General features: G+C 32.5%; 2 protein-coding genes across 2 annotated transcripts in view; both read left to right on the top strand.

The window, feature by feature from the left end:
- LOC127733633 (cilia- and flagella-associated protein 251-like) overlaps positions 1-1,386 on the top strand; it is an 8,471-nt gene extending 7,085 nt beyond the window's left edge. The window contains exon 7 of the mRNA XM_052242950.1: positions 1-1,386. This exon is cut by the window's left edge and continues 885 nt beyond it. The gene's annotated coding sequence lies outside the window, so the exon portion shown is untranslated.
- A 13,697-nt stretch (positions 1,387-15,083) lies between these two features.
- Positions 15,084-55,799, top strand: LOC127735006 (ras-like protein family member 12). The gene is made up of 5 exons (XM_052245075.1): positions 15,084-15,601; positions 49,027-49,083; positions 51,843-51,916; positions 54,469-54,644; positions 55,389-55,799. Exons 1-5 carry the CDS (start codon positions 15,514-15,516, stop codon positions 55,696-55,698), a joined length of 705 nt encoding a protein of 234 aa, XP_052101035.1. The 5' UTR covers positions 15,084-15,513; the 3' UTR covers positions 55,699-55,799.
- Positions 55,800-72,089: the final 16,290 nt, after the last annotated feature.

Genomic DNA, 72,089 nt, shown 5'->3' on the forward strand with positions numbered 1-72,089 from the left:
ACATTGAATATAACATGTTAGTGCTAATGTAACTGGAATAATCTGTAATGCCTTCATATCACAGAACTTGGTTCTTATGACTAAATCCATGATTTTGAATTTATTGGTATATGTATGCGTATGTTATAACTATGTCATGTGTATGTTGTATACAAATTCTAATAATGAGTGTTTTTAATGCACTAAATCATAAACAATAAATGAATAATACAAGGACTACAAGATACAGTCAAATATATATAATACATAGTATTGATCAAAAAAAAAATCTGTACACGAGAAGATTTTTTTATATATAATTTTGCATGAAACAATGTATGAAAAATTTCCAGAACATTTTAATGAAAACATTATTACGTGTACACAACACATACATACCATGCATACCATGCACATTGTGTACTTTGATTAAAATAACTGGTTACATACTACTCTTATGCATAACCAGTTATTTTTAGCTCACCTGGTCCAAAGGGCCAAGTAAGATTTTCTCATCACTTGGCGTCCGTCGTCAGTCGTCCTGCGTCCGTCGTCCGTAAACTTTTACAAAAATCTTCTCCTCTGAAACTACTGGGCCAAATTTGACCAAACTTGGCCACAATCATCATTGGGGTATCTAGTTCAAAAAATTTGTCCGGTGACCCGCCCAACCAACCAAGATGGCCGCCATGGCTAAAAATAGAACATAGGGGTAAAATGTAGATTTTGGCTTATATCTCTGAAACCAAAGCATTTAGAGCAAATCTGACAGGGGGTAAAATTGTTTATCAGGTCAAGATCTATCTGCCCTGAAATTTTCAGACCAATCAGGCAACACGTTGGGTTGCTGCCCCTGAATTGGTAATTTTAAGAAAATTTTGCAGCTTTTGGTTATTATCTTGAATATTATTATAGATAGAGATAAACTGTAAACAGCAATAATGTACAGCAAAGTAAGATCTACAAATAAGTCAACATGACCAAAATTGTCAATTGACCCCTTAAGGAGTTATTGCCCTTTATAGTCAATTTTTTACAATTTTCATAAATTTTGTAAACTTTTGTAAATTTTTACAAAATATTTTCCACTGTAACTACTGGGCCAAGTTCATTATAGATAGAGATAATTGTAAGCAGCAAGAATGTTCAGTAAAGTAAGATCTACAAACATATCACCATCACCAAAACACAATTTTGTCATGAATCCATCTGTGTCCTTTGTTTAATATGCACATAGACCAAGGTGAGCGACACAGGCTCTTTAGAGCCTCTAGTTTGTTATTATCTTAGATATCATTATAATATCTAATATCTAATACTATTAATTATGATTTTAACCTTATTTTACATGATTTCCAAAGCATCAGTAAATAAAGGTGAGCGACACAGGCTCTTGAGAGCCTCTAGTTTAAAAGTATCAGCCAAACACATGAATTTTGAAAGTAACTACACAGTTAAGACTTCACAGGAACATACCTGTCAAGTTAAGATTCTTGAAAAGAAGATCTTTAAAAATGTAGTGGACCTTATAGTTGGCCCCTTGGAGGCTGTATTGGACTTTTCATAAAGACCAAAGTATGACAACACTTGTTGAGTAAATTCTAAGGAACATTTCTGCATCAAATAATAAGGCTTAGACCAGTTTGTTTTCATTTCACTCTAACTACTTTTACCTTAGCTTGCGGTCATTTTAATATCACAAACAAAAAATCTGCAAACTTGATTTTAATTGGTTCAGCGATTTAAGAGAAAAAAAGATATTTGTAAATCAGACAACTGGGACCCAATTTTTATACGACCGCAAAAATTAAAAATTTTTTGGTCGTATATTGGTATGACGTTGGCGTCGTCGTCGTCGTCGTCGTCGTCCGGCGTCGTCCGAAGACACATTGGTTTTCGCACTCTAACTTTAGTTTAAGTGAATGGATCTCCATGAAATTTCACCATAAGGTTCAATACCACGATAGGAAGGTTGGGATTGATTTTGGGGGTTATGGTACCAACAGTTAAGGAATTAGGGGCCAAAAAGGGGCCAAAAATAAGCATTTTTGTAACTTTCAGACAATAACTTGTGTGTAAGTGTATGGATCTCTCTGACATTGTACCACAAGGTTCCATATCACAAAGGGAAGGCTGTAATTGATTTTGGGGGTAATTGCCTCAAAATTTTAGGAATTAGGGGCCAAAAAAGGGGCAAAAAACAAGCATTTTTCTAGTTTCATGACAATAACTTGTGTGTAAGTGTTTGGATATTTCTGAAATTGTACTACAAGGTTCCATATCACAAAGGGAAAGCTGGAATTGAGTTTGGGGGTAATTGCCCAAAACGTTTAGGAATTGGGGGCCAAAAAGGGGCCAAAAATAAGCATTTTTCTAGTTTCCAGACAATAACTTGTGTTCAAGTGTATGGATCTCTCTGAAATTGTACTGCAAGGTACCATACCACAAAGGGAAGGCTGGGATTGAGTTTGGGGGTGATGAATCAAAAGGGGGTTCAAAAAATTTGGGGGGGGGGGATTTTTTTTTTTTTTTTTTTCTTTTTTTCCTTTTTTTTTTCTTTTAAAATTTTCCATTTTTAGTTGGTTATTTCTGATTTATATTTAAAAGCAAATAATAATGATATGGTAGGAGATACACACCAAACAGGATGTGTAAATTATTATATAATAAGTATTGTGCAATAGCAAGAAATTTTCAATTGCACAGTATTGCACAATAGCAAGAAATCTTCAATTGCACAGTATGGCGCAATAGCAAGAAATCTTCAATTTAACAGTATTGCGCAATAGCAAGAAATATCCAATAGCACAATATTGCGCAATAGCAAGAAATTGTCAATTGTACAGTATTGCGCAATAGCAAGAAATATTCAATTGCACAGTATTGTGCAAAAGAAGATACTTCGTATAAATTGCTTATTTCTTGATCAATTTCAATGGGGTTTTATTCTTGAATTCTTGGGGTTCTTTAATATGCTGAATCTAACCGTGTATTAAGTTTTTGGATTTTGGGCCCCGTTTTTAAATTGGTCCACATTGAGGTCCAAAGGGTCCAAAATTAAACTTTGTTTGATTTCATCAAAAATTGAATTATTGGGGTTCTTTGATATGCCGAATCTAACCGTGTATTTAGATTTTTAATTTTGGGTCCCGTTTTTTAAATTGGTCTACATTAAGGTCCAAAGGGTCCAAAATTAAACTTAGTTTGATTTTAACAAAAATTGAATTCTTAGGGTTCTTTGATATGCTGAATCTAAACATGTGTTTAAGATTTTTGATTATGGGCCCAGTTTTCAAGTTGGTCCAAGATTGGGGTCCAAAATTAAACTTTGTTTGATTTCAACAAAAATTGAATATATGGGGTTCTTTGATATGCTGAATCTAAACATGTATTTAGATTTTAGATTTTTGGCCCAGTTTTCAAGTTGGTCCAAATTGGGGTCCAAAATTAAACTTTGTTTGATTTCAACAAAAATTGAATATATGGGGTTCTTTGATATGCTGAATCTTACCATGTATTTAGATTTTTTATTTGTGGGCCCGCTATCAAATTGGTTGATATTGAGGTCAAAAGGGTCCAAAATTAAACTTTGTTTGATTTCATCCAAAATTGAATTATTGGGGTTCTTTGATATGCCAAATCTAACTGTGTATTTAGATTTTTAATTTTGGGTCCTATTTTTTAAATTGGTCTACATTAAGGTCCAAAGGGTCCAAAATTAAACTTAGTTTGATTTTAACAAAAATTGAATTTTTGGGGTTCTTTGATATGCTGAATCTAAACATGTGTTTAGATTTTTGATTATGGGCCCAGTTTTCAAGTTGGTCCAAGTTGGGGTCCAAAATTAAACTTTGTTTGATTTCAACAAAAATTGAATATATGGGGTTCTTTGATATGCTGAATCTAAACATGTATTTAGATTTTAGATTTTTGGCCCAGTTTTCAAGTTGGTCCAAATTGGGGTCCAAAATTAAACTTTGTTTGATTTCAACAAAAATTGAATATATGGGATTCTTTGATATGCTGAATCTTACCATGTATTTAGATTTTTTATTTGTGGGCCCGCTATCAAATTGGTTCATATTGAGGTCAAAAGGGTCCAAAATTAAACTTTGTTTGATTTCATCCAAAATTGAATTATTGGGGTTCTTTGATATGCCAAATCTAACTGTGTATTTAGATTTTTAATTTTGGGTCCTATTTTTTAAATTGGTCTACATTAAGGTCCAAAGGGTCCAAAATTAAACTTAGTTTGATTTTAACAAAAATTGAATTTTTGGGGTTCTTTGATATGCTGAATCTAAACATGTGTTTAGATTTTTGATTATGGGACCAGTTTTCAAGTTGGTCCAAGTTGGGGTCCAAAATTAAACTTTGTTTGATTTCAACAAAAATTGAATATATGGGGTTCTTTGATATGCTGAATCTAAACATGTATTTAGATTTTAGATTTTTGGCCCAGTTTTCAAGTTGGTCCAAATTGGGGTCCAAAATTAAACTTTGTTTGATTTCAACAAAAATTGAATATATGGGATTCTTTGATATGCTGAATCTTACCATGTATTTAGATTTTTTATTTGTGGGCCCGCTATCAAATTGGTTCATATTGAGGTCAAAAGGGTCCAAAATTAAACTTTGTTTGATTTCATCAAAAATTGAATTATTGGGGTTCTTTGATATGCCAAATCTAACCGTGTTTTTAGATTTTTAATTTTGGGTCCCGTTTTTTAAATTTGTCTACATTAAGGTCCAAAGGGTCCAAAATTAAACTTAGTTTGATTTTAACAAAAATTGAATTCTTCGGGCACTTTGATATGCTGAATCTAAACATGTGTTTAGATTTTTGATTATGGGACCAGTTTTCAAGTTTGTCCAAGTTGGGGTCCAAAATTAAACTTTGTTTGATTTCAACAAAAATTGAATATATGGGGTTCTTTGATATGCTGAATCTAACCATGTATTTTGATTTTGGACATTGGACCATAATAGGTAAATTAAAAAAATTCAAGTTCTTAGACCACATTCTTTCTGTGTCAGAAACCTATGCTGTGTCAAATATTTAATCACAATCCAAATTCAGAGCTGTATCAAGCTTGAATGTTGTGTCCATACTTGCCCCAACTGTTCAGGGTTCGACCTCTGCGGTCGTATCAAGCTGCGCCCAGCGAAGCATTTTATTGCCTTTTGAATCCCTATCAGACTTTTCAATGGACCTGTGACAACACATGGTAAGTACCTTCTAAGAAACATTTCTGCAAGGTTTGCTTTAATTTTATGGCATCCTATCTTGAAAAAATGGAGAATGTGTCCCCATGGACACAGATGATGCCCCTGCTTGCATACAACATTATAAAGGGACATAACTCGAGAAAGATATAAGTGATGCTACCCAAATTTGTATATGATCTGAGTTTTGTGGTAATAAGTATTGTGTATAGGTTTATAATGTTTGGTTGGTGCAAACTTAAGTCACAGAATAGAAACTAAATATTTTGCAATTTTTCAATTTATAAAGGGGTATAACTCAATAATGGTTAAAGTGACGCCACTTAAAATTCAACTTGATCTGTGTTTTGTGGTAAAAAGCATTGTGTATAAGTTGTGTATCAATACCCACGCAACTTCAATTTTTAAAGACCCAAATGTTGCAAAACACTTGTCCTACCTCCATGACAAATATGTTGTTGTCCCCGCAGATAAAGCCCCAAACAACATCGTTTTTGTGTGTAAATATCATTACATAAACTGTTTGATAAATGAATTAGGTATTGACAATTCATTTGGAAACTCAACATAAACCCTCACGACACTTACGAAAGAGGAAATCCTGGATAATCATAGGTTTGTTCTATGTTCCTTTGGAATTTCAACCAAAGATGAAGAACTGGATCTTCCATCACTGTATTGGATACCTAAACTACATAAGCGTCCTTACAAACAACGGTATATTGCTGGGTCTTCCTAGTGCTCCACGAAACCTCTTTCTAAATTATTAACATCTATTTTATCAGCAATCAAAGCCGGGCTCCAAAGCTATTGTGAAACTGCCTATTCTAGAGGTGGCGTGAATCAGATGTGGATACTAAAAAATTCCAAAGATCTTTTAGAGTACATACAATCTAAGACTCTCTCATCTTGTAATAGCATTAAAACATTTGACTTTTCTACACTTTACACAAGTATTCCCCATTCCAAACTAAAAGACAAATTGAAAGAGTTGGTATTACTTTGCTTCATTAAAAAGAATGGCGAACATAGATACAAGTATCTTGTCTTGGGGAGGGATAAATCCTACTTTGTAAAGAATCACTCTGATTCAAACAAAAAATTCTGTGAAACTGACATTATCAAGATGCTTGATTTCTTGATTGACAACATATTTGTTACGTTTGGAGGATGTTTTTTTCAACAGACTGTCGGAATTCCAATGGGAACCAATTGTGCCCCTCTTCTTGCAGACTTGTTTCTTTATTATTATGAGGCTGACTTCATACAGGAACTTCTTAGGAAGAAAGATAAGAAGTTAGAAATATCCTTTAACTTTACGTTCCGCTATATAGATAATGTTCTCTCACTAAATAATACAAAATTTGGTGACTATGTTTAACGAATCTATCCCATCGAACTAGAGATAAAGGATACTACAGATACAGTTAAGTCTGCCTTATATCTTGACTTACATCTAGAAATTGACAATGAGGGTCGGTTGAAAACAAAACTTTACGACAAAAGAGATGATTTCAGCTTCCCAATTGTGAACTTTCCATTTCTATGTAGCAACATTCCAGCAGCGCCTGCATACGGAGTATATATCTCCCAATTGATACGATATTCCCGGGCTTGTATTTCCTGTCATGATTTCCTTGATAGAGGATTACTGCTCACAAGGAAGCTATTAAACCAAGAGTTCCAAATGATGAAGTTGAAATCATCCCTTCATAAATTTTACGGACGCCATCACGAGTCGGTTGACCGTTATGGAATAACCATTTCACAGATGATATCGGATATGTTCCTTATGTCGTAACTACAATGCCCTTCCCTTTTCACGAATATGACCTACCGAATTAGACTATTTACCGGATTTGTAATAACATAAGCAACACTACGGGTGCCACATGTGGAGCAGGATCTGCTTACCCTTTCGGAGCACCTGAGATCACCCCCAGTTTTTGGTGGGGTTCGTGTTGCTAAGTCTTTAGTTTTCTATGTTGTGTCATCTGTACTATTATTTGTCTTTTTGTCTTTTTATTTTTGGCCATGGCGTTGCCATTTTGATTTCGAACTGTGAGTTTGACTGTCCCTCTGGTATCTTTCGTCCCTCTTTCATAACATTTGGTTGAGGCAACTTAAGTAAAAGAACGGAAACTAAAAATTTGCATTTTTTTCATTTATAAAGGGGCATAACTCGAGAATGGTTAAAGTGTCGCCACCAAAATTCAAACTTGATCTGTATTTTGTGATAATAAGCATTGTGTATAAGTTTCATAACATTTAGTTGAGGCAAACTTAAGTTAGAGAACGGAAACTAAAAATTTTGCAATTTTTCCATTTATAAATGGGCCTAACTCTAGAACGGTTATAGTGACGCCACCAAAATTCAAACTTGATCTGTGTTTTGTGGTAATAAGCATTTTGTAAAAGTTTCGTAACATTTGGTTGAGGCAAACTTAAGTTACAGAACAGAAACTCAAAATTTTGTAATTTTTCCATTTATAAAGGGGCATAACTCTAGAACGGTTAAAGAGATGCCACCAAAATTCAAACCTAATTTGTGTTTTGTGGTAATAAGAATTGTGTATAAGTTTCATAACATTTGGTTGAGGCAAACTCAAGTTAGAGAACGGACGTACGGACAAGGATAAAACTTAATGCCCCCTCCGCTACGGCGAGGGCATAAAAAACAACAAAACAAAATGTTATTTCTCAAAAAGTTTCTATGTAAACTTTAACCAATTGCAATTATCGATCCACACCAAAATAACAACACTTGTTATTGACCTTCTACAAAAACATATTGGTCGAGATTGGTTTCAAATTATTCATCTGTTCTTAAGAAGAAAAATTGGAAAAGGCTGATGGGGGACTTGATTGTTGTCGAATTAGTTCCATTCTGTTCAGAGGTTCTCAAAAGAAGATTAATAAAATGAAAGCTTATGGACGACAAGTGATGACAATTTCAAAGGTCACATAGGCCCAGGTCTTTTTTTGGTTTCAGTTCATGTCTATTTAACCCTTTCCAACTGCAGAAGCGACACATACACTTTTTACTAAAAAAATATCTTTTACTAAGTTGTAGGCCTTTTGCCTTAATTGTTGTTTTTGGGTTTTTTTTTCTCTCAGGCGAACTGTTAATGAGACTTTATAAAAGAAAAGAAAAAATGCAAACCCTCTTTTACTCTACTTTTACTACATATTTCACTACCCTTATTTACGAACCGACAAAATAATTTTGGTTTGATATATGTCTGCACTCAGGAGTTTGTGTAATGGCTGTAAAAGTTTTCATCAATTCAAAGAGTAAGAGTAATGGACTTCTGATATAATCTATTGTATTGCACTTTTTATGACCCCGCCGCAGTGGAGGGAGTATTAAGTGTTACCCTTGTCTGTCTGTACGTCCGTCCATCCGTACGTACATTCTGAAATTGGTTTCCTTTCTCTAACTTAAGTTTGCCTCAACCAAATGTTATGAAACTTATACACAATGCCAAATGTCCATTACTGGTAATAGACTTCTAATGCTTACTAAGTTACCATGAAACACATATCAAGTTTAAATTTGGATGGCGTAACTTTTACCGTTCTTCAGGTAAAAATGAGTACAAATTGCAGAACTGGGCATGCATTTTTTAACACTCATTCTCAGGAAATCTGGTCCAATACAGAATTTGTTGTCCCTGCAGATATTTTAAGCCTTTTCTGCTTTAAAATGTCTAAAAAAATATGTTTTTGAAAATCAAGGGTGATATCTAGCTAAAACTAACATAATTGATACGTAGAAGAATATAAAAATTATTCCAGCCTTACACAAAAACGTATTATTCGAGTAAAACGAATGTCCCTGATGGTATAGATATTTTTTGTATGGTCCAAATACTCATATGGCCGGAACATAACAAAAACAAAATTATTTAATGTGTATTTATAACGATTTAGAAAATTGATAAGCTACTAAACTAGGACATGGCTTTTGTACGTTAATTATGAACAGATACGTTACTATGGAATCATTTGCATAAAAATAAGCCACTTGCACGGGATCTATTTAACTGCATAAATATGTTTTTACATATTTGATCTTCCTTTTCAACAGTAAAAAATGTCCTGTTATTAGAAAAATATTTGAAATAAAAGACCAATAATATTTTGTTAAACAGATACGGTACCAAAAGAAATACCGGTACCATTTCGGAATTTAGACATGAGGTATCTGTCTTGATACATTTTTGTTTTGTTAAATGATCAATGAATAATATCATCTAGACAACAAGTTATGAGCTGCATTTTTCGAAGACATCGTCAAATTCGGTAATTGTATTGCTTTTAACTGGATATTTCAATAAATTTTTGTATTATATAAAATTTAGATATTTTAACACGTAGATAAGACATTTGAATTTTGTACCTACAGGATAAAAATTATGTTAAAGTATTGTAATTTAGGGTGCAAACAGTAACGTATTTGTTTCATCGGGTAACGCATTTGTTGCATGCCTTAAGCAGATACGTTACACCCACAGGCACTTGTCTCAGAAAAAAATTTCCTATATACCTTAATATGTTATATTAAGGTATATTATGTTTTTTGTCTTCACATTTGTATTTGATCAAGATATGGATTCAGACACAATTCCTTAACCTTTTAGAGTCTATTACAAAGATTTATGACTATTAATAGAATCTTAGGTACCTCTAGAATAGTTTTGAGGTAAATCTAAATCCATTGGATGTTGGATGTGTACTGATTGATAAATTAGTCTTAGATGCATGATTTTTTTTATTAGTTGTTATTGACTTTGAACCAGCTGTCAGTAACTGCGAGTACTCTCAGATCTGTGCTAAGTGTCTTTTTGTTGTTGGGATGTACAAGTACCCGTCCACGTCCACTTTGTGTATTTGTTGGATGTATTTCTATTTGTATCCATCTGATGAGTTAAGCCTTATTTCAACTGATTTTTACAGCGGATGACCTTAAGGGCATTCCGGTGTTCCGTTGCCGCAGACATTTCTACCCACGTGACTTGAGTTTTTGACTGATAACCGAACGTATTTCGTATAGTACGCGGATATTATCGAGTGCAAAATAACATTCCTTATCGCTTGTTATAAATTCATTTCGTCAATGAATACTCATGAAAATATTTTTTAAGAACATAAAAAAATAATATGAAAATGTTTTGTCGTGAGAAAGATATAAGTAAAGGTAAAAAAAATCATTAATATCTATGCACACGTACCGAAAAAATTGTGTTTGTGGATAAATATCTCTTATCGCTTCTTATATATTAATTTCATCGATACATATTCATTAGCGGGAGAAATATGAATGCCTGCTCAAATCAAACCTATTAGGAAAACGAATTATTACAGAAGAGTGACCACCATGCACTTGCACTGCACTATCATTAGAATAGTAGAATAGAATGATGGTATAAATGGATGAAAATTTGCCGGTAGAGTTATTAAGATGATCTGCTATATATATAACTGTTGTACAAATATTAATATAATATATAACAACAAACCAGATTATACTGATAACAAATGATTGTCCCATGATTATATCACTACAATATAATAATTATTAGGTGAGGTTGAATTCTCTGTCATTAATTCATCATCCACACAGGAACTTGACTCAGAAAAAAAAATCTATGTACTTTAACCTAACCTGAGACTACTGCTATAATAGTCTCAGACCTAACTTTCAGGTATAGAGATATTTTATTTTTTTCTGGAACAAGTGCCTGTGACTATCCACCAGAACTTGCGGTCATCCGATGTTCAGTATTTCAGTACTTTGATTATAGTTTGTTCTTATGTTGTACTGTTACACCACTGTCCCAGGTTAGGGGGAGGGTTGGCGCCTTAAGACTTGTTTAACATTCTGTATGTGCCTGTCCCAAGTCAGGAACCTGTAATTCAGTGGTTGTCGTTTGTTGCTGTGTTTCATATTTGTTTTTCGTTCATTATTTTGTACATAAATTATGCCGTTATTTTTCTCGTTTGAATTGTTTTACATTTGTCATTTCGGGGCCTTTTATAGCTAACTATGCGGTATGGGCTTTGCTCATTGTTTAAGGCCGTACGGTGACCTATAGTTGTTAATTTCTGTGTGATTTTGTCTATTGTGGAGAGTTGTCTCATTGGCAATCATACCACATCTTCTTTTTATACTTAAAAGAATGTGGCGGGGTTAAACATGTTTGTTAGCGCTCAACCCTCCCTCTAACCTGGGACAGCACAACATAAATCAGTTGTAAAATGCTTAACTCATCAGATCGATACAAAGCAGAAAAACATCAAACATAAATACAGACCGGACGTGGCAGGGTATTTATCCATCCCTCATCCCTCACAGCAAAAAGGACTATTAACATGAGATCTAATGGTCAGTAAAGCAGGCGAGACATTTCCGCGTGTGCACTCTTTTATTTACTACACATTGGCCAAGGATTAAGAATAAAGCAAAATAAAGACTTCCGTCAAACTTTTATGGCTCTTCAGGTGTCAGACCACCAATTCACCCACTTCAATTTAAAACATATGTAAAAGTAGCCCTTCCTGCCAAAAATAGTGCTTTTGATGTCATTGTTTATTTAAACTAACAAACAAATTTGCAGGAATGAAACTTTTGATGTAAGAGAAATATATATAGACCATTTTGAGCCAAAATTTACAGATCCATGATTTTGCATTGAAATTTGGGGATTAATGCGCTCCATAGTATACTTATTTAAGAGTTATATTTCGAAAGCTGTTAAAATTGAAAAATTATGTTGATTATATAGGGGTTTTGAATTGGTGGTCTGACGCCTGTATAGGCATATGTGTTGAAAAAAAAAGTTTTTAAATGCATAGTTTCATACAATATTATACATTTATTATCCGTGCCTGAGGGAAATGTGAAGATTTGTTCACCCAAGAAAATCAAGTTTCCAGAGGGCATCGCCATTTATCATTTGTGTATGATTGTGCAATGATTCTACTTCTACTTCTACTTTGTAATGGCCGCCTTCAACACGTTGAAGTTAATGTCACTTGTACTACGCATGGCTTAGTGGAGACGTATATACAGTGAAATTTAACAATTTCATAATTATTAACAAAATTTATTCTAACATTTTTACATAGTGCACATTTTTATTTTATTTATTTATTAATATTAAAAGATATAACTATTTACACATGATAAACTTACTGACTGTAGGTGTAGGTTCAGACAGCTGCTTTGGACGACTCTACAGAGTCGCTCATCACAATACTCAGAGGAAGGCTGATTTAATTCAAGCTCACAGTTATACAATTATTTGATGAAATAGGCTACAATAATTTAAATTTATATGTATGTAGTGTTCACTTGTGCAATTTCCAGGAAATTGTGCATGCTGAACAGATCGTATGAAAATTGTAAAACAATGCATGGCCAGTTCAACAAATCATAGAAAGACTGTACATTACATAAATATTAAAGCAGTTTTACAATTGTTTGATGATCTAGGCTGCATTACTTTACATGAAAATTATAATACATTTGTACAATGCATGCCCAGTTCAACCAACAATTGTAAAACTAGGCATGCTCAGTTCTGCAAAATCATGTGATAAAACATGCCTCCGTTCTTGAGTTATATCCCTTTATAACGTAATATGCAAACGGGGGCATCATCTGTGTCCATTGGACACATTATCCAAATAGTCTTCTTTGACCACCAAACATGACAACTCATTGAAAGTTTTCAATTATCCTGCATGCAGTATTGCAAAGTGGAGACAGCATGGTATGAAACTTAATTTGACATGCACACATCTGTCATCAAATATTTAAGTAACAATTCTTTAGGTATACTAAAAGCTTTAAGTTCAAAAAGCTGAATATTGATAACACGAGAAACACTTAGGCCAAAAAGGACCAGAGTAGTTTGAGGTGCGGATCTAAATAGTCAAATTATTGTATTTAAGAGTTCTTGAAATATTTCAGGACCTCCATAATTCCATTTCAGAATATCCTTAAATAATTCAGGACCGCCATAATTTGATTTCAGGATATCCTTAAATCGCTTTGCAGAGGTCCTGAAATACTTGTTCAAATCTATAAATATTTGTGGAGGTCCTTAAATTGAATTGTGGAGGTCCTTAAATTGAATTGTGGAGGTCCTAAAATATATGATTATGCTTCATAAATATTAAGGATATCCGATTATGGAGGTCCCGAAGTCGAATTATAAAGGTCCTGTAATATTTAAGGAGGTCCTTAGTGATTTATGGAAATCTTGAATTCGAATTATGGAGGTCCTGAAATATTTCAGGAGCTTACATGTATCAAATACAAAAATTTTGATTAAATCCGGTCATCATAGAAAATAACAATTTAGTCCATCTACGCCGGGTCCTCGTATTACGGCTTCATGTATCTACTTTGGTAAGCAAAACAAGCACATCAAAGATATGTACGTATTACATCAGGGACAAGGAGAGATTGTAATATGTATTCATATGCCCTTCTCGTCTGGTCAGTTCGTGCTTTTTCATTTCCTGCCAAAAAGCACAAAACGTTCCAGCCATTGAAAAATCAAATCCTTGAAGACGTAGTTCTATAGCCAATGAACTTTTACGAAAGATATAAAATTAGCACAGTTAAAACACACATTGGAACAGGGTAACACTAGATATGTTTTTGAAATTTTCATTTATTATTAAGATATCAGATCTTTCAGTAAAATTCTTGTAAGTTGCTATTGTTAAATATATATGTATGTTTTTGTCACGAATATGTTTAATTTGTTTATATGACAATAAAGATTATTATGTTAAATGTTGATATATTACGTATTAATAGTATAGAGAATTTTCATTTTTAGTTTATAAGGAACCAGAAATAACTGAAAAAAGAACAAAAAGAACTGAGAGAGCTCAACATTTGTTTTATCATTATGTACATATGAAAATATGGCCTTTTCAATATCGACCCGGTTATCGTCCGAGACGCCGAAAGATGATGACCGGACATTATGGAAAAGACCATATTTTAGTCTGTAAATCATATTATTCCGATTTATGAACACACCAAGACTGAAAACCCAATATCACCAGACAGGGTTGATCTTGGTACGTTCAAACTTTAATTGAAAACTTTTTTACCCTGGTGTTTTGATAAATGCCATTCGTCTTCTGTTTTATTACAAATACAGAATTGGACATATTTTTGGTTAGTATAATATAATGAGAATATGAAATCTTACAGAATTTCCGGTATGTTCACTCATGACTTGGAGATTATGCTGCATGTGGTCTGTTGTTGACCAAATGCTTTCAGACAAAATTGTATTTTGTATTTGATCTTTTATCGACTTGTATATTTATTTGCATGTTTTGTTTTGTTTTCTTTGTTTGTTATATTAATGTTACAAGAGGACAGAAGCAAAAAAAAACAACAAAAAACTACAATTATACCTGTAGAGAGAATCGTTCATATAAAGAACAGCTGATAATTTCATGCATCAAGATTATTTTTCAAATCATTTTCATATTCATTGATGTTTGGGGGAGGTATACCCTACCTTTCTTCGAAGTTGATCGACAACTTTTGATAAGAACCATCATTTAATTGATATGATATATATTAAGAATTCGTCGTTTAAAAGTTTTTGGACGTTCGTCAGAATTTCCCAGTAACACATTTCAAAAGGAATAAATATTTGATGTTACTAAAGATTGTCTTGATACTGATATTTTTTTCTCAGTTTTTAACGGAAGAATTTTAATTTATTAACCGATTTGGCATGAAATCTGTAATTATTTTTGACTATAGTGCCAAGAGAATAAGTTTTCCAATCAGTATTAAGTGTCAGTTTAAACATGCTATAAGGTGTAATTGAACCCTTGTTACTGCAAGTGCACATTCTAGTAATTAGTATAAGAAGCACTTCCTGATAAATTCATCACACGTGAGCTATCATTTTTCATCCATTATAGCATCTTAATGTTTCTTCCATATGCCGAGTTTGTGTGAACACAACAATTCCGGTGATGTATATTTTTCTAATGTAGGTGTAATTTCTTAACAAATACTGCGATTTCGTGAAACCAATGTGGTTATGATTTTGTTTTAATCATTAATGATTAAAAGGGTTTTGCTTGACTACGTAAGTGTATCGTTGATGAGCTATTAATTGGAACTGCCTTTTTTTCCAAGTGTTGAGTATACTGTAAAAAGCTACAGAGAAAAAGGGATGATTAAATAGATTTTAAGCGACTGAAATGAATCCATATTGATGTTTTAGTGAAATAAAAATTACAACACTGACCAAAATGAGTGGTAAAAAATTTGGACATCGGAATGGTCAAATTCCGGACTACAACATTGTTCTTTTGGGACAAATAGGAGTTGGAAAATCTGGTAAGTGAATATTTTTACTAATAACTTCTTCACAAGTTAGAATAGAATACAAATGGCAAAACGTACAAATAAATTAAATATTAAACGAAGCTGCAAACAAATTAAAGCATTGTAATTTTAGGAACCGTCCGAAGAAAATATTTAAGGATGGGCAAGACGATTTAAAAAAGATTTCTTGAAATAAATATTTCCGTTTTTTCGTGATCTTGTCATGACAAGAACACGTGTCAAAATTCATTCTTGGATTGTCGTACTGTACATGTGTATTGTTTTTGACTTTGATGGATGAAATCTACTCTGAGGTACACCCACCTATATGAGATTATGCATAGGACGGCATGGTTTTATATAAGCAGATTAGGTGTTGTTTATAACTGCGTGTATTTGTTGTTTATTAGATCGGTCATGTCAATTATTATAGTCCAATGCTCTTTAATTTCAATTGAGGTTTCAAAAATCTATTTTTACCCGCCAAGCGTTCATGTCCCATGTCAGGAACCTGAAGGGTGGTTGTACTTCGCTATATATAAACGTTTTAATTACATTTTGTGGTTCTAATTAGTCTCTTATCAATTTATTCGCAACTTTTCTAGACTCGTCTTTTGCTGAAGACCTATATAGACTTTAAGGTTTGTTTTACAGTTGAGTTGCTGTCTTCGATAGATTGACGAACGCTTATTCGTGCCCAACTAGACATGTTGACAAAACCGATACTCAGTTTGTGAGGACTGCAAAGTTTTACCATGGCAAATCAAATATAGCAGCTTAATGAAATTTGCAATGTATGGTGGTGTATGTGTAGCCGACAGCGGCACAAATTTTGTTTCTTACATACAATACGTCAATGCTATTACAGCAGTGGTGATTTTAACATTTTCATGAAAAGACCTCAAGAGTTGGTTAGGGTAAAGAAATATGTTCACCTGGACCCGTCCAGCAGTTAAACCTTTGCTAAAGAGGGGCGTCCGTTTAAGTTTGCATGATGTGTATAAATTCGCTGTCACGCCCAGAACGGGGATGTTAAATCAGACGCCTCGTATAGGAAATGAACCACGCTTTCTTTTATTAACCCTCACTGCCTGTAACCGAGTACGGCAGAAAGTGATTTTCCCCCGATTATAGTACTGATTTTCCTCGACTTTGTACTGATTTTTCATGATAAATTTTACACTATAGTTTTGTTATTCAATTTAAGTAGCTTGAACTAATCAATTGGTTAAAGATCATTTATTCTGTCTGGTCAGCAGTCATTAGTAAGTGATATCCTGAGGTGGGATTGCTTTGAAGTTACATCATGACCTTCCTTATTCTTTGTTTTGATGTTGTTGTAGCTGATTTGAGTAAAAAAAAAATCTGTTTTAGTCTGCTTTTAGAAAACTGGGAATATAAATTAGATTTTTTTTCATGAAATTTTGTTCAAATATAATAATCTGAAAAATGCAAGTAGAAATTTGGACAAAATAAGCATTTAAATGGGAAAAAAACTAGCAATTAAACTTGAGCTTTGGTGTACAGATTGTCCCCGATCAGCTTGTGTTGATTACAAATTTTCCCTGATACCTATACAGATTGTCCCCGATTTTGAAAAAGCTAATCCTTCAAAAATAAAGCTAATATGTGGATCTTCATACACTTAGGCATGTGTATAAATAAAAATAGTGGAATATATGAATAATTTTCCTGCAAACCTGTAATTCTAAAATTTTATATATAAAATTGAATTAGAGATTTTTTGTTCATTGATATTTCATTGGTTGGTTCAGAAACTTTAAACAGGTTTCTTCTTGCTTGGGGTTCATAACTTACTGTTTGTATATTTCTGGATTCATAGTTTGGTGAATTTGATAAATTGTCTGAAATGGTTAGAGATTGTGATGATTTGCCTTTTTTGATAATCTTTTGTGGTGTATTTGTTGATAAGTTACAAATTATAATTTTTTCATCTTGTATTTTAATAAAAGTTTTTCCTTTTCTGTCAAGAAGTTCTGGAATGAATGCATGGTATGTTAGCTTTCACCACCCTCTTCAAGTCTTCTCCAAATGACAAGTTTTTCAGTTGGATGTGTCTTCTGATGGTGAGCTACTATTTCTTCAAAGATGACATTTTTAGAAAGCTATCAAAGCTATGTTGATATTTTTTTGCAAGTAACAGTTAAAAATAAAACTTAGAATGAACCTTTTTCCTTATGATACTATAAGAGAAAATCGGGGAAAATCTGTAATTAACTTCATCTTCTCTGGGACAATCTGTACACTGATAGTGGACAATCAGTACACTGCATCAGAAATTGAAATCATATTTTTTTTAGTACTTTCCTAATCTCCTTAAAAAAAGTACTTCCAGCTCTAAGCTTACTTAATTTGCACATTTGAATAAGTATTCTATAATTAGAGAAATAACATTTAGATATTTGAATAATATAAGAAAATCACTTCCCATGACTTCCTTGCTTCGGAAAAGTTTCTATTTTTAGGATTGGTCATTAAAATCCATATTGCCCATGGGAGGTCAATGATAGAAATGTATGAATGAAAAGGAAGGTTGCATAATTATTGACACAGATTTTCATTAATTCAGATATAATTACCCTTTTGATGTTCTCTACATAGGAAAATCGGGGAAAAATCAGTAATCAATCGGGGAAAATCAGTACTGTAATCGGGGGAAAATCACTTTCTGCCGTAGTCGGTTACAGGCAGTATAACCATTGCAACAACTCTTTTGAAGGATCCCTTTCTTAAAATGCATGAGATATTTGATACTGGAACAATGCATTTATATAAAAAAAAATTGAAATACAAATTTTTACCGTTTAACATACTGTTTCTACTAGGAAACGAAACTTACAGTGAGGTAGATGCGGTATAAGTACTAATAATAAATACTTATGTTTATATGACGTGTAAAACACGATCATCAATATTCTAATCTAATAATGTTTGTATTTATGTGTGTTATACTTCAGTATTATCTGATTTGACAAATTACATCTGACGTTCATTATTCTTGTAATGTTGTGTATAGGTGTAACATAGCAAGAAACTTTGGCATTAATTAGATATAAATAAGGGAGGAGGGTTAATCGACACTGAGAGTCAGACAATGAAAATATTATATGAAACGAAGAAAACCCTATGCTAATCAAGTGTAGTATAATATTATATGATATAGGGTTATTGCATCAATATTTGCGCATTTTCCTCCTTGTAGCATGCTAGATACAGACTAGTCCACATTTCCTTCACATCTTTATATATCTTGCACGAGCTTGATAGTATTGAAAGATCTTAAAACCCTCAGGTAAAAATTGGCTGTTTTAATTTCCCTTTTGTTTTGAGTCCCTCCAGCGTTAATACTTGGGAGTATCTATTGAAGTTTATTCCAGGAAATTTGTCTTGCTTTCGTACGTTTATGCGACCAGTCACCAATGTTCTTGTAATTGTAGTACATGTTTTTTTTTGTAATTGCTAAACTACGGTGGTAAATCCATTGTGCAAAGTTGACAAAGGACTGTCTTTTGTTTTTTTTTTCTTTTTATGTCCTTTTTGGTTGATGTTCAAAATATTTTATGCATATAGCTTCTTTAGTAGAATGTACCTGAAGGTTAATATAGAAAGACATTTCGTGCATCTTGGAAGATAAGGATGATAAGTATAACTGTCTATAATTTCATTTTAGCTTTCCTCAGACAGTTATCCCGACTATTACTAGCACAATTCATATTCTTATATTGTTTTCATATTTGATATAAAGAAAATGAGATATCGGGGGGGGGGGGGGGGGGAGGATATATTCAGGGGTTTTTCATTGAACGTGTAAATTTTTTTGTGAACAATTTTAAAGAAGTAAATGTACTTTTATGATAGTGTTTTGACTGAAGAACGGTCAGAAAACCAGAGAACGGTACTAGTTTATCCAAATAAATTTTCTTCATGAAGTTCATTAAACAGTGCCAGGAAATGTTTTATATTGACACGAACTGTTTATCTTAGAAATAGCTGTTTATTTGTCTGTAATAATTTAAACCCCTATGGTTTTCTCTAGTCTTTAATAAAGCAAATAATAGGGAGAGGAGATAGCTCTACGTTTCTTAATTAGTATTATAAGTGGAGAAAAATTAACATGTACAGTACATTACCTCCCCGTTATACGCTATGCTTGAATAACACGACTACAGATTGGTTCGTTTCCAAGAAGACAAGACGAGGAAAACAGACATGGGGTCGTTGTAGAGATCATTTCATTTTGTTATGATCATCGAAGATCCTTGGATTGAGAACAAGAGTATTCTTGTGGTACACAGATGAATGGGTGGGGATAATTTCTTACTCTGATCCTCATCGTTGGGAGTTCCCCAAACTTAAAACTGCAGTGTCTCAGTTAAATGTGTAAAACATATTATTTCTTATATTATATATAGATATAAGAGTAATCTGAAAGGGTTCAAAGATTGATTATAAAGGTTGAAAACAGAAGTCATATCTTTCGATCCCTAATTTCGAATTTAGAAATATTATCGCTTAGTTCAGATTTATTTATCATGACCTTTTTAATACCACATGAATCAAGACTGCAAAAATGCGGAGCTTCACAACGACAAATACTCGTGTAATACAGAATTGATACAAAATTGTGTTAATTATTTATATCACAAACTGTATAGTTTGATGACAATAAATTTGATCAGAGCGTGATTGACATTTAAAAAAACCCCACAATTTTCTTTTGGACGTACGTACGGGGTTATATATACTATCATGATTCAATTATATTAGATTAACTGATGTACTAACCGTTTTGAAATTCACAGTAAAAATCAGAGCTGGCACAAGGATGATGTCTACGTTGTACGTTCTTAACTTTGGTTTCTAGGAATTTTAGTTTGAAAATCTTATGCATTATAGCTCTTTTGCAGGGAACTTGTTTGCCAATTCTTTTAATTTTGATTAGGATGAAATTTGCAAGACATGCTTTAATATTTTCTCTCAGGTTAACAAGTAGAGAACACGTTTTACCCTAGCATGTTATATTTTACGTTATACAACAGCTGTAATTAGATGCTTCAAATCAGGTTTAGTAAAATGGTAAGGCACCATTCATATGCTTTGTTTTTCGATATGCTAATATTTTGTTTACAATATACACATATTTCTGTAATTATGTATTTTTATAACATGAAATTAGACAGGTGTAACAATCTTTTTAATTTATTAACTTTTGACAACTTGAAAACCTGTGATATCGGATTTCACTTTAGTATACTTTCTGAGAGTGAAATTATGTAATTATATTAACTTTATTATTCATACACATGTTTTTATTATATTCAAGTAAATACTTTAAGCGTTTCCATCAGGTTTCTGTCGAAAGCATGTAAATAAACTCCTTTCAAATTATCTGTTGCGTAAAGGCAATTTATTTGTGGAGAGATGCATTATCATTTTTTTTCTTTCTTTCTTTCTTAACTTATATACTCCCAGTGGTGATGGCATTAAATTTGAAAAAAAATACACAAATGTATATACTCATAAAATCAAAAATTCCTTAAACAAAGGTTTTTTTTAAAGCATGCTATAGGAATAAATGAGTTTCATATTCAAACTCGTCCATACTGTAATGTTAAAACAAATCATTTTTTTCTTTGATTTCATTTGTCTCTATCCCTCTCAAGATATATCTAGGATACCACAAGGGTTGACTAGTGTATAGAAATATGGTCTTCCCTGACTTTCTCCCGATCCAGCAGTAAAACCTATATGCTAAAGTGGGGCATACGATTGGTTGTACGGGATGTATAAATACGCAGTAACGTCCGATCGGAATGAAAACGTTAATTCCCATTCCCCGTGCCACATATGGTAGGATAAATCATTATGAATGAACAATTCATGATTGTTAATTTGGTCTCTACATGAACACGGATGAAATAATTTGCCACTGGACTAATGGAAACAACAATCAATTAATCAATATGTCTTACAAATTTTCACTCATCCGCATTTTACATAATATTTTCTAAATTTTTAATATCTTGAAAATTATTTTATAGAATACTCGTGTCTATCTTGTTTTTTGTCGTACACAGTAGGTATAGTGTTCGGCTGGGATCGTGTATTTTTCGAGTGTGACCACGTTTTTTCTAGTGAATATGATAAAAAAGTAAACAAACAGACTTCTTTTTGTGTAAGACGTGAAATGGATGCTTAAACTTAATATACAAGATCATACAAGGTAAGTTAGTATTGGTGATAAAAAGAAGTCATCACCCCATCATTATTTTGTGTTCTAAAATTTGATTTAGCTTTACAATGCTTTTATTCGAAAATATGGAATAAAGCTATTTTTATACTACCGTAGTACCAATGCAAATGTCAAAGGAAATTTATATTTGGAATCTATATATCCATAGATATACAGAAAATTTATAAAAATTCTTGTTTTATTGCATTGAGATGTACATTTTTAGAATAAATTCATTTTTATATGTTTATGTTTTTTCGAGAGCAGTCCGTGTTTTTTTTTATATAAATCATGTTATCCAGACTAAAGTATCAAGCAGTACAATATTGGATTGAGATGTACGTACATTGTGTGTGTTAAGCGGATATGTGTATTTTTATGCCCCCGCCGTAGCGGAGGGGACATTATGTGTTACCCTTGTCCCGTCCGTTCGTCCCCAAAATTGGTTTCCGCTCTCTAACTTTAGTTTGCCTCAACCAAATGTTACGAAACTTATACACAATGCTAATTATCACAAACACAGATCAAGTTCGAAATTGGGTGGCGTCACTTTTACCGTTCATGAGTTATGCCCTTTTATAAACATAGAAAATTGCTGAATTTTTCGTTTCCGTTCTCTAACTTTAGTTTGCCTCAACCAAATGTTATAAAACTTATATACAATGCTTGTTACCACAAAACACAGATCAAATTCTAAATTAGATGGCGTCACTTTTACCGTTCATGAGTTATGCCCTTTATAAACATAAAAATTGCTGAATATTTCGTTTCCGTTCTCTAACTTTAGTTTGCCTCAACCAAATGTTATAAAACATATACACAATGATTATTACCACAAAACACAGATCAAGTTTGAAATTAGGTGTCGTCACTTTTCAGTACCGTTCTTGAGTTATGTCTCTTTATAAATGGAAAATTGCTAAATCTGTCGTTTCCGTTCTCTAACTTTAGTTTGCCTCAACCAAATGTTATGAAACTTATACACAATGCTTATAATCACAAAACGGTCTTGAATCCTGCGTCTGTATGTTGAAGTTGACTTATTTACAAGCGGGGGCATCTGTGTCCCATAGACACATTCTCCATTTATTTTAACAGAAAATGCATCCTAGATGTTTCATTTACTATTTGTCTTGATAATAATTTGTTTTGTCGTTCTATGAATGGGAAACAATTAAGAACAATTTTCAAATGCTACTACTGTGACGAGGAGTATGATCAAGCGCATGTTATACTTGGTCACACAGCAATAAAACACCATGATAGCTTCCTCTCCATCAGTTAGCAGTGCTTTAAAAAGTGAAAAATACGAATCTCAATCTAGACATTACAATTACCAATGTATTTTACGGAAATCTGCGAAAGATATGAATTAAATACACGAGGTGTACTCTAATGTATACACATTTTTCTTATTATTATATGAAAAGGATCATATTAAAGCTAATAGATTATTTATTTCATTGTTTGTTATATATTCCATTCAATTCAAATGTTTTTGTCATATAGGGAATAGTACAGGGGCGGATTAAGTGGGGTTTTTTTGTTGTATTTTTTTTGTGGGGGGGGGGGGCTGGTCCTAGGCCTCTCTTAGAAGAATATTAGTGGTATATTACATTTTACAGAATTTATAACTTTTTTACAGAATTTATAACTTTTGTCCCTTTGTTTTCTTAACCCAAGTTTTAAAAATCCAGGTTTCTCCACAGTAATATATATAAATCATAAAACTATTATTCACTGTAAAAAATATTGTAGCAAGAAATGATATTGAAAAGATTATGAGTCCCTTGTTCTCGATTCTAAAGACAGTTTTACAAAGAATCCGATAGTTTCTAATATATCTTAATACTGCAAGGTTATTATAAATTAATTTCAGAACAAAAAATTATCATTAAATTGAAAAGGGTTAAATTTGATCAACATAGTAATATGTTTTGTTACTTATTAGGAATATATACTGTAAAAGTTCAGAAATTATTGCGAGATTTTGATTACTGCGAATAATGCGACTAATAGAGATTCTCAAGAATAATAACTCGCATTATGATATCTGATACATATTTCTTTACGCAGATTTTCTTGAAATCGCAATAATTAATCTCGTATTTTTGTCCATTTTTCAAAAATCGCAATGATAAATCAACGCAATTATTTCTGAACTAACAGTAATATTGCCCTTCTCTAAATTACAGTTGCAAACTAGAAAAGTTAGTTTTTAAGCCCAAGAATGCATTCCTTCTTCTTCACATTTTCTTTGAAAAACCCGGACGTTTTAAATGTTGCTCTCGAAAAAACACGGACAATGTAAAACCTTGAAATGTTAGTGAACTACAAGGAAATTGTGCGTCGTTTGTGCTCAAAACATATTTATTATTCAGAATAAGATGAACAGTCATGAATAAAACTATTATATACGCGAAATAGCAGTAAATTGATCTGATCGCATGTAATATCACTCGAAAAAACCTGATCTACACTCGAAAAAAGTGGACTAGTTCACTCGAAAAAACACGATCTCCGCCGGACACTATACCTACCATGATACTGTGATTTTTTTTTCTCAAAGAACATTTGTTCGTTAGTAATTCTAGTTTTTCTTAAATACTATTCAAGAAAGGATTTTCTCTTGTGGATAGTTAATTTCTTGTACTCTAATTATCTATTTTGATTATGTTACATATGTATTCCGAGGTGAGACCTGATTTAATTCGACATACATTATACATAATAGTGGTGGAATAGTGGTGCCTCGTGTTGGGAGAATACAAGGCTAATTGCACTTAAAAGAGCCATTGCAATAACTATTTGAGGACGCACATACAAAGGCGATATATTGCAAGGGAAAGTATCTACCCTACCAAACATAACGACCTTTTCAAGTGATTTAGTCTTCAGTTGCCTTTCATCCCGATCGTTCAACCCTTATGAACATACCTACCTGATTCATTGTTTAATTTGTTCTCGTCCTGAACATTCATGTAATATTTGCCACTGAATATTAAGCAAACACAATCATTCATTTATGTAAATTAAAAAACTAAAATGGAGAACACTAGCTTCACGTAAAGACTAAAATTATCCTTCCATTATTATTGAAGGTTTTTTCAATCCAATTTAAATATAGACCTCTGATTTCATTATCCTTATATAACGCGATTTATAAAAGATCTGAATTTTAATCAGATTGGTTTTTTTATCATTTGGTCCTTAGTTTGTTGCGTTCTTGTAGAACAAATTCAGCTGTTTTCTGTTTCAACTTGATTGGACACTATACCTACCATGATACTGTGATTTTTTTTTCTCAAAGAACATTTGTTCGTTAGTAATTCTAGTTTTTCTTAAATACTATTCAAGAAAGGATTTTCTCTTGTGGATAGTTAATTTCTTGTACTCTAATTATCTATTTTGATTATGTTACATATGTATTCCGAGGTGAGACCTGATTTAATTCGACATACATTATACATAATAGTGGTGGAATAGTGGTGCCTCGTGTTGGGAGAATACAAGGCTAATTGCACTTAAAAGAGCCATTGCAATAACTATTTGAGGACGCACATACAAAGGCGATATATTGCAAGGGAATATAGACCTCTGATTTCATTATCCTTATATAACGCGATTTATAAAAGATCTGAATTTTAATCAGATTGGTTTTTTTATCATTTGGTCCTTAGTTTGTTGCGTTCTTGTAGAACAAATTCAGCTGTTTTCTGTTTCAACTTGATTGGACAATGTAAAAATTTATCGACTTTAGAAATGTTTATAACATATTGCAAAATACTATGAAAGTTAAGAACTTCAAATGAGGGGTGGACAGCTTTTGAGGGAGATGGGAGGTGGGAGAAGGGGGAGCAGAAGGAAGGGGGGCGGGAGGTGGGAGGTGGGAGACAAAAAATAGATGGGAGAGAAAAAAAGATTCTAAAAGTGGCAGGTGGGAGATAGGGGGCGGGAGGTGGGAGAAGGGTACCCCCCTGTCCACCCCCTCTCAAATGGGTCTTATGTATTAACTGTAGAGTTTGTTTTTGTTTGAAACAACCTATCATACATTTTATAACCCCCTTCCCAAAACCTCAAAAAGGAATCAAATCAAAGAGGAAAAACTCAAAAGAATCTACAATGAAACGCCTAAATCGTCTAAGATTAATTTTACTTAAAGAAGCTATATCATCAGTTTATATTAAAAAAAAGGCTCTCATATCAAAATATGTGTCATAAAATATATTAGAGCCGGAGTACTGACTACAATGAACATAAAAGGTTTATTTCTCCCGTCAGGCAGTCAAACTAATGCTAAAAGGGGTATGTCACGTGTAGGACAAGTGCAACGCTATCTGCATGTTAAAAATCTGTTGCAACATCTCTTCAAGGGAACCGTATGTGGTTGTTGCAAGGCACATTTTTTATCCTATCCAAGATACTCTCTGCTTCCAGTGACAGTCGAAAATCTTCCATTGTCATCCCAGTCGACCCACACTGCAGAACATACATATTGATTTATTGTTAATTTGTTCTCGTCCTCCATACGCATGAAATATTTGCCACTGAACATTAAGCAAACACTAATTATTCAAACAATTAGTCATTCTAATCAATAGTCCACCCACCATCAGTGGCATAGAACCAATTGTGGTAATTGAAAACAAAACATGTCGAATTTAAGCTTTTTATTTGTTTTTTGTTTGCGTTGGAATTTTTTTCTGGGTGTATGGAATTCAATATAATCGTTTGATGTTAAAATCGATTTAGTTACTCTTGCTATACTGAATATGAAATCGCATGCCGGTTGATGCATACTAAATCAATTTACTCTTGCTATACTGAATATGAAATCGCATGCCGGTTGATGCATACTAAATCAGGTGATATACTAACGATGTCGACACAACTGTTAGCAATATGTTTTAAAATGTTGCGATTCCGACAGTTTTCACTCCGGCCCATGTCTATGTATTTTACCTGGACAAATGATATTTTATCTGGCATAGTCATACTGCCGTTATATTTGTATTTCCAGCAGCAACAATTTTGAATATCAAGGGAAAAGTAATACAATAAAATTGTAAGCTACCGAAGCTAAAATAAAATAATAACAGATATATATTTAGGATCTTGAAAAAGTATCAACATTTGTCAAAGGTAAACAAATGATTATTGGTCGGATTAAAAAAACGAGAGGGACTTTTAAATTGCATCACATTATCACAATATGACCTTTTGATATTAGCACCGACGAGTGGAATTTGATGGACATTGCTTATTATATATAATGTAAATCGTACAGACGATCAATGTCGTTGGGTGTATGACTCAGTTATGTGTAACAAATATATTTTATACAATCAATTTAATATAATAACTTTATTGCAAAACATGAAACCCTGGCGGGTTAAAATGCAAACATAGTACATTGTATACACAAGTGACAAGAAACATAATACATGATAAATGTTTTAAACAAGTCAAGTTGATATTAATAATATATATATATATATATATATATATATATATATATAATAATTGACCAATATGGACCTTATTTTCGCAATTTCATAGATTGCTTTATATAGTCTACAACACTAGACAAAATATCTTTATTGGGATCTAGAATAGTTTTAAGTTTAGAGTTTGAGTCAAGCTGGTTAAAATTAGGATAATGGGTTTTAATTGCATTTATAAGGGAATGTCTTACATTACTGTTAATTTGGCAATGAAGGAAAACGTGTTCCTCATCATCTAAAATTTTACAAACTTTGCACAGTCTGTGTTCTCTTTGAATTTTTTTATAACGTCCTAATTCAATTTCCAAATTATGATCACTTACACATATAAAAATCGTCTTTGCCCTTTTTACCTGTGGCATGAATTTCTTGATTATGATTTCTATTGTGAATAGTTTGACTGCAACAACAGATGTTACTCCAGCAACAATAGTTTATTAGCACATCCTGCTTTGCGTCAATCACTATAACATATCTCTAACCAATTGCTGATCTGTTAAAACATCTTTCTTCGTATCAATGATTATAGATTTAGACAGGTGTATTATATCTTTCAAGTAATTCATTTTATAAATACTGTCAGCTCAATTCGTATTTGTCTTGACAGGTTGTCAGATGTTATTCATTATTCGTCTTTCGTGGATTTTTTTTTTACTAAAGCTGAAAGTTTAGAACCTCCTCCTCCCAAAAACTCGAAAAGGGAATCAAAATTAGGAGAAAAACTCAACATGATCTGAAATGAACAGCCTTAATCGGTTTCAATTGATTTTACCTTAAGAAGCTTGACCATCAGTTTCATAGTTAAAAAGCCCCGATATATATCAAAATATATGTCATTAAGTATATTTGAGCCAGAGTACTGACTATAATGAACCTCAAAGGTGTTCACATTAAATTGAAACAATGACATTCTGCTGTGCCTCAATGTATATTTCATTGTTAAAAAACCGAGTAGGTTTTTCCTTTGATTCGTTTTGAGCTTTTTAGTCGAACAATATGTTTGTAAAGAAATTAAAAGATGTCTTATTTCAAAATTCCAATAGCGAACACATATTAAAATCAATACTACAATACAATTAAAAGATGTCAACGGATAAAGTGTATATGAAAATCACCTTTTTCTGATTAACAAACATTGCTTCAGACTTCCAAAATATTTTTTAAGACAATGAAGTGACTGCTTCAATCCTAGTACCTAAATTATAGTTTAATAACTATTAAATCAAAGCTATTTCCTTGTTACACAGTTCTTCAGTTTCACTACATTTTAGTGACTATGAATGATAGTTTAAACTTGAGTGGTTTTCGCCTTTACAATTCCCTAGTATATAATACAACAAATGTTTTGGTCATTTTAGTGACTATGCCCGTCATTTGAAAATTAATTAACTCATGGTGGTATATTCAATCATGACATTTCAACAAATCCGTTACATAGTATTGTATAAGTGAAATTTGGTCATCGTATCCTAAATTTAAGTGGACATGAATAGACATTATCTAGTGTTCTCGATGAAATAAGCTTTTCTTTTCGTTTGAACAGTTCGGTCAAATAAAAACTATGAATTGGATTTTTTTTAATTGCAATTGAAACAGTTGAAATTAGAAGTAGTATTATAAATTCTAACATAACTAAACATATTTTAGATAGGTTACTGGTTAACTGTCACGTATTTTGTGTTTGCTATGACATTGATATCTTCACTATCTTGTTAAGTATTTTATTGTTAAGATGCAGTCAACATTTATCATTTTACTTTTAAAAGAATCTTTTGAAGAGACATCACCAGGTGATATTTGAAATACTTGGATGATATTTCTAAGTCATCAATTATATTTTTTTGCGATAAAACATCCGCAAAAGATAAGATCAATAATTTGATCAGCTTCTATCAAATAGCACGAAACCTGTGATGTTGATCATAAAATCTCTTCTTTAACTCACGTTCATTATTTTACCGAAGGCACCAGTTTTATTTATTTTAAGTTCACCCTTTAAGTCTTTCAATCATGCTGCTACAGACATCATGTAAACAGGTGCAGCGAGGAAACGTGACATGCATGGAAACATGTACTACAACTGAAGTCACTTCATTCACAAACTTATAAAACTATCTGAAAAAACACATAGTTGAATGGCTGTTAAACATCGGCATCTGAGGGAGTTACCCTTTATTGGATATGAATGCAAGAAGATGTGGTGAATATGTCAATAAGATAGAAACCCAACAAAAAGACTTCTAGAGAATAACATGATTTTCAGGACATTTCTTGTGATTAATTAAAAAAGAATAAAAAAAAACAAATTAATAAAGCAATCTCGAGCTCATTATAAGGAATATCTGGTTAGAAGAGCCTTGGTATTTCAATTGTCGGCAAGTATTACGAGACAATATACCATAACTAGTCAAATAAAACATCTGTTTAAAAATGTTTTTGTTGACTTTTTTCTCTTACCAAAAGTGGATTGATTGCTTTCAAAATAATCGAAGATTCCCCCCTTAAATTTCAAACAAAATCTTTCCCTGCAGACATGAATACTGATCATTGTGCATTATACATGGATGCAGTATGCAACCTGCAAATCTACCAATATCATGATTGGCCAATATGATCATATAAATTATATTAGTATGAATCCGGCAATTTGATTTGTTTTTAGTGATATATTTTGTTTGGATGGTTGTTTTTGTTTTATTTATTGATGTATGTGGATCGTTTTTGTTTTGTTTATTGGTGTGTGTGTGTGTATGGGTTTTGTTTTGTTTATTGATGTATGTGTATCGTTTTCGTTCTAATTATTGCTGTAGTATGTGTATCGTTGTTGTTTTGTTTATTGCTGTATATGTATCTTGTTTGTTTTGTTTTTTGCTGTATATGTATCGTTTTTGGTTACCGTAATCTGTCCTACCACATTTCTTTTTCAATCTAGAACCAACATAGAATTGTTTCACATTTTTCATGTTGGGGCCTCTTATAGGTGACTATACGGTATGGGATTTTCTCATCGTTGAAGGTCCTAAGGTGGCCTAAAATTGCTTACTACCACGTCATATTTTAACTCTGGTGGATAGTTGTCTCATTGGTAATCATACCACATCACCTCATTTTTAAAAGAATATCATGTAAGCAGTTAACGCAGTTCTCTTGTATGATGTAACAACGACCAATTTATTCGTTGCATAAAATTGTAATATCTTTTTAAGAGTCATATTATCATGTTTGAAATTAATGACAATATGTTATATCGAGAGAAATTGTTATGAAAGTAATTATCAGAGACTTTGTTGCAGGAATTTTTGTATGATTTTATCTCCTATACACTCCAGTTGTAGTTTTATCGCACATAACATAAAATATTTCGTTTTGTGCTGAAGCAACGTAAAGCAAATACCAATCATTCAATCAAACGTCTGCATTTTTATTGCTGTGGCAACATTCATTTTTGTGAATTGTATTGTGGTTTAAATTACGCGGTGGTTTATTTATTTCATTTTTGGCTTGCATTTTCAGAACTGTGCAACCATATTTAAGACGATTAAATAATTGCTAGTAATGGTTGATACGTGTAAGTAAAAAGAGTCACCATGCAAAGGCTTTACAGAGCTGAAATATATTTGAAAAGCACGGAAATTGGAGCGGTAGCCATGTATTACTATTGAGTGAATCTGAATATTTTTCATGACATTTGCTGTGCTGTCAAGCAACCATTCAAAATAAAAACAACCATAATGTAGGAACTACTAAGTGCACTTTATATAACAAGAACAGTTGTATGTGATAAGATTAAACTAAGCAGATTCCTCATCATCTGACCTTTGATATAAACATTGAATGATAGGTAAACACAAGATTAAAGTGTTCAAATGTATGCGGCTCGGATATTTACAGAATGCCAGATGTCTTGCACGAAAAGTAAATATCAGCAACCAAAAAATTTGTTACATGCTGCAATTATGTCATTTTTACTAATTCTTTGGTCAAACTTATATTGGGAAAGGCATTGTTTAATGTATGGAATTTGCAATTTGCTACTTCCATTCATCAATAATTCAGTTTAATATGGTATAAAAAAAACTGTCCCGATTAACTATCAAAAAGATTGTATGCCAAAAACTATAATTGTTTTGTACAGTGATTTACATACACTAAGGAGACTAAATTAGCAGAGGAATGAGGACGTTAAATCCGATGCCTCGTGTACGGGAGCTCGCTTTGGTCTCTGCACATTTAAGAACCCTTGCAACAACACACTGGTAGAAGGTCTCCTGTTGCAAGGCAACTTTTCTACCCCAATCCAACACACTCTCTTTTCTAGTGACATACAAAACATTGGAACTTCGAATAATAATGGCTTTAATCCATCAAAATTCTAGCGGAGATCTAGGATGTGGTTTGAGAAAAAAAATGTTTCAAGCAAGTGGTGTCTCAACGTGACATCAGTTAGTGGCTTGGCCAGACGTGCCTTAAGTTTGTAGCAAGTTGTAAACGCAATATATTTAAGGCAAGAGTTTATGCTGTTTAGATCACCTTTTGATCAAACAATGTTGCGACAAGCTTTCAAGCAACTCGAAGAGTTCATCAATATCACAGTTTGTCAATATGAAATTTGTTTATGTTACATTTTTTCATGTTACATTCCGGTTAGGAGTCATATCATGTAATTGCACTTGCTTAAGTCAAGCATTAACTGATGACCAATAGTTACATAGCTTATTTTCAAGTTCATAGAGTCGTGTTTAAAACCACAGATCATCTGGGGTTTTTTTCAGGTATAAAAAAGTAAAAGGAAACAAAGAATTAAAACGTCCGTGTAAAAGACTTTAATATGAAAATAAGGAAATGTGCTATGAATGCCAATAAATCAACTCTCCACCAGTTCTGTCTGTAATAGTGATAACATCTAAGCTGTCTATCGACATGGATAGTGTGCAGAATTATATGCTTCCGGCCGTTCATTTACACTGTAGATACTTTCAATGACACCTTGCGCAAATACATGTAAACTATTTGAGATAGAAAAACATCCAGCTAGAGTAAGTTCTATAAAATCTAACGGTGAATTATGGTTTTTGTTTGTAAATTGTAATAAAAGTCTTAAGAAAGAGATCACCCTTAAAACAGTGTAGTTTAATACCGCAAGCATTCAATTGACTGGACGAATCAGTGCGAAAGTTTCAGCCGAAATTTCCGTCGGTGATTTTGCTTTTATATAAGAAGACCTTTTTCTTTGACATAATCTATCGAAAATACAAAAAAAAATACAAAACCAACGAAAACAAACTGACAACGCCATGGCAAAAAAAAACGGTGAATAGAATAACACAAGTACAAAAACAACAAAATAATTATACAGCTAAAGACTGCAGCAGCACGAACACAAAAAACAAACCGGAAGTGATCTCAGGTGCTTAAGAATGGCGAACAGATCCTCATCCACATGATAAAGTTCCCTGTTAAACAGTTATAACTTTTAATTTTAATTTAAACCGTTTATTACACAATTAGTTTCAAATATGTACTCATATGGACAAGCAAATAAAGTTTATGTCTATATTTTGACGAAAAATTGCGATATTTTTATACAACTTGAAATTGTAAACTGCCAATGAAAATCTAAACTTACAATTATGAAAGATGGACAATTCAAAAATAAAATCTTCTTTAAGTGAATGTACGTTTAAATAAACATTTTGAAATATGTGGATTACAAAATTACTAAAATCATCTACTTGGAAAAGAGATTTTGGGGGGAAATATGACAATACGAATTTCTTACGACCATGTGGAAAATAAAGTAAACATATATATATGTTTAATCTAATTTATATAAGAACAAATCTAGCCATATGACTAAACTCAAAATTTAGACGACTTTTGCCTATTTGTCACCGAACAAGATGGGCTTGGTTATTTTAATGCTTCCTTTTTGTTGATAGCTTCGGTAGCTTGGATATTTGTATTGTGTTATGTACAGATCCCTAGATTAAAAAAAACCAACGAAGTTATTAATGTGTTTGCTTTAAATAAATGAATTTCACTGCGTGTTACCAATGTTGATTACAAAATTATTTTTGAAGGCGGCAATCATTGGCAGATACATCTACTCGCCTGCTGGTGTGTTGCTTTTTTAAGACTCGTGGCTGACTCCTAGTATTTTATTATTTGCCGTATTAGCATGGCATTTATGTCCATTTCTGTAATGTGACTTACGATTTCCTTAATATTCACACAGGATTTTATTATCGCCATTTAGTATCTCCTGTCAAAAGATAGGCCGTCTGAATAAATTTTTGTAAATAAATACCAATGCTTATTCAAAGAAAGAAGTTTTTTTGAAAGAAGAAGAGGCAATTAAAAACAAAAATTCCAAAATAAGACAGGCAATACCTTGGATAAAAAATTTAAACAAAACGCTTCAAATTAAACTAAAGGCTGACCAACACGAACCCCACCAAAAACCCGTAGATGAACCCAGGAGTCCCTAAATGGTAAAAGTTCCTGCTACACAAATCACTTCTTATTATCAATGTGTATTGTAAACAATTATTTCTTACAGATTTGCATTGTTTATGAATAAAAAAAATATCCCTAATAACAACTCTTAAGTGATAAGATTGTCTTGCTGTATGGAACGTATTACATCAAACACATAGTTAGACAAATGTATGGAACGCCACAGCTGTCTTATGTGGAACTCTGATATTACTTTATGTTGTTTTATTATTACTTGATGATATTTTGTCTTTACTTAATATGGTTTTGACATTACGTTATGATGTTTTGATATAACTCAATATGGAATAGTCATTACTTAATGATATTTCGATATTACACGATATGGTTTCGTATTGACTTGATATAGTTTTGTCATTACTCAATATGGTTTTGTCATTACTCGATGTGGTTTCACCATTATTTAATGTGGTTGTGTCATTAGTCAATGTGGTTTTAACATTACTTGATGTGAATGTGACTTGACGTTATGTAGTTGTTTCATTACATGATGTGGTTTTGTTATTCTGTAATGATGATTTGCCTATTCTTTATATGGTTTTGACATTACGTAATGATGTTTCAAAATTTGACGATTTTACACTACATGATGTGTTTGTTTCATTATTTGATGTGGTCCTGTCATTCTTTGATGTGGTTATTCCATTACTTGATGAGGTAAAATCTCGTGACTATTTCGGAAAAAACTTCTATTTTTAGATAGATTTACATGTTGTATGTGCCTTGGATGAGTGTGGCCATCCATCGAATTAGAGTTCAAATTAAAGTTCGGGTTACTGTTTGAGTTAAACTTTGAGTTAGTCTTCGATTTCGAATTCAAGTCATTATTAGAATTAAAGTTTTAGCTAGCATTGAGTTTCGAGTTGGAATTCGAGTTTGAGTCACATTTAAAGGTAGAGTTCTAGTTACAACATTAAATTTGAGTCACTTTTTGAGGTAGAGTTTGAGTAAGATTCGAATTTAAGTCTCATTTAGAAATTAAGATTTTGAGTTGAAATTCGAGCTATCTTATATGAGTTCGTAATTAAATTTTCTATCGCGGAACAAGGACTTTTGCTCGGGCTTCCAAAAAGAGGGCTCCTGGGTATGCGTACAAAAGATAAACAATGTAACAGTATACAAAACGTAACATAGAAGTTGAAATAAAGTTAGATGTGGTGTGATTGACAATGAGATAACTATCCACCAGAGTTTAAATGCAGTGGATGTAAGAAATCATATATAGGCAACCGTACAGCCTTCAACACACCGTATAGTCAGCTAAAAAAGGCCACCATGCACCATGTGAAAAAATTCAAACGAAAAAACAAACGGTCTTATTTATAAATAAACAATCTACAAAAAAAAAATGACACACATTTATACAACGACAACAATTGAACTTCATGCTCCTGACTTGGGGCAGGTACATAAAGAAAGTGCACGTGGCGGCGTTTTACATGTATGTGAGCGCTAAATCCTAACCTTACATCGGACTGTTACAGTTGTGTAACAGCACAACACGAGAAAAAAAAATTTAAACTAGACAAAGCGATGCCCCCGCACTCATTTAACCGCTTATACCCCAAAAATGAAAAAAAAAAGTTATGTACAAACAGACAGTAAAGAGAAAACTTCCTAGGATTCAAACTGTAGGAGGAGTTATGCGGAATAACTATATACCCATAATGGGACGGACAGACGGACGGACAGACGAACGGACAGGGGTAAAACAATATGCCCCCCAACTTTCAGTTGCGGTGGCATACAAAACAGTTTCATTTTGGCTGATTCAATAAATCGGTATGACTGGGTAATATAAATCCATCGGGGTGATCTCGGATGCTCCAGAAAGGCACCCGTCGTGTTATTCGAGAAAGTACCAACCCAGTGATTTGGTTTTACTTGGTAGTTTACATTCAAGGAAAAGATGACGGTATTATGTTTACGACCACTGGAACATGTCCGTCGTCACATGTGAAAGAGATATTCCAAAAAGTTTATTTTTCAATTAGTGCGAGGTAGATCTGGGAATTCAATTGATAACAAATAAAAGATTGATATTCGTATAAGTTCAAATGATCATTTACGCTAAAAAAAATTCGGTGAATTCTTATTTTATAGTATTGATGCTTTGTCGCTTAGTCCGAGCCCCCTCCCCCCGTTTCCCTGACTTTAGTGTGAGTTGATTTGAAGTGTTTCATTTGTTAACAATAAAGTTCAAGTCTTTTGATTTGTGTCGAGCCTGCGACATCAATGTAGCGGCAGTGAGACACAACAAACCTATATTTCGTCGTCTCCATTTTTTTTATTTCTATTGAGTTTAACCTTTCATTATACATGTTACCAAACATGTATGCCATCATAATTTTGTACTTTTAGAATATCATACTGTATTTGTTTACCTCGACTATTGTATCTGTATTTATATTGTATGTTTCTCTGTAAACTTGTATTTAGTTTTTAGAGAATAAAGTATCTATCTATCTATCTATCTATAGATCGTTAGGTTTCTAGTTTTTTACATTTTTCATTTCGGGACCTTTTATAGCTTACTATAGGGTATGGGTTTTGCTCATTGTTGAAAACCATACAGTTTTGTTTTAGTTAAATAAAACCGAATTAAACTGTTTTGACATGATAAATTTGTAAACCTCCATGAAGTGTTTTAAAACTTGTATAGGAGTTATTCCTCAATTTCAAGAAAAAGCATCTACAGAAAAACATTTTTTTTAAATTTTTTTTTACCGATAAATGTATAGATAAATGTACAGCCGATCAACATGCCACTTTTACACTTACAGCAGCAATATCAGGCGAGACACGGGGTTCCGTGGAATATTTTACAAATTTATTACAAAAATACTGCTTCCGTTTGAGAACTTAGGATAAAAACAACAGGACCAAGTGGTTTGGGGATATCCCAATGATGTCCGAAATACTGTAAACTTTTTAATACTTTTTTTCTTATTATTGTCTGCCGTTCCCCTTTTTCATACCAAATAACTCTGAACAACCACTCGAACTTTAATTTGAACTTTAACTCAATGGATAGCGATATCCAAAGCACATTAAACAAACGATATATTGAAATCTGTTTAAAAATAGAACATATTTTTTCCGATATGGTCACGTGATTTTACCTCATCAAGTAATGGGATAACCACATCAAATAATGAAACAAACACATCATGTAGTGTAAAATTGTCAAATTTTGAAACATCATTACGTAATGTTAAAACCATATAAAGAATAGGCAAATCATCATTATGAAATAACAAAACCACATCATGTGATGAAACAACTACATAACGTTAAGTCACATTCACATTCAGTAATGTTAAAACCACATTGACTAATGACACAACCACATTAAATAATGGTGAAACCACATCGAGTAATGACAAAACCATATTGAGTAATGACAAAACTATATCAAGTCAATACGAAACCATATCGTGTAATATCGAAATATCATTAAGTAATGACTATTCCATATTGAGTTATATCAAAACATCATTACGTAATGTCAAAACCATATTAAGTAAAGACAAAATATCATCAAGTAATAATAAAACAACATAAAGTAATATCAGAGTTCCACATAAGACAGCTGTGGCGTTCCATACAAATGCAAGCATCTGTGTGTGTAAAACAGTCAAACATCAGCATTTACTAAAAGGTTATGTATATGTGGTATATATATATTATATATATTAAATTTGCTAGTTTTTTTTAAATAGAATCTTATATATGATATATACTTCTGATTGGGAATTAAACTCAACAATACCAAAACAAAACTGAATTTATATGAATGTCATACAAGTGGAGTTTGTATGGTACATTTAGTTTAACAGACCATTTTTATTCAAAAGTATCCGTCACAAGTAAAAAATTATAACAATCAAATGCCAAAAGAGAGACAGAAGACACCAAAGGCATAATCAAACTCATAAGTAGAAGATAAACTGACAACACAAAAATACAAATAACCGACCCAAAAAGTTTGATGGGATATATGCGTTCAACATGGTCACCAAACTCGAGTTATTTATCGAGAAGTTATGAAGAGGAACATGAAGTAAAAGGATAAAGCTAGTTTCTTTTCATTTTTCCTTAGAACATACCAGACGGTATACAGTTTGCCTCATATGAATAATGGAAAAAGTCGACAAGAAGAGGAGCGCATATTGTTTCCATAGGCATACCATTGATTTTTTTTTTAAACACGTCCTTCAAACGTAACAAATATGTTTTTAATCTAGAAACCAATTGTTCCCAAAAGTAGCCAGACTATGTGGACATTAACTTTCTGGAATATTCTTTGATTTTGAGTGCATTTGCATTTCCTTAATCTTCTTCCATGTAGATTTTATGATATATAAGACCAATAAAAGACTTTTTTATCTTTGTTTTCACTGAGGAATATCTTTTTTGTTTTACATTTTTTTACGTAAATAATTATACTTTATAACAATTTCTTCGAACGATATTGTATTTCCTATATATGGCATCTGCATAAGTAGTGTCTCGTCTATAAATAGAAGCATAAATCTAAAGCAATGAACACAGGCAACTTCTTCTTCCTTTTTAGATAATTTCAGAAGATTTTACTTCGTGGTTTCGATTTTAAAAATAATCGTGGATTATTTGCAAAATACATAGATTTGTAGATTTTTCAAGACAATGCCATAAAATTCACTGGAGGGGACTACAGAAGATTCTTTTTCGTACCTTTTTTAATCATGGTAAGAACCGCAAAAACAAAGAAAAAAATGATAAAATTATATCAAAAAAGAAATAATTGAAACCCTTATTGTTAAAAGGATAAGAATTAGATGTGTATTTGGGGCAGTTTTATTGTGATGTCATGTCTGATCGAGTCGGACCAGTTTCCCAGGAATACGCAAAGATATGAGTTTATATTTTTGATGTCTATGGTTACAAATGTAATTGAATCATTTATAATCAAAGTACTGAAGTACTGAACATCGGATGACCGCAAGTTATTGTGGATGTCACAAGCACTTGTCTCAGAAAAAAAAATCACATCTTTATACCTGAAAGTGAGGTTAATGTACAGATGTATTTTTTTTCTGAGACAAGTTCTTGTGTGGAAGATAAATAAATGAAAGGGAATTCAACATCACCGTAATAACTATTATATATATATATATATATATATATGTATTGTAGTGATACAAATCAATATACTATGGTTTATATTAATATTAATATTTGTATATTACAGTTACATGTATATAAAATTTTCATCCATTTGTATATCATTCTATTCTACTAATTATTAATAGTGCAGTGCAAGTGCATGGTGGACACTCTTCTATAATAATTCGATTTTTCTTATAGATTGGATTTGAGTAGGCATTCATATTTTCCCGCAAAACTAGAGAGCAAGGACCAATAACTCTGCATGTATCTGTATATAATCTTCACCTCCTTTATAGGAGATTGCAATCATTCTTGAGATATTCTTCCGCATGCGTTAACACAATTTTTCTGTACGTCTGCATAGATATTAATAATTTTTACTTACATACATATAAAACATTTTAATATTATAAATTATGTTCTAAAAAAAATATTTGATGAGTATTCATTGAAGAAATGAATATATAGCAAGCGATAAGGAATGTTATTTTGCATTCGATGATGTCGGCGTATTTATCATGTTTATAGATCGGTTAAAAACCCAAAACTAATTTACATAATGGAAATTTAGGCGATAGCAATACACCGGAATGACCTCACGGTCATCCGCTGTAAAAAGGAGTATGCAATTTCACAGTAATTTGATCTGTTTCACTATCATTTATTTTCACTTTAAAACAGATAAAACTTGTACTTAATGTAATTCTTTTTAGTTCAGACTTCTTCGTGATAACGACCATTAGTTGTTTTAGTTGCTGAAATGTTCCTTAATCAGAGCGACTCTATTTTCTATCGATGATCAACAGCACTGCACTCCTATGAAATTTCCGGTTGTTCAAATTGCGTTTGTTTGTCATTGCCCAAAACACTAAAAGAGGCAGAATAAATAACCTCCATGAGTTCTGGAACTTTGTAGTTTTAAGCTTCTTGTTGATAAATCGTTACACGTCATTTATTGAATACATTAGACGTCTTATCAAGTGGTAATTTGAACGAGAGGTCCAATGTATGAGGGTTTTGTTGGAGTTTACAGAACAGAGGATAATGGGCAAAAACATAGAGAATAATCGCGTGCGTAAATATTATGAAAAATAGGGGATGAATGGGCGAGGAAATATAGAATAAAGAATAATGTCTACAAAATTAAAAAATACAGAAATGAAGACCTTCCACATCCCAATCTAGACCCGCGTGTATAATTTATTTAGAAGTAATCAGGGGGGTAATGGGGGGTTCTCATCACCGTTCAAGAGATATTAAATTTGATGACTACAGCTCACAGGAAATAAATTTCCCTGATCACAGTTCACAACTAATTTCATAATCCTTATTAGCACGTTGTTCACTCATTTCCTGGAAAGTTTTAGTACATTTACTTTATTTTAAATCAGTTTGGATATCACCATACTTGAGTAAATTATTACTATAACAGAGTCTTTGGTGGAAAGGCTTAGAAGCAGCCAGTTGGGAAAGAACATTCCAATGGAAGTGTACCCGAGTACATTTGGCATCTTTGAACATGTTGAACTCGTGTACCAACATATACTTGCCAATTGGAGATTTTTTTCTTTCAACAAATGATTTCAATTTGACTATGCTCAAGTCTCATTATTTTATATCTATGCTTTTATTTCAGTATTAATTTTACTATCGAGGTATACCATCCACATCCATATACCTTAACAAATCTTTGATTATTTTTCACGATAAAGCAATGGTCACCAACGCATTTACCGGATCGAGACCAAGCAAATACACAGTAAAAACCTGTGTTCATTCATAGTGCAGTGTTTTTAAAACTCTTGAAATTCATATTGATATAACAAGAACTTCAAGGAACAAGCAGGACTACCAAAAACTGATGGGAAGACAATACTTTGAATTGAATAAGCAATGTTTAATAGTAGACAAAAAAAAAAAAAAACATGAAAAATATAACTAGAAATTGAATAACAAGGTCCCTACCGAAAATTTTGGTTTCAACTAGGTGCTCCAGATGAAACCATAAGTATTAAATAAATTATCAGCAAGATTTTCCCGTGAAACTTGGGACTCGGATCAGCGTCTCGACTCAAATCGTTGTCCTATTTTCAATTCAGCTTCCACTGATGTCAACATCTCAAATCATGGTCAGAATAAACTTTATTATCAAATCGATGTGCTTTCCAAATTCTATTGCGTCTGTGTATAGCAACCTCACCAAATAATCGGCATTTTTATTATCAATTGCTTTCCATTCATTAATTTATATAGACCAACTGGTTAGTACAGTTTATTCATTATGTCCAAGCCTTTAGTAGCGTACGTATCGAATGATTCTTGTAAACATATGTACTCGCTTCGGCAGTACATATACATGTACTAAAATATATACGTCATCAGTTTGAGACAGTGAGAAACAGGGCGAAGCTCCCCATAAGCTGTAGAGGTTTTGCAATTTGAACAAAACGAATCTATTAGGAATTAACGATAGCAGTTGTTTTATTTTATTTCATCATAATAATGTTAATAATGTCTTACGCTATTAAAGTTATACTACAGATCTATGAGTTGATTACTAGTACCAACATCATTTTCAATGTTCAAATGAATATATAAATGTTCTTAAAGCATTTACCACTTTTTTCAAATTAAATAATGGCAGTGAATTTCCTAGGTTTTAATTCTTTTTGAATTAAAGGAGATGGATATGGGGTATACGTTAATGACACAGCGAGACAATAATACAGCTGTGAATCCACCAATAAACCATATCAGCTGACTTATAGAATCGAAAAATATTCCGGGTCTCAGCTAGCGATGTTTAGGGGTTCCCATGGATAGTAAAACTGTCAAATTGTAACAAACCCCACTGTGTATACTTATATAATAGTTATTGAAGAACTGGTTATTATCGTGATATATGGACTGTCCTACGGGCAGTCCATGCATCACGATAATGACCAGTTCTTCAATAACTATTATGTTTATTTCATTGAGGAACCATGTTTTTTTTAAATTCTCATAAATTCAAATTGTTCAAAGCAAACTCGAGTTATTGTACGATTTCTATAGGAAAGAGTGAAGACCAGTCATATTGATAACTATAAGTCACTGCCTTTCATTTAAATGCAATTTTTCAGTATATGAATACAAAATAAAGTTTTCTATAATTTTATAATTCTTGTTGCTGAGTAGTTTGTCTCTATCAGCATCGGAACGTACGGCAAAACGATCATTTGAGTCGTCTGTAGCAGACGTGCCTTCCAGGGCGTGTTTTATTGGTCTCTTCTGTACATCTCCAGAATGTCTTCTGGTGAAGAGTAAAAAAAATGAATCTGGACCTCTTCTGGAGATATTCTGTAGAAGAAGCAATAAAAAAAAAATTCAATTTGCCGTCGAATATAGTAGAATTTTTTATGTTGGATAACATAAACAAAGTTTACGATGATTTATTAGAAAATTTAGTTACGTAAGTTCATTCGGTAGACATGACTTTAATAGTGTTCTCCGTTTTGGCATTGATGTAAGTTATATGATTAAGTGAAAAGAAAAAAAAATTGTTGGAAAAAATCGCTGTGTATTTGAAATTTTTTCTTTGTGCTTTTCTATCCGAATTTGTCAATGTTTGTCTGGTATATTACCGAAAAGGACATCTTGTCTATAAGCATTGTATATAAGAGATATCACAGAGTTCTCAAAATCTTTATTCCCTGTTGGTCCTTGAAGAAAAATATACTGGTCCTAACTATTACTTCTATTTCAAAATACCAAAATTGTGCCGGTCCTTGCAATATTTCGATGGTTAAAACCTTCGGACCACCACTTTTTGAGAACCTTAATTGTATATGTTTTTAAGGTACTAGTATACAAGGATGACTAAATTCGTTGGTTGTGTACTGATTGATACTTTAGTACGGGAGAGCATGATTACAAGCCGTTCAGTTGCTGCAAAAACTCTTATTTCCTCTTAATGTTAGTTGTTTTTGTGTCTCGTACCGATTTTTTGAGTAAATCCAATTGCAACTGATTTTTACAGTTTGTTCTTATGTTGAACTGTTACATCACTATCCCAGTTTAGGGGAGTGTTGAGCGCTCACAAACATGTTTAACCCTGCCACATTCTCCAAAGTCAGGAGCCTATAGTTCAGTGGTTGTTATTGGTTCATATCTGTCAACTCATATTTGGTTTTTTTAAAGGGTTTTGATATATATAGTTAGGCCGTTATTTTTTTTTTCGTTTTAATTGTTTCATATTTTTCATGTCGGGGCCTTTTATAGCTGACTATACGGTATGGGTTTTTGTCATTGTTGAAGGCCGTACGGTTGGTTATAATTGCTGACACTTCTTTATTTGAACTCCGGTTGATAGTTGCCTAATTGGCAATCATGCCACATCTCCTTTATACTAGCTTTGATATGCTATACCTGACTTTTAAATTCGTGTTTTTATTCTGAACATGTATGAAATATTAGTCACTGGACTTTAAAAATAAGTAACCAACAATCAATCAATTTAAACTCGTGTTAAATAAGGGGAAAACCATTTGATTTTTTGGGGAAGGGGACAGGAGGATTTTGAATATGAATATGGTGGCCAGGTAACGGATCTGGAAAAAATAAGCATGCTTAGCGACAGATTAAACATTTAAAATGAATAAAAAAATCCGCAAAATGTCCTCCTGCCCCATTCCCCTTCCAAGAATATTAAAGAGTCGTCCCCTTACTCAGTGTTATTGTCCGTGTAGTTTTATATTTATCCAGCTTATTGTCCCTATAGGAATGTCCTACTAAGGTTGCCATACCATAAAAACGTTTATCACACAACTCACATTCTATTATATCTGCATTTATAAATTTATTAATGTCATTTAAACTAAGCGACGCCATGTGTGTTATGTGTCTCTGTCGTCTAAACTACCTATTTAAAAAGAAGAGATAGAAGAGAGCAAGAAGATCTTCCCAATGCAAAAAAACAGAAATGAACCTCTTCTGGCTCACTACTGAAGAACAAAAAAAAACACAAGTTCAACTATGTTCCAAACGTCTGAATCGCGATTGCGTTTTATTAAAGGGACATCACTCTAAACAGATAAACCACGCCCCACTGGTCATTAACATGTAAAAGTCCGTTAACGACCGGTTTTCTGGTCCGTTTTTTTCTGTTAAAGACCGATGGAATTTTTTATTAAAGAATAAAGAATGTCATGTGGCCACGTATTATCCTATAACAGAAGCTAATTCTTAACCGATATGAAATAAACGTAGAGAATGTCAACACACACGATGTTTAAATTTTAGACGTTACCGGTTATATATGAGGATTTTTAAAATGGGGTCTTCAAATATTCATTATATTCATTATATATAAATATTCATTATATATTCAAGGCTTATAGTCTCACTTCTACTTATAGCCCCTTTCATAAATTAATTCTTGTTATCCCGATGATAATTTGATTTCCTTTCTTTTATATTTTAACACCATCTTAAACCTCTATTCTTAAAAGTTTAAATTAATTTCTGGGCATTTTTGTGTATTTTCTAAACCTCACCAATTCCAAAATATAGGCTACTAGAAATTTTTCAAATTAATTTTGCTTGGGGTAGGATATAGACAGATAGAAATTTGTCAGCTTTTATTGTGTCGATTTCTTTGACTCCGACATATTCGAATTACTAAAAACTATCGCAAAGGGGTAGTGATTTCCAATTAGGGGGTGCATGGAGATGTACATGTTTCCATAAGTCTTTTACTCATAAATGTTACGTAGGGTGTCTTTTGCATTTTTGGAAAATTGTTTAAAAGAATATAAAAAAAAAAGTTGTTTTTATTATTTTAATTATTATTTTAATGAGGCTTGTGTCTCGGTTGCCTCAACGCAAGCTACGCCAATGCTTATAGTCTCACTTCTACTTGTAGCCCATTTCATAAATTAAATAGTAACAAACTGGGGTCAAAAATAGGTCTCATATCTACATGTTCATTTGCAAAATCGGAGTCAGAATCATACACTGAAACCTGGGCAAACTACCAGGAACCAGCTCTGCGCTACTTAAACTTTAGCGACTGGTTTCCGTAAATTGCTTCAAATAGTACCATGCAGTCCTTTAAAACAACTCTTAAGATAAATTAGGGTGGTTTAGTTTGATGTGTTTGAGCTTTTAATTTTGCCATTTGATTCGGGACTTTCCGTTTTGAATTTTCCTCGGAGTTCAGTATTTTTATGATTCTACTTTTTTCTATTGTAATATCACAAAACTGTTCACGAAAAACGGCGATTTAACACCTCCATCACGGAGAACGTAAATAAAATTAAATTGAAAACGATTCACGAAAAATGCACTTATCACGAGTCACGGACAATAAATCAATGCAAAAACGAATCACGGCAAGCAAAATACCTCGATCACGAAGGACGAAAATAACCCATCAGCCCCCTCAGTAATGAATAATCATATGTAGGATTTGATAATGTTCCCCATGAAATAATGTCCACCGGACAATATTTACTTATTTAAATGTGTCCCGGACACAATTTCCAATGAAAATATGTCCTCAGATATGAAAAAGTGTCCATGAACATGGACATTATTTAAAACTATAATTCTGTCCAGGTGGACATTTTTTCAAAGTCATTATGTCCGGCAGGACATTTTTTGATATGATTAAAGTATTAAATGATATCCATTGCCTTGTTATTACTGGACGTCTTTTAACCTACAATTGCTAACTTTCAATACATTGTTACTTTGACAGAGAGTTGTCTCATTGGCACTCATACCATCCTTATCTTCTTATTTTTTTAATATATATATTATTAGTTACATAGTGTGCTAGTGACCTAATACGGTATATATGGGGTCAGTAAATTCCATATGGGGTGAGAGCGAATATGGGGTCAGTAAATTCCATATGGGGTGAGAGCGAAGCTCGAATCCCCATATGGAATTTACTGACCCCATATATACCGTATTACGTCACTAGCACACTATGTAACGAATTTATCTTACCGACTATCTTAACGTGTGAAATGTAGACTACTGACCTATCAAAATGAGCAAGTCTTCAATACCGTTAGCATTAAGAAACTACTTCCATTGATCCTACAAATACAGATGCCAACAATAACAACTTGTTAGGTTTAAATGTGTTTTATGATTTTATTTCAATCTTCATCATCAATTTCTTCGCTTGTTGAAACCTTTTTTTCTCAGTACCGTTTTGTTTTTATAAAGGGACGTAACACCACTACTAACCGTGTATGAAATAAGCCCCGCCTCCCTTCTAACCTAATATGGAATACACGGTCTCCACGCGGACGCTTTTAACCAATCATATTCCTAGAAATGTATAGGAGGTAAGATAAATATATATACATGTATAATGATTTAAATTCAAACAAGTAACAGATGCTGTTCAATATTATTTTCCTTGGAGGACACAATTTGATAACAATTACTACGAAAACTATTCTTGTAGGTGGACCATACATTTATTTCATAACTTTTGCTGTAAAATTCTGTCCACTTAAGGGGACAATATTGCATGGTGATGGACATTATTTAATACCAAAATTCAATATTTTCTTTTGCCTTCTTCTCATAATAAATATAGTAAAGTTCTTCACATTTGATTTTATACTTTACACACTTCCTTCTTATTGTTCTTCTTTCATTGTCATTAGCATTAGCTGGGTATTTCTTAGAACTTAAATGTCTCTATATTCACTTCCATCCATTATTTGTTTGTTTATATAAATCAATTTCTACTCAATCGTTCTGATTTTATTAAAATTTCAAGTATAATAAAAACTTTTTACTGACCTTTGTACTACTTCCCTTGGAGGACACAATTTAATAGCAACTACTATGAAAACTTGTACTGTGGGTGGACACTATTTCATAACTTTTGCAGTAAAAATCTGTCCACTTGAGGGACAATATTTCATGGCAATGGACATTATTAAATACCAAAATTCTATGAAAAACTGTCCAGGTGGACACTTTTTCACAGGACACTATTATGTCTTACACATACTCCTATTATTTTGCAGTCATAAAATGGCGAATTTATAGTTTCATTTTCTTTCAAAGTTTTTTGTCAACTACAAAGTAAAAAAAATCATATATGTTCAACTACATTATCAGATCACTTCATATTAAATGAAAAGAAAGTCACCCTTTATCATAAAGTCTTTTATTTGGTTTACAACGTGACCATGGGATATGATTTCCGTGCGTACATCACCTGGGTTGCGTTCAATATCGTAGCGGCTTCATAGGGCTACGTAGATTTATGACTATTAAACGTGTAGCTAGCCTAGCTGCTACATAGATATTGATAGCAGCTAGGCTAGCTACTCGTTCAGTAGGCAAAAATCTACGTAGCACTACGTAGCAGCTAAGATATTGAACGCAACCCTGTTCCTGGAATGACCTTCTTCTGGTTGGCTCGAGGCCAAAAATTTGGAAAGTCAAAAATATAATATTCTGAAGAGCACAAAAGCGAAAAAGACTTTTTTAGAAGACCAAAACGTGGGTTTACGACAGCACTTCTAGAATTCCTTTCGAATACTTGAGCAAAAGGCATATCAATGTTTGCACAAATATTTATGTCAGACTTCTGTACCTTTTTATTATTGGTTAACAAGTGAGATGTCAAGACTAAAGAAGACTGAACAAACATTAAAATATCGCCGTAGATCAAGATACATATATTTTTTGGCGGAAGACTTTGAGTCTTCAAAAATACTAAGAATTGAAAACATAATAGAAAACTACTTAAACATTCATCTTGTTAAAAATAATAATAATAATAAACCGATGCACATGTATAAATGCTTCTTTATTCTAGAAAAGAAATATTACAAGGATATGTCTTTAGTTTTCTATGTTTTGTTTTATGTACTATTGTTTGTCTGTTTGTCTGTTTGTCTTTTTCTTTTTTAGCCTTGGCGTTGTCAGTTTATTTTCGACTAATGAGTTTGAATGTCCCTTTGGTATCTTTCGCCTCCCTTTTATGCTAATGTATCTATCTGTCCATAAAGGGCATAGGTCATGATATATCAACAATTTGAATAACAATGTAACCATGATAACAATAAAGTTCTGTTAAAAAAATAAGAAAATGGATAACTGAAAAAAAAATGTCACAATGTAATAAACAAATGAAATTGTATGGTTACAGAAATCACCTAACATGTCCAACACACTTTGTAAAAATGGAAGAGTGTATAAATACTTTTTTACTGTACCGTTTCTGAATATTTCTACCAGATTAGGATGTGGAATTTTCGTGGATACCTGGCTGTCTGATATAAACATATTTTGTATGACTTATTTATACAGGTATATAATAAACCTTCCCTGAATATCAAGCATGTACATTTTCATGTCGATTCTATATCTGAATACTTTTATTTACAATGGATTTATATAACATGCATGACCGACTTATGCTATGCAAATTTGACGTAGTGTATCTCTATACATTGGGAAAATTAAACACGCAGTTATTCTAAGTAAAAAAAAATCTATTTGCCTTTAGGTGTGTCATGAATGATCGCATATGTATTCCTTATATATGTATAGTCGCGAAAAAGTAATATACTCGTACTGAACATGCATGAAATATTTGTCACTGGACGTTAAGCAACCAACAATCAATCAATCGTTAAAGTATTCTGTTAGACCATCTATGACTTATCACGAGTAAAGAGACGGCGAACTACTAACCCTTCCGGGTTCATAAGCTGGATTCTTGAGATTTCTATGTTTGTCATTGGGCAGTCTTGTTTCTTTTTTTCCTGGTTTTGTTTTGTTCTCTGCTTGTTTGTGTAATGTTCTTGTTCATTTATTCAAATATAAATTCTATGGAAAATGTTAAAATATTCCGTCCAGTCATTTTAAATCCGCGTTGAAAGGATATTTCTCACATAATCCAAAAATTGATCTAATTGTTGAAGTAGGAAAAGCGCCTGTGCATATTTTTTCCTTGATATTCTATGTATGTGTATAACTTATATTTTCAGCTCTTACAGTCAAATACATCACAAGAAGATTTATCATGGAATATGACCCCAATATAGGTAAGGATCATTTATCATTTTCTACAGGCACATTTTAGTGTTAAAGGCAATCCCTTTTTCTCCTTCTCATCAAAAAGTACACATCATTTCAACTTTATTTTATAAGTATCTTTGTAAAATAGGAAAAAATAGTTCACGATGAAAACTTTCCTATGTATCAAAACAACTGTGCTGAAACAAACCTGGGCGCCGCGCATTTGTTGCTTCTAAACTTGTATCTGAATTTCCAAGGACTCCCTATCCTCAGGTTTTTTTTAATCAGCCTAATTTGTTGGAACCTTGTTTTGTTTCAGGATTAAAAATGTTTTGCAATCAATGTGATATAACAATTACTAATTCAAACGGAAACTATTACTGTGCTTATCCTGAAGGTTTTTTCCTATCACAATAACCAATTGCTCAAATAGTTTACCAAGTTGCAGTTTGGATTCATCTCCACAAACTGATCAACTTGTAAAATAATTTAGCTAATTGCTTCAGTGATAGGTTGTTAGTGTGAAGTGAGTGCAGTGAAAAAAGTTATACTTACCATCCAACTTCAGATAATTATTGTCTAGCAATTGGTATAGTAATAAGCCAAAAGCATACTGAATAAGTACAGTAACGTGCTGGAACGTGTAGCTTCATGGCGACCATGCATTTCTCAATTATCATATTATTTTATATATATTAACGAGATGTAAATGTTCCATTTGGCATCATTATAATTAATGGGTAATGATCTCCGTTGCCAGTTTTCTTATTAAAGGTGATGTGTTTAGCATGCATTTTTGATAGAAGCATTATTCCAGGTTTCTAGCTAATAAACCATATTATTTTTAGCTCACCTGACCTAGAGGCATAAGTCAAGTGAGTTATTCTCATCCTTTGTCGTCCGTCGTCCGTTGTCGTCATCCGTCATCTTTTACAAATATCTTCTCCTCTGAAACCGCTGAACCTATTAGAATAAACTAAGCCACAATCATCATTTGGATATCAAGTTTACAAAAATGTGTTTGATGATCCAGTCTGCCAACCAACAGAGTCGACTTGGCTCAAAATAGAAGATATGGGTAAAATGCAAGTTTTGTCAATTATCTCGAAAACCGCTATATATAGAGAGAAAATCTGACATGGGCAAACATGTACAGAATTTTGAGATCTACCTACTGTTCAATAACATAAAAACTGTTAGACGACTTCTTACATGAGTTACTGCACTTAAATGTTGAATATCACCATTTTTCTTTACTTTTGTCTCTTATCGTGTAAACTATTATATAAAGAAAGAAACTTTTAACATAAAAAATCATCACAATCAATATCTACAAATAATTTAAAATGGCCTAAATTCATTAACGACTCCTAATAAGAGTTTTCGCCATCTAATAACGATTTTTACCATTTTTTTTAACGTTTGTCTATTATCTTGATAACTAAAATAGAGAAACTTTAAACAGGAAAACAAATGATCATCAAGACAAGATTTACAAATAAATCAAAGTGCCGAAATCGTCAGACGACTCAGACATTTTTGCCTATTTTCATGAAAACTATAAAAGATAGATAGAAACATTAAAAGCAAAAATGATCAGCAAAACAAGATATATACAAATAAGTCAAACATTACCAAAATCGTCAGTCGACTTTTTACGAGAGTTTTTGCCTTAAAATGGAGTTTTTTTACCATTTTTTTGGCGTTTTTTCATATTATCTTGAAAACTATAATAAATAGATAAAAACTTTTAAAAAGGCAAACAATTAATAAGAAAAATAATAGAAGATATAGAGAAACTGTAAACAGTAAAAATGACAAGCAACACACGATCAACAAATATGTCAACAAAGCCAAAATTGTCAGTCCTGTATTTATAGGAGTAACTGCCCGTGACTGATGATTTGCACCCATTTTTGTGTTTTTGGCTAAGACTATTGTAGATAGAGAGAAAAGCAGAAAACAATATCAGCAAAACAACATCAACAGAAAAAGAGATTTTTGTCATAAATTACATTCTAGTCAACAATGTGGAGAGCGTATCGTGGGTAGTCAAGGTCGTTAAACACTCCCCTAGTAGATCTAGATGAGCGACACAGGCTCTTCAGAGTATCTAGTTGTTAGAGCTCATTATTGTAATATTTGTTTGTAGTTTAGACCAACAGTAAGCACTTGAGCTAAGTCTATCGCGATGTAAAGAAGGAGACATTATAAAGGCACTTTATTTGGATGAATTTAGACAATTAGTTTCTTATTAAATGAGAGGGCATTTTTACCGAATTGTTCAATGTTCGTTAAATATTTCCTATGTCTGTGATTTACAAAGCTATTGTTAGTTGTCACAGAAAACATACAAATTGTGGGTGGGAAAATACAGTTTTGGCAAGATTAGTCAACTGTGCAACCTCCAGCCTGGTTTAACAAAATTAACTTTCTGCTGTGATTGTCGTGAATTGCGCACTGTAATTGAAAATTAAAGAATAAACATTATTTTTTGTGGTAAAAATCGTAAAATAGACAAATTGGATATTTTCTTTTGACTTTTGGCAATATTTGAAAATCACAGTTAACTTTCTATGAACAGTATTTGTTGAATGTAGGAAAGACCATCTATAATAATCACGAAATATATGTATCTGACCGATATTGGCACACAAAAATATACGTCTTGAATAATAATGGGGCCGATATGGGATATTTTCGATCCTACTTCTTAATTAATACGTGTTTTTAAACTTTTATGCAATCATCATCACTTACAGATTTGTTAATTCATATTTTGTAGAGGATACATATACAAAGCATGAAGATTTAGACGGAACTGAAATTTCGGTTCATATAATGGACACTTGTGATAAGGTATCTACAAATGTACCGTGATGATGTTAAACAACAGTTTGATAAACACAGCGCGAAAGAAGATGATATTTTTCCAGCGCACACGTCATCAAGTACACTCAAAGTTAAATTTGTGATACAATTAGGAGGTTTAGATAGCTATAAAACCAGGTTTATTCCATCATTTTCATTGGAAAATGCCTGTACCAAATCAGAAATATGACAGTTGTTGTTAGTCGTTCCGTTTGTTGATTTAGTCTAGCGTTTGGTTCGTCAGGTTTATGGACTTCCAATTTATTATTTACCTTTGGATTCGATACTTTTTTTGACAGTTAGAAATCTGAAAACTAAATCTCTTAAGTGAGCGGTGGAGCATTGAAGACTTTATTTTGAGTCTTTGTACAATAAACGTCTGCACATTTATGTACGGTAACAGTTTCTTTCAAAACTTTTACTTTGTTAATTCAAAACCCGAAACATTAAGTCTAAACATTCCACAAATAGGGGTGCACAATTGTAATTCCGAAGGTCGCCAAGTTCATCCAAACTTCACAGTAATTGATTGACTGCTTTGTTCAGTATTAATTCACCAGAACCAGTAATTATCTTTTTGCGTTTAAATATCAAAAAAGAAAAGAAAAAAAGGATGTCTGATAAAAAGACTATACCGAATAGATACAATAACATGCATCAGCTAATTTCACCAGCTTTATCGCTGACTCGGGTCATTCAGGATAACCTTAAACTTCGGTCACACATTCAGAACTTTTACTGCCGTTCTTGATAGGACCATTCCCAATTAAAGTTTGTTAAAAGTCTGATCAGGGTCCTGTGATTCGTGGCTGGAAATTCAAACTTTTATTAAAATTTTGTAAAAACGTTTATCTAATCACGACAACAATCAGATATAATTGTTCAGGAAGTGTCCCGATTTCGCCGTTACCAATCGAATTTGTCCCGATTATCTTGTTCTCAATCCAATTCTGGAACAATTTTATTTTTCGCATGGTAAAAAAAACTACCGAATCTGTCCCGAACGCGTACCAATTCTCCGGAATGGGATCCGACAGAGATCAGACAGTGACCAGACTTTGAACCGAACTGCAGATTCCAATTCAGCAAGATCTGTACGCAACCTGGACTTAATCGACAAGCAACGGAAATTAAAACTTTCTCCAGATCATAACCGTTCCAACGGACACTGTCCAGACAACACAGGACTTTGTTATCACTAGTTATGATTTTGATCCGATACAGCAGAAACTGTCATGACATAGTCGCGATTTTGAGCCGACTAGACAAAATCGGCTGAGTTTTCCGAATGTTACTAGACGCACATAGCTGTCGAAAGTGCTTGTCCGACCTCTCCGGACCATTCTCGATACGAAGCACTCTGACGATCACATACGATTCCGTTCGAACAATGATAGGACCTTGCAGATCAATGATTATAGTAATCCGACTTTTTTTCCACTTTTCATGTCATAGCTGTCTGATATCAAACGGGAGCCATAGTCGACAAATGTGTGAACACCGCATTTCCTCCTCACTTTTAAACAAGAAATTGAGACTCTTATTTTGGCAGAATAAGTGTCAGTCACAGTCACAGGCACTCGTCTCTGAAAAAAAAATTCCTATACACCTTAATGATCCTTAATAGTTGTATATAGGATTTTTTTTCAGAGATAAGTGCCTGTGGTCACAGTATTTATGTTTTCATACCTGTACAGATAAGAATTCAATTCATTTCCATATACACAAAAACCAAACAGATACACATCATAAATGCATAATATTGCATTGAACTTTTTTTAGTCTAAAAGTAACTTAAGACTCCGTCATCAATAATAATTGTAGAGTTAAATGTCGTACATTAAGGTTCCACTAAAGTCAAAATATAGGACACTTCATAAACATCTAAACTTTGCCTGTATTTTTCAACCTATAATGAGTAAAGTCCTAAACTATGAGAACAAACAAAGTTTAGATGTTTATGAAGTGTCCTATATTTTGACTTTAGTGGAACCTTAAAAACAACGTCAACAAGACTTCATTCATTGCGGGAAATAAGATTTCAACCATATTCCTGTCTTATTTTCGGTGTCATCCTGGTTTGCCCACTTTTAATTACATGCATATGTAAACAAAGGGGGAATTGTTGGTTTAACAATTATAGTTTATTTCTGAATTATAGTCATATTTTTTACCTTTTATTTTACCTGTAAAATTTTATAAAAGATACTATATTCTGCTATTAAATCAAGGAAAATGTGCAAAAATATTCTATATTTGATATAGTTTTTAGCAGGAAAATGTATTTAATTTGACAAATAGAAAAAAAAAAAATAGGGAAAAATGTGTACAAAAATGTTTATTATTTTTACAATTTATCAACAAATAGTTTTAATTATTGGTACATTTAAAAAAAAAAGTAAAAAGTAAAATAATGAAACTAAAGATTAGAATAAATGTCATTTGAATTTCTTTGTATTTATTCAACTTAGTTTTTTCAAATTTTTAATAAATACACTGTTCTGAAATTTAACATAAAAAAATATCCAATTGATTCACAGGAAACCAGTGACCAAAACCGTTACCTGAGGTGGGCAGACGCCTTTATCATTGTTTACAGTATAACAAACAGTGGTAGCTTTGAGAAGGCACGTGGATATTTACAAGATGTAAAAACACATGCTAAAGATGTACCAGTAGCACTAGTGGGCAATAAAATTGATTTGGAAAGATACAGGTGAGCTTAGAAATATCAGTTTTAAAATCACAGATGTGTAGTGCAATTATCAAAGAACAACGTACTTAATTGTATAACCACTAAATCGATGATAAGTTAAAAGAATATCCTTAAATCATACAGCACTGATTCAAAATGTTAAAAAGAAGATTACCGATTTAATTGAACTAGACAGTCCATTGTGTACATTTTCAAATGAACTCAATAACACTCTTCCGTATTGCCTACAATGATGAGATCAGACCCATACTCTACAGCATATGCATCAGCTGAATTCGTAAGTGAAGTGCAACAGCTCGAAGAGAGAAAATTTATATTAAAACATAAGCAAGAATTATCCATGAGAAAAGTAGATGTGTAACAAAGGGAAGTTTTATACCCATTTATCATGGTTTTCAATAACCTATGATCAAATCGCTGAAAGACCCCCCTCCTAAATTATTGGAAACTACCATTCTGCATTGACAATAATATCTTGGTGTAGATTAGATACACCCATTCGGGCAAATGTAGTGGTATTGCAAAGGACATCCCCAAGAGGTTTGGTGTTTTTTTTCTATGTTTTTTTTTATATAGAACAACAGATATAATTAAATAAATAATTGAAAAATGAAACTTGTTCAACTATACTATCGTTAATTTGTGTGAAGTATTGCAATCAATAAATTTCATCAAAATTGTCTAACAAAACTTGGCATTTTCTCATATAATTTTGTGTAATAATTCATATGATATTTCTAACAGGCAAATCAGCAAAGAAGAAGGCAGTGCTTTATCGACAGAATTTGACTGTTTATTCTACGAAACTACGGCTGCGGAAGAGTTTGAATACGTCGAGGACGTTTTTCATGGTGTACTTCATGAAATTCAAAAAGAAAGATCTCAGTTAAATTTCCAGCCTTTATTTATATCTGAAGAAAAATTCCATGTTGGACACAAAGGTGCAAGACCTAAATCACCAAAAGTTATTGTAGACAAAAAGGAAGACAAACCAGTGAAGAAAAATAGCACCAGTTTCAAACTGTTCAATAAGAGTTTTAAAATTTTTAATTGATTAACAAATTGCTTATTCTCAAACTTTTTATTCTCATCTGTGATTGTATATTTATTTATTAATTTATTTAGAATTTTCATTAAATCAGTTTTAATATAGAATTATAACTTAATGGGCCACATTTACTACGTGTAATATTGCGTTTATTACTAAACATACACTGCTTCCAAATGTTAGATAATATACGAGTATGTTTTGAAGTAAATATGATCGCTGTTGATCTATATAGAATATATGTACATTGTCGGAAAATATATAATTTATTTCAACGGGACCGACACTCTAAGGTTAAGTTATTTAAATCCAAATAGGTGTCTCTCATTTTTCAAAGAAATCGACATAGTTTAAGCGCGGACCGCTTTTACAAGTACAATTAATACATGCTATTTGTACAATAGTAGGCTGATTGCAGGATAATAATAATTGCGTTTACGTAAATCGACGTCACAAGTTATTAAAATGCATAGTTTACCAATGCCTTCTATCATTATTATTACGAACTGCTATACCTTTTAAATTCTTCGAACGCATTGCTTGGTACCACACGATTTCTTTTTACAAATTTACAGTCATGATAGTTGTTCAGCAATTGTTTTGATCCAATTTATTTTCTGTAGATTTAGTAAAATTTGTTACATTATATTTTTATTCATATGAACAGTAAGGTTTTTGGAGCACATTTCATATGTCAATTTGTATTTGCTGAGTTCTACATTCGGACAATTTAGAGCTGGTTTCGTCCATCGTATTCGATTATACGCCTGGTACCCTTGATACATTTTTTACGACCACTCTATCAATGCATTGCTGGTGGCATCTCATTGTCAAGGATATTATCTTTACAGTAACCAGTATGATTGCCAATGAGACAACTATCCACCAAAGATCAAATGAAGTGGATGTAAGCAATTATAGGTTCGCGTATGGCCTTCAACAATAAGAAAAACCCAAAAAAGTATGGTCGTCTATAAAAGGCCCGACAATCATAATGTGAACCTATTCAATTGAGAAAACTAACAGCCTAATTTATAACAAAACAATTTACGAAAAACAAATATGACAGCCATGAACCAACGACAACCAATGAAATACAGGCTCCTGACTTGGGACAGGCACTTAAAGAATGTGGCGGGGTTAAAAATGTTGGAGTAGTGGTGTTACAGCACAACATAAGAACTACTATAAAAATCAGTTGAATAGGGCTTACCTCATCAGAATACTTACAACCTATCAATACACTTCATTGCCGAAAATTACATAAATGTTGTCAAGGAGAAAATTTACCGCTGTAATCACCTCATCACACCTCCAAAGTATATCTAGCATATTTACCTTTCTCATTAGAGAAAATAGCTTTATATGAGTTGTAGCAAATAAATTTGCAATCAGATTTATCAAACGACCATTTAATTAAATAGGCAAACTTTTTGTTTGATTAAGATTGTGTGGAAGTGTAGTATAATTAGTGGAACAGTTAAAAGTGTCAACGAAAAGGACCACCAAAAGCACGTAATTTATCTAAAACATCAAGAATTCTTAACACTCCAAAAATAGTTAATTCCACTATTTTCATATGTTTTATTACAAAATTTAATGATAATTTCTTTGATAGCACTAGTAGTTACGGAACTCGTTAAAAACATTGAAATATTAGTAGAACACTTACTAGAGGCCGAGATGAAACGATCTTTTACGTTTTTTTTTTTTTTTTGTATAGTTTATGTAACCAATACAAAGTGGGGACCTTCAAGTGTTCTTTGATTGGAATTTTAGGTTCTCAATAATATTTTACTTTAATCTTTCCATTTGCAGGCAGGCAGACCACCAATTCACCCACTCCAATTTAGAACATTTGTAAAAGTAGCCCTACTCTGACAAAGAAGTCCTTTTGATGTTGTTGTTTACTTTAATTAGCAAATGAATTTACATGAATGCAACTTTTTCTTATTCAGAAATTATTTTGATCCTTTTGAGCCCTTACATGTGCAACACAGTTTTAGGGTAGTTGTGCTCAATAGTATTCTAATGAAGATTTTCAGTAAATTATGAAATAAAACTGTACGATTTCTTTTATATTACTGTCTGCACAGGTGGGTGAAGAATTCTTTTATCCTAGAAATAAACTAAAACGAGCACTGTCAGTTAGCTTTTGTGTTACAAAATATCCAACCAAAAAAAAGTTATATAAAAAAATAATGGGAAAGAAAAGATATGGTGTATAAAAGTCATGAAAAAAAACATCACGCACGTGAAAAAGTCTATTACATGCGTTGTGTTGTTTTCTGAGTGAAATGAGACGAACGATAAAACCTTCCCAAAAAACACACACCCACACAGTCACCAATCAAAACACACCAAGACCCACTTCAAACACACACACACCAATACCCATACCCACAGCCACGTAGTCACCAACCCACACACACTAATGCCCACATCCAAATCCAAATCTTACCAACATGTGTTTACTATGTCGGAAATTTCTGCAGATAGCACATTTCTTACCTAGTATTCTTTGTCTAACCTATTATTCTTTGTCTAACCTAGTATTCTTTGTCTACCCTAGTATTCTTTGTCTAACCTATTATTCTTTGTCTAATTCTTTGTCTAACCTAGTATTCTTTGTCTAACCTAGTATTCTTTGTCTAACCTATTATTCTTTGTCTAACCTATTATTCTTTGTCTAACCTAGTATTCTTTGTCTAACCTATTATTCTTTGTCTAACCTATTATTCTTTGTCTATCCTAGTATTCTTTGTCTACCCTAGTATTCTTTGTCTAACCTAGTATCCTTTGTCTAACCTATTATTCTTTGTCTAACCTAGTATTTTTTGTCTAACCTAGTATTCTCTGTTGAAAAAAATGACGAAGAATATAAAAAAATAACATATATATCACTGTTCTTTCGGCAAAATGATATGTGACAACAATTTAAACTCATTTTGAATTGATTTAGTGGCTCTAAAAAGAGCCATTTTGCATGCTGAACTGTCTGTGATCTCAAAGCTTCTGTCTGTGTAGTACCACAATAGCTTCTTGTTCAGCATGACAAACATCTGATTCTTTCGCTTCCAACTCTAATGAGTATTGATTGATTTCTAAGTTTCTCTCTCTTTTTGTTTCATCAAAGGTTTATAAAATCATATTCATCTGCGATCGACAGAGCGTGCTCTGCTTATATTACGTTTGAATCCTTAAACTTCAACTCAGAACAATGTCCCCCTCTTTTTGTCAATCAATGATTATGTTATTAAGACTTTTGACTTCGACTTAAAATCGACTTTAATAGCATTATTCGATGTATCACAAAGGAATCATAAAACCATGCTCTTATCATACATACTGATTATTTCTCTTCCAACTCTAAGGAGCGTTAATCCACTTCTTAGAACTTGGTGGATAGTTGTCTCATTAGCAATCATACCACATCTTCTTATTTTTATACCTGTGATACAAATTTTACATCTTTTCCAGCTACCGGTAATTTTTGCTAATATCAAGCATTTCTGCCACTTTGCATGTGAAAAATTGTGTAGATTTATGAAGTGTAAATTTAAAAATAAAAGTGAATAAAAATACATCATATCATAAATGTATCATGTGTTGTTGGGTTGTTGTCTCATTGACGTATACCGTGCATCGTTTTTGATTCATATTTATGTTTAATTTATCAAAGAGTAGTTATAAAGTACATTTTATACTTTACAACTGTTTAATGTTAAAACAAAAAAAATTTACAAAAATATCGTTTTCCCCAGGTATAAATGAGTACAAATAATTGCAGAAATGAGCATGACCATATATCAGAAATATATCAGAGTAATCGGGCATGCATAATTCTGTAATTTTTATTCGTACTGAACATAATGAACAAAATGCTGCATAATTCCTATTTCATGATTAGAAAAGTTTAATGATTTAAATTCAATTGCATAGTTTTGCAACTTTTTGCAATGATTTCATCCAAGTGCAAAGTTTTACAATTATTTTCATAATTCTGCAATGATTTAATTCAAGTGCACAGTTTTGCAATTATTTGACAATTCTGCTATGATTTCATTCAAGTGCACAGTTTTACAATTATTTTCATAATTTTGCAATGATTTAATTCAAGTGCACAATTTTACAATTATTTGACAATTCTGCAATGATTTCATTCAAGTGCACACTTTTACAATTATTTTCACATTTCTGCAATGATTTAATTCAGTTGCACAGTTTTACAATTATTTGCACATATCTGCAATGATTTAATCCAAGTGCACAGTTTTACAATTATTTGCACAAGTATGCAATAATTCAATTCTATTGTATGATTTTTACAATTATTTTCTTAATTCTGCAATGATTTAATTCAAGTGCACAGTTTTACAATTATTTGCACAATTCTGCAATGATGCATTTTTACAATTTGTTGTTTTGTTGTTTTGCTTCACCTCTGTCCCACTAGGAGGAGGCTCGTGTGCCAACAAATATATTCGCGAATGTTCTCTTTTGTATTGTTTAACATGGTGTCTTTCCGGACCCTTTTATAAAAAAAATTAGATAACACTTTATAAAATAAAATATAAAATATCCAGCTGGCCACGTTATTACTGGTGACCTAAACATTGTCAATAACTCTTCTCTGAGAAATGTGTTATCCAAAGGCCCTTAATAACGTGAGCCTAAATCAATCAATTGGAAACACAACTTCAAAATACTGATGGATTCAGTCGAGGATTATGCCAGGCAATGGATTAAACGGGAGAAAGAAAACGTAGATACAATTTCCGAATGGATTAAGGCTGTGAGGTCGTTGATACAAATTAGAATTAAAAAAATGAATGGGTCCATGAATACCATGTTATTTACAAGTGAACATAATTAAAATAATAAGTTACCTGTTTACTAGGATGACATTGGGAGGTCATCCGTAGTAATGCTAACGCGAAAATTCTGAAAGAGAGGCTGAGTGTATCAATCTTTAAAGATCACCTGTCCTACCTCCATGACAAATATGTTATTGTCCCCACAGATAAAGCCCCAAACAACATCGTTTTTTGTGTGTAAATCACATTACATAAATGAATTGGGTATTGACAATTCACTTGGAAACTCAACATATACCCCCACGACACTTACCAAGGAGGAAATCCTGGATAATCATAAGTCTGTTCTATGTTCCATTGGAGTTTCAACCAAAGATGAAGAACTGGATCTTCCATCACTATATTGGATACCCAAACTACATAAGTGTCCTTACACACAACGTTATATTGCTGAGTGTTCCAAGTGCTCCACGAAACCTCTTTCTAAATTATTAACATCAATTTTATCAGCAATCAAAGCCGGGCTTCAAAGTTATTGTGAAACTACCTATTCTAGAGGTGGCGTGAATCAGATGGGGATACTAAAAAATTCTAAAGGTCTTTTAGAGTATATACAATCTAAGTCTCTTACATCTTGCAATAGTATTAAACATTTGACTTTTCTACACTTTACACAAGTATTCTCCATTCCAAACTTAAAGACAAAATGAAAGAGTTGACCCTGCTTTGTTTCATAAAAAAGACTGGCCAACGTAGATACGAGTATCTTGTCTTAGGGAGGGATAAATCCTACTTTGTAAAAAATTACTCTGAATCGAACAAAAAATTCTCTGAAACTGACATTATCAAGATGCTTGATTTCTTGATTCACAACATATTTGTTACGTTTGGAGGACGTGTTTTTCAAGAAACAATCGGCATTCCCATGGAAACCAACGGTGCTCCTCTTCTTGCCGACTTCATGCAGGAACTTCTTAGGAAGGAAGAAAAGAAGTTAGCAGTATCCTTGAACTTTACTCTCCGCTATATAGATGATGTTCTCTCACTAAATAACTCAAAATTTGGTGACTATTGATTCTTTGACGCATTCTCCGTTTCCATTCTCAATTTTAAGTTGAACGCATCTATCCCATCGATCTTGAGATAAAGGATACAACAGATACAATTAAGCCTGCCTCATATCTTGACTTACATCTAAAAATTGACAATGAGGGCCAGTTGAAAACAAAAGTTTACGACAAAAGGGATGATTTTGGCTTCCCAATAGTGAACTTTCCATTCCTGTGTAGCAACATTCCAGCAGCGCCTGCATGCATACGGAGTATATATCTCCCAGTTGATACGATATTCAAGGGCTTGTATTTCCTATCATGATTTCCTTTATAGATTCTGCTGCTCACAAGGAAGCTATTAAACCAAGAGTTCCAAGTGGTGAAATTGAAGTAATCCCTTCGTAAATATTACGGACGCTATCGCGAGTTGGTTAACCATTATGGAATATCCGTTTCACAGATGATAGCAGTTATGTTCCAAATGTCGTAACTACAATCCCGTCCCATTTCCCCCGAAGATGACCTACCGAATTAGACTTATTACTGGGTTTGTATTAACATGAGCAACACGACGGGTGCCACATGTGAAGCAGGATCTGCCTACCCTTCCGGGATCACCCCCAATTTTTGGTGGGGTTCTTGTTGCTCAGTCTATAGTTTTTCATGTTGTGTGTTTGTGTACTGTTGTTTGTCTGGTGGTCTTTTTTCTTTTTTAGCCATGGCGTTGTCAGTTTATTTTTGACTTTGAGTTTTTGAGTTTGGTTGTCCCTTTGGTATCTTTCGCCTCTCTTTAATAAATGTGTTGCGTACGAGTTGCTTTTCTGTATTTACTTTCGCGAGGAACGCTTATACCAAAAAATGTGTTACCCAAGGTTTTTTTTTAAGTGTTTACACATAGCTTACTATAAATGGGTTAGGTCTTGCTCATTGTTGAAGGACGCATAGTGTTCTATAATTGTTAGCCTCTTTCTACTTTGAATTTGTCCTTTACAAATAATATATCATTGGCAATCATACCACATCTCATTTTTGATGAGTAAGTATTGCCAACATATTTGTTCTTTAAAATCTGCCAAAATAATCAGCGGAAACGTCATTATGCACAATGAAAATGACCAAATTGTGAGCAAACAGATTTTTACTTATATACCTATAGGAAAAATTGTTAGAAAGCAAATGAATCTTTATTTGGTATTTTTTCCCCCTAATTCAACGGAAGTTGATCTATGTTATTTACTCCAGACGCAAGATAAATCGAAAAATAAGTAAAAACATACACTACTATTATAGACGATTAATTTATAGGCATTTTAGACAGACAACGTTCAGTCATTGTTGTCCGTAGGGCTACATATATAGAATTGGTTGTCGATTTGGAATCGTATTTCTTTATTAGGTCAGACCTGGATGTTCATTTGAGTTTTACATATATATGGATAGTTGCCTTATATGCAACCATTGTGGCACCGTTAAAGTCCACAATTCCTCTAAAGTCCACAACACCGCTAAAGTCCACAACAAATTTCCGCTAAAGTCCACAACGCCGTTAAAGTCCACAAACTTTCCGCTAAAGTCCATAAAATGACCTCCGCTAAAGTCCACAAAAAACACCGTTAAAGTCCACAATAACAACTTCCGCTAAAGTCCACAAAAAAACACTGTTAAAGTCCCAACAACCATTTTTTTTATTATTAAAAAATCAATTCGCTTTTTTTTTTTAATCCCGATGGTATAGATCTAATAAAAAGCATGGACTTGCTGTTCTTGGAAAGTATTTCTTATCCGCTTGAATTATATTTTTGATAAATGAAAAGATTCTGATTTTGATCCCCATAAAAGATCTTTGTATTGCGATTTTCTATGAATCAAACAGGCAACATTTCTGAAAAGTTATCTAGCTATGGTGCTCTTTTTGTATTTTCTTTGGTAACCATTTATACACATTGACATATCTTGGAGCCTATATTTGACATTGAAATTTCGTTTGCAAATATCTTTGCAAATATCTATAAAACATAAGAACGAAATCCATTCAGTTTCGGTTATGCTCCACAGCAGCCAAAACGGTCCCTTATTCCAAAAATAGACTTTAAACCATAATGTTCTTGTTTCAAATCAAAATAATGATAAATAAAAGAATTCCTCACATGCATTTTGTGGTGCTAAGCAGATTTCGATCACTCATTATATTGCATGTTTGTTTGGTTTTCAAAAAGGAAAATGTATTTGTTTCAGAATGCATTGAAGATGAATTGAATAGATTATATGCTGATGCGGTTCTGTATTATGTCTTACCCATGATGAGTACAAGTATAAAAGATTTGCGCACATTTTTAGAATGATGCGCTTCCGCGCTTCATACAAAATGTACTTCGGTCAACGCTTTTACACCCCAATGAATTTACAAAAAGAAGCATTCAATTCTTAAATACAGGCATTTGTTAAAATCTTCAACTTACATTGTCACAATTGCATGAATAAAGAGAATAAGCGAACATTCAATCAATTGAAATAAATTATTTATTTTCTTTTTTGGCACTCTCGCCCACAAGGAACAGTAGATTTTTCACATTTACATGTTTTGTTCATGCATATTCCTTTCAATTTACATTTTTTAGTAAAGTTCCTAAATATTCTAAAAACTTTTCTTCCCACATTATGTTTACTTCCAATAACTTCAATTTCAGCGAGCATAGTTCAATTTCGTGTATTACAGACATGCTAAATACAGACGATTACCATATCAAATGAACATGACATTTTTGAGTAATTAAAATTTTAAGTTTTTATTTCAATTGCAATTGAACTTTTTGTATTAATTTAAGATTTCAGTTATGTTGATCTGTAATGTACATTTGTATCTAATACACAAAATTAGGCAGACCTTACGCGTACAGTCCGACCGTATGCGTATTTTGAAAAAGTACGCATTCGCTCCAGACCGTACGCGTACGGTCCAAATACTAACATGGTCTGGAACATATATGTTGTAGGTCACTGTAAAACAATTTGAAGATGCAAATTTGATAAAAACACTCCTAAATAAAATTGGCTGAACTTGCATAAACTAGGTTTCAGATTTAGATGAGAAAATCATCAGACTCTAATAACATGAACTTGCAGATTACTTTAAACAAGACCATTGACCACCTACTTTACTTCCGGTTAATCAGTTAATAGGTCGAATGACCTGGTAGGCAAACATTTCCAATTGACAACATCAAAATTAAAATATTACTCTGATTTCAAGTTTCCCAGGAATTACTAAACAAATCAAAGTGGCTGCTCGTGTCTTAGTTCGTTCCCTTGATTTGTTTGGTATCAAAAAAAAATAAGAAAGGCGATCAACATTACTTTCGTTTTCTGGTTTTATGAGAATTGATAATAATGAAGTATAGAATGAACATTCAAATTTAATAAACAGCAGGAAATTCTGTACAACATATACATATCTAAATATTATTAAAACTAGAGTATCATGTGATCTTAAGCTTGTATTGTTCACTTGACCTAAATATGATCATTGTTGGTTTTAAGGAACACATAGTTTAAGCTTTTTCTATTGGAGCGTATTCTAAACTTTGGACCTCTAGTGCTCGGTCCCCATGGACATGCATTTCTTTAAACTAAAATTTTCACATCCATTCTTCTGAAGCTTCGTAGGAAAATTTAACATCTTACATAGCTTACATGACCCAACAGGGTCATGTACTTGACTTGACTTTCAACCCTACAGTAATGGCTTCGATATAACCCTTTACTCATAATCTTATACCGAAATTTACATCTTTAGGACCCTGTACCGTACACATTCTCAGTAAAACAATCATGTACTTCGTTATTGGTGAACAAGGTAAATTCAAAACTAAATTAAATGTACGAATACTCAGAATTCTTATCTAGCTATTTCATTCATGTTAAAAATCTAACACTGCCTTTTATTATAACTAGCAAGTAACTGATAGACAGGCATTCTGCATTAGATAAATGAAAATATAACTTCTTCCTCTTTTTGTAAAAATCAACATAAATTTATAATGTAATTGTTTTTTAACATTTTTTTAGTAGTTCACCTACTAATTATATCAAATTGTAATCACTTTAATCACATCAAATCCAATGTACGGATGTTCCAGACCATATGCGCATTTAGACCATACGCGTATATGGTCTGGACCGTAGACGAACTTATTCAAAATACGTATACGGTCGGACCGTAGACGAACTTATTCAAAATACGTACACGGTCGGACCGTACGCGTGCCGTCTGTCTAATTCTAAGAAATTTGTCAAATCTAGAATTAAAAAATGAAATAAAAACTTTAACTAAATACAAAAGTCACGCTACATTGTAACTTTATCAGTTAATCTCCTGTATTAAGTATGAAATTGAGTTAAAAAGCTCACTGAAATTGAAGTTATTTGAAATACAAATAATGTTGGAAGATATGTTTTTAGAAAATTTAGGAACTTTACTACAAAAACCGTCAAGCCAGCTGTTTATTTGTGAGAAGACTGATAGAATTAAAATGAAATGCTTAATATATAGTTTTGACAGTTTCTCAGATATTATAAGTGATATTAAAGTCATGTATACATCTTGTGTATTGAATGGTTGTAAGGTGTACATGACTGTCTGTCTGGTCTGTGTCATATTTCCTTGACCTAATTTAATGGTTCATTAGTCAAAGTTCTTATTTCTTGATGATGTTTGCTTCCGAGATATTTTAAGCGATAGCTAACTTAATTTGGTATATCATGGGATGAATTTATACGGCCTCCATGTCTGTCTGAAAAGATTTATCTCACCTTGACATCATGTTCATTGATCATTGAATTGATAATTTAATGTATTGCTTGTTGTAAAAGAAATTGTTCACTTACAAATAACTTCAATTATAAACACTAAAACAGGGAAGACATTTAAGTGTGTCCAGTTTTGTTATAATAATTATGTATACAATGTAGGTTCTTAAATACGTTAATCCGATAGCAATTATCATACAAAAATATTAGATGGAGAGTGGTCTCATTGGCACTCATACCAAATCTTATTTACACAGGTACATTGGGTCATGATGATATACCCTGTCCTCCCTCTTTTTTGCGAGGCAATATTTTGTAAAAGTTCTGATTTAGAGCCAATTATACAAATGACGTTTACCTATCTATTCCTGGTCATCTATACTGATATTTTTACTTATTTGTGTTGTTTTACTATCCAGCTATTTTTATATCGGCAAACTATATAAAAGTTGAAAAAATAGCTGGAGGGGAGTGCAGGATACATTATTATGACCCCATGTCCATGTGCTTATGTTTAGTAACAATTTAATTAAAACTAGCAAAATCGAATTATATGTCGAATTTCTTGTCGGTGCTCATGTTTTTAAACATCAACATAAAAAACACATTATTAATAACATGTCCCGAGACTTTTGCTCTGTACATTTATAGTGACGTAAAAAAGTGATTATATACAAAGAATAAAAAAAAAGTACTTGAAGATTCCAGTAATTATGTAATAACTAACGAATTTACTATGAATAGATTACTTTTTAGAAATGATGTCCAAATTGGCCTGTTTGATTCATTGATCGGATCATCATAATACAAAGATCAAATTAATGGAATAAAATCTTCTACAGATACTGTACTTTTTTTCATTTATCAAACTGATAAAAAAAATATCTACCAAGAACAAAAGCCCATGCTTTGTATTGTACTACCGGGATAAAAAAAAAGCGAATTGATATTCTAAAAATAAAAAAAGTTGTGTGGACTTTAACGGTGTTTTTTTATGGACTTTAGCGGAACTTGTTATTGTGGACTTTAACGGCGTTTTCTTGTGGACTTTAGCGGAGGTCATTTTGTGGACTTTAGCGGAAAGTTTGTGGACTTTAGCGGCGTTGTGGACTTTAGCGGAAATTTGTTGTGGACTTTAGAGGAATTGTGGACTTTAACGGTGCCACAAACCATATCATATCTACTGATTTTTGTTCTTCTTCTCTGGTAGTGTACCAAGTCATAAAATTATTATTTGATGTGACGGCATGATAATTACATTATCACCCTTTACGATAGACAAAACATAGCTGATATGAAAGATATACCATCCTACTAGACATTATACATCATGTACTGTGTTACCGCCCTAGATAAAGCCGACGAGGAAAGGCATTACGTACTCGACTGACTAAAGCTATATTTTTATATAGCCTAGTTGGTCGAGTGGTGTAGGGCGCTGGACACAGTGCAGGTGGAGTTGCCACGATGTCACAGAAGCAAGGGTTCAAATCTTGCTGAGGGAAGATAAAAAAATTGCAAACGCAAATTTACAGTGATTTTTCAGGGTATTTTGCATTATCACTAAAATTATAAGTGGTTATATATAATCCCTGAAAATGACCAGTGATTTTACATTATCACTGAACATTTTAAGAATTAGTTTACAAATTCGAATACTACGGAAGCCGGTTAAACAACTTAGCTCACTCGTTTAAACAACTTAGCTAACTCTTTTAAACGACTTAAAAATATAACTCCACTATGACGCTAACCGGCTTCCGTAGAATACTGTGCTTAAGATTTTAATATTTACGTTTCTAAATTATGAAAACGAGTTCAAAGACAGAAACTTCGTAACATAAAGTATCTGCATTCAAAGTATGAAGCATCCATGTCTATTTTCATTAAAATTGGTTTGATGTTGCTGCCATGTTACAAACTAAAAATGGGAGATAACTATGAACTTGAAGCAACCTGACAATAACCTTACTGTTTTACATCTTAAAAAAGAAAGACAAGTGTTATTTTATTTTTAAAATTGATTATTACTGATATTTAAACAAACTTTACAATACCAGACACAATGACAATAAGACGAAAAGCAAATAATTGTTATGAATTAGTAAAAAAATATGCATAAGAAATACCCTAATAATTATAATGCAATTCTATTTATTTTAAAACTTGTCAAGGTCAACCATAGAGTTTAAAGTTGATATTTTCAACAGTTCAAAGTTTACTCTAGGCAACAGTATAAATACAATACAATAATTCCTCGATTCTAGATAAAATATTCACTGAGATGTTTTTTGATCGAAATGTGTCATATAAAATATTTTTGCACTATTTGAAAACTTCCATTTCATAATAATGTCTTTTACACCCAAGCTTTGTGTATGTCCATTTTCAGATATAAAAGTTATCACCATGTTTTCATTTTTTCATAGGAACAGATAGGATTATCTGAAATATAATTTCAGATATTCTACCAAATTGAATGCATTTTTCATAACTTGAAATACACTTATTACATTGAAAAAAAATAATCAAATCCAAATTATCAGAAAGTAGTATCAAAGGTAAATACCAAAGGCCAAATTTGTAATGGCAGAATTTTGAAGTTTGTCTTTCGATTTTGAATTTGTATATATTATGAATACTAAAATATTACTAGATATCAGTAAACATACACATACCATGTGAATAAAACTTTAAAAAGGTGTAGTATAAAATGTTGTAATCTCTGTCCTGCCTTTTTATTTTTCACTCTATTCGGTCCTGCATTTTTTTATTAGTTTATCCTGCCTTTTTTACATTTTTTTGCAAAGTTGCTCATCCTGCCTTTTTTTTTTTACTCAAAACTCCTGTCCTGCCTTTTTTTCAAATTTCATCCTAGCCCCCATAAAAATCAAATGGTAGCTCCCTAAGAATACTAACCAATAGTTTTGAAATAAATGTTATGAATGGCTTTGATGATAATTTGAGGACTGAAATCGTAAAACAAAATACTGAAGTTTTCAACGAAAGCACTAAAACTTAACCAAACATATTACAAAATACAGTTATTTTGTTATTTTGTGTACTTAAATATTTCAACCTAGCTCATCATGTACAGTTCGTCTATACAGGTCAGTTTTCAATTTTAGGACTGAATACTTTTATTAACTATATTTGGTTCCATAAATTAAAAAAATGTACACCCTCTTGTCTTTTAAAACTATCAAAGTTGTAGAATTCTTGAGAATTAGATTCCCACAATTATGAAACAACAAAATTTAAAATCCTCAAAAATGGAATAGTATTTTTTTGTCGTGGAGCCAATCATTCTGTACAAGTTTGACCTCAAAAGCTAAGCTTTACTTGAAGCAGTTTTAAGGAAGATTGAGCTCTGACTAATGAACCGCAAGAGGTATACAAATATTGAAATACATGACATAGTCAAACTTTGTTTTGAAGATCCAAAATAGATTTTAAAAGGGGAGTATTTAAATGAAAATGAGAGAAGTCTGGCCTGTGTACACATTAGTACTATTTCATTCCACATTGACATATAGTGAAGTTATGTTTAATATTAGGAAATCAATAAAAAAAATACAAATCAATCATATCAGATAAATCGAGTAGCAGATCAATAATATATACATAAATTTCTTTCTGCTCAACCTCTGTGCCCTTTAAAAAAAACAGAGATTAAAGGTTTGCCATCGCAAGTGGTTGATATACTTGAATACAAAAATATACAATATGTTATTAAAACAAATATTTAATCAGAAACTAAATATGCCATTACATGGAAAGGGAATAAAAACAATCAAAGCACCATCAGTTGATCCGACACAACAAGTTATTGAAATTGGGGAAGATGAATTTGAATATGAAATTCCTAAAATATTCGAAGATGATGAATATCTTCAATTTCTTGTACAAAATTCTGGGGATCACAACTTGAACCTGCATTTTTTTGCTTCATAGGCGTTTTGCCTTTGATTCCAGGTCCTTTTTATGAAGACATAACTACTGTCTACTGAGTATTGACCACGTTCTTTGTACTCACATACTGTGAAAGATTCATTGAACGCTCTCTGTAGCCTGATTCACACTTAAATTTTCAGAAAAATCTGAGAAACTAGCGTCAAACTCATCTTCAGAAGCGAAAAGCTTCATTACCTCCTTGTAATGTCTTTTGTCTTCAGATTCTAAAGAGGAATGTGTACAAGACCTTGCCATTTGTAAATTCTCAACATGCTGGTCAAAAAGAGTGCTTGTACACAAGTTAAAGCGTGTAGTCTTAAAATAAAAGAGGATACTATGATGATTGCGGTTTTGAACGACCTTGACTGGCTATAAAGCCCTCGCACGGTCAGCTACGGGAGGATACTACTAGGGTCACTTGTCTTTATATACCACCTGGACATACAAAAAAATCACTCAACCTTAAAAAAGGTGGCAAGCTTGGGTAATATGAAATATAATCCCCTATTTTACACTGATTTAATCATAAAAAGTTGATTTCTGACAAAATTTTTAGCATTGTTCCAGTTAAAAGGAGTAGGCCCAGTAAGACCCTTTTTCGGCCTCAAAAGATAGTATTTTTACAAATTTGTTGAAATGTAAACTTTTAGCTTTTTATTGGAAAGTAGAATACTTTAGTTCCATAAATATGGGCAGTTTTTGACAATACACTGTACATGCATCAGGTACTAGCATAATAAATTCATGCAAAATTACTGAAATCTTCACAATTTTAGCAGTTGTGCTAATTTTAAGACGGTGTTTGTCTAAAATGGAAGTGGTCGCATTTGTGTTCAGTCTTAATATATAAATATATGTTGTATTTGATGATAATACATAACATATTTAAAGATTGAGACTGAACACGAATAAGGCCACTTACATTTTAGACAAAAAACATCTAAAAAGTGATGTTTTATGGCATATTTGATAGATTTTTTATATTCAAGCTTGAATTTGAGCGTCTTTAATGACCACATTAGTTCAAATATTTTACATAACTAATAGAATCGACTGAAGTAGACACTTAAATGTTTAAAAAATGTCAAAATAAATTTCAGTTGTACTTCGAATTAAGGCCAAAACTAGCCCTTACCTGACCTTCTCCTTTGCATTTTTAGGTCTTTCCACTTTTCCACAATCCAAAATGATTTTGTTTTCGTATGAGAATTATGAGGAGATAAAATAAACTCTTCATCATCACATATCGCTCTTTCATCGCTCAAAACTTATTTTTATTAAATTAAAAGGTTAAAAGTGGTACAGTTTAAGTTTTTAAAAGAGTCCTGTCTCAAGTTGTCTATATAGTTCATAATAAATATTCTCTAGATTATTTGCCTGTATGCATGTAGTAACACTTACATGGGGATCTCTCCGTGGAAATTGACTAATATGCATGTTGTGTGTTGCATGTTGCGTGTTGCATATTGCGTGTTGCATGTTGCATGTTAAAATTTTCGTGCTGCATGTTGCAGAAAATGAAAAATTATAAAACATTTTTCAAACGTAAGATGAGTACCCTTGTCAGTGACAATTTTCATAACGTTCGTGTGAATCCATTCAAAAGCATTTACTTAACACAAATGCCTTCAATTTTCGTCATGAAATATACTGTATTTTAATGCCAGGACATATTCTTATCTACAATACAAGAAGCTTAAATCTTTGCTTGGGACACTAGCTGCAATATGTTTAAGAATGTAGGTCTATCGATGAGGAGACCTGTTTT

Source organism: Mytilus californianus, unplaced genomic scaffold (genome assembly GCF_021869535.1).
Source record: "Mytilus californianus isolate M0D057914Y unplaced genomic scaffold, xbMytCali1.0.p SCAF_3, whole genome shotgun sequence".
Taxonomy (NCBI): Eukaryota; Metazoa; Mollusca; class Bivalvia; order Mytilida; family Mytilidae; genus Mytilus; species Mytilus californianus.

Excerpts from the sequence above, each read along its gene's own strand:
- LOC127735006 (XM_052245075.1), top strand. The coding sequence starts at position 15,514 with ATGAGTGGTAAAAAATTTGGACATCGGAATGGTCAAATTCCGGACTAC. Across the intron at positions 15,602-49,026 it reads AATAGGAGTTGGAAAATCTG|CTCTTACAGTCAAATACATC; the intron begins GTAAGTGAATAT and ends TTATATTTTCAG. Across the intron at positions 54,645-55,388 it reads ATTGATTTGGAAAGATACAG|GCAAATCAGCAAAGAAGAAG; the intron begins GTGAGCTTAGAA and ends TATTTCTAACAG.